The sequence below is a fragment of the Tachypleus tridentatus genome, chromosome 10, assembly GCF_004210375.1.
Source record: "Tachypleus tridentatus isolate NWPU-2018 chromosome 10, ASM421037v1, whole genome shotgun sequence".
NCBI lineage: Eukaryota > Metazoa > Arthropoda > Merostomata > Xiphosura > Limulidae > Tachypleus > Tachypleus tridentatus.
The window spans coordinates 115,181,798-115,243,136 of NC_134834.1; the positions used below are offsets into that span (position 1 = coordinate 115,181,798).

A 61,339-nucleotide genomic window follows, 5' to 3' on the forward strand; every position below is an offset into this window, starting at 1 on the left:
TAGCCACATAACTAGGTGGCGTCACTGTTGTTCTCAAACGGATCTAACTTGTGGTCTCCAACACATGAAAAGTTTCAAGGACGGTGACATACAGCATATAATTATTTTTATTGCAATTTCACTTGACTTAAAGCAAGGCCACATTCACAAGCTGATGTTTTAAAAATCATTTCTAATTGTGCAAATAATTTTTGTACTAGACGCTTTACTACAGTTTTTAAACTTCATCAGAGTTTACAGCTAACAAAATCAAAAAAATGCTAAATGAATTTAAACGATTGCATTTTCGGTTTTATTCACGACTTATTTACTAATTTTGAACATCAAAAAGTTCAACATCAAATAAAACGTGTTTTCTCGCCTTCCTCTATTTTTGTTGTATCGGGATAGCATTTCTTGTAAAGTGGAAGAAAAACAGATATTCCAAAAAACACTGGCTTTTAATACGCTCAAACAATTTATCTTAAAGTCGAAAAACTGTTGTTGTTTTTTTTCATTTGATACTTATTAGTATCATATATGTGTTCTGAAAGATAAGTAAAGTGTCCACTAATGATATAATTTGGTACTTATTAGTATCATATATGTGTTCTGAAGAGTAAGTAAACTGTCCACTAATGATGTAATTTGGTACTTATTAGTATCATACACTTGTTCTGAAGGGTAAGTAAAGTGTCCACTAATGATGTAATTTGGTACTTATTAGTATCATACACTTGTTCTGAAGGGTAAGTAAAGTGTCCACTAATGATGTAATTTGGTACTTATTAGTATCATACACTTGTTCTGAAGGGTAAGTAAAGTGTCCACTAATGATGTAATTTGGTACTTATTAGTATCATACATTTGTTCTCAATGGTAAGTAAACTGTCCACTAATGATGTAATTTGGTACTTATTAGTATCACGCACCTGTTTTGAAGTACAAAAGGCTTTTTAAATAATAATTTTCACATTTTAGGCTTATATAATATGCTAGAATAATTTATTCTATCAGTAACCTAATTTAGGTTTTTTTTAACTCTCTAAGTGTATTTTTACACGGATGGTTGTCTTGCATTCATAGCCTGGTTTGCAAGTTTTTGGATACACGGGCTGTGAAGAAGTTATGAAAATAATATTAAACTTTGACCACCGCAACAGGGCACTTCCTGGGTGCATAGAAGATGTCGTAGCTATGAAAATAGTTTGGAATTTCCGTTCTCTTACATTACAAATCCCGTGTTAAAGGGTAAAGTACTTTTCTAATATATCTTATCTGAAAAGAATGATCATAGTTTCTTTAGTTCTTACATATTTGAGAAAAAGGAAAGTACGTAAACCTGGTGTTTATTCATGTCACAACAAATATTGTACACTAATAAAGGCTTTACAGTTGAGTTTATTTTGTTTCTATAACTTTCATCTTAATAATACAGTAAAGTTATTGTAGTCTAACATGTTGTTCTTAGAGATTAAACAAAAGTGGGACAGACACGAAGTTTATTTTCATACCAGGATGTCTAAACTCGGTCAAAGTTCTAAGACTAGTTCTTCATGTCAGATAATTTCAGTATAACAGGTTTTTCTCCAATTTTCTGTCTTCACTATGAGAAACGGAAGATAAGTTTATTCGCCTGCGCACTGACCGAGTTTCCACAGGCACGTGCACATGAAAACGTATTCGATATTTCAAATCAGCTTCTGATCCAGACAACGGTGAAACATCTTAAAATTTCATACTAAATATGAGAATTGTCTCTGTCGGAGTTGTGGTCCTGCACTTGGCTATATTAAGTAAGTGTTGTTTGTGGGTAATAGAAGTACCACAGTGTGTTAGTTATTTTCGAGGTAGTCCGTATTTCTATTTGAATGTTACAGTATATATCCTCCTAGTTAAAAGTCCAGTTCGAATTGCAATCTTTTATAAATGTATTAGGGTAATGACAACAATGCAGTACTTTTATAATTAGTGTATAATAATAACTCTTTAGTAACGCATCACCTGTGCAGACAATAATACGTTTTTGTAAGCATAGTAAATTACTACAGGGATGATTCATCACAGTTGCGTGTTAGCATCCATCAAAACTGAATGATACGATTACGGTAAGTTTTGTAAGGAAAATGCAAGCATGAACCATTTGGTTTTAGGATTTTTGTCCGAGAAATAGGACAAAAGATAGGGCACAGCTCTAGTTGTTTTCAGAGTTTTGGTTTTGAAAACACAAGTAGTTAATTAGTTCAGTTATTATCTTCCATACATCAGGGTATGCAATTAGCATCTAATGGGATAATTGGGGATTCAATAACCAGAGAAGGGAAACGTTATCTAACATCGTGTTTACACGGTTTTGCTTCCTTGGCGGGTTCCTTCAGCTAGTTTGTCAACCGTTGTACATAATGTACGTTCATTTCATTAAAAGCTGTGTATTGATCAGTTATCTGGTTGATTTTGATGATTTATAAAATATACTTACTCTGGTGACTTAATGGTGGTGTTTGTCTTGTCTGGTGACGTCGTGGTGGTGTTCGTCTTGTCTGGTGACGTCGTGGTGGTATTCGTCCTATCTGATGACTTAATGTGCTGTATGTCTTGTCTGGTAACTTAGTGATGGGGTTCATCTTGTCTGGTGACTTAATGTGGTGTTTGTCTTGTCTGGTAACTTAGTGATGGGGTTCATCTTGTCTGGTGACTTAGTGGTGGTGTTTGTCTTGTCTGGTAACTAAATGGTGGTGTTTGTCTTGTCTGGGGTCATAGTGGTGGTGTTCATCTTGTCTGGTGGCTTAGTAGTGGTGTTTGTCTTGTGTGGTGTCTTAGTGATGGTGTTTGTCTTGTCTGGTGACGTAGTGATGGTGTCATAAGCTCCAGACTTGCCACTGGGAGACAAATCACTAACACTGAAATTAGAAGTTTGTCTGCATTGCAAGACTGCTATTGCTTTTGGACTTCATTTTCACCAAGCATAGTTTCGCAACAAAGAGAAACTAGTAACACATAGCATAATAATATGAGCTAAAAATACAGCGTTAGTAGGTATACCCTAACTGGAATATTGTTATTTTTTTCTAATTAACTGATAAACATCGAAAATAGATGTTAAATTTACTGCAAATTTTGTCTTTATTCCACATTTTTATAAAGTATGGATATAAAACAGTATACCTGCAACTATCTGTTTAAAACCATATTTTCGTTTAGGTTAATTATCATATCTGATAATCTTTGTACAATAATACCTCTCTTTAGCTGCAAGCCAGTTTCGGTGTCCCTACGGAAATGGATTTTTCCCTGATCTTTATCAATGTGATAAATATTACGAATGTCGGAATGGGAAACCAATCGAACACCTGTGTGATGATGGTTATGTGTTTCCAGTGAAGAACCCGCTTTATTCGAGGTGCGACTACCCGTTCAACGTGGAGTGTGGGGAACGGCTCGAACTACGTGAGTAATCTCTTAAACTGGCATAATTTATGTTACAATTCACACCCACCTTAAACTGTCATAGTCTATTTTAAAACTACCACCAAACTTCAACTGTCATAGTCTATTTTAAAACTACCACCAAACTTCAACTGTCCTAATATATTTTAATACGATCTCCAGCGGAAGACGTCATAGCAACTGAATATTGTTGGAACACTTTATCAAAATGAGCTTCTAACAATATTTCACCTTAACTATCTACGTAAAATATACATAATTAATAAAACCTAAAAACATTTCCTATGTAATTAATAAAATCTAACAATATTTCACTGTGGCTGTCTTCGTAAATTTATGTAACTGATAAAATTATGTGTTAATAACTATATTTTTCTTAATTTTCTACAAAATATAGCTAAGTAAATCACACGGCAGGAACTAGTTTTTTCAAATCTCTGAAAGTTTGTTTGTTTGATATAAAGAACGAAGAGGTACAATATGTGATGGATATTCAACCCACCTCGTGGTTCATAAGGCTAGTGACTTACCGGTAGGCCACCAGGGTCCCAGAAATAAAATACTCGTATTATATACTAATAATATAATCAGAAGATAATTTATTGTTTCGTACAAAATATTTGTTTACCTTGTACCACGCGCGTTTCATGAGATTTATTTATTTATTAAAGTTCTAACATGCTCCAGCTGTACTGCTTTTATTTAATTTACCCTAAAAATACAACTGTTTGATTCCTTTCCCTAAATATTCTTTAATCACGTATTGGAATATTACAATAACACATCGAAAGGTTTGTTTGTTTGTTTGTTTGTTTTTGAATTTCGCACAAAGCTACTCGAGGGCTATCTGTGCTAGCCGTCCCTAATTTAGCAGTGTAAGACTAGAGGGAAGGCAGCTAGTCATCACCACCCACCGCCAACTCTTGGGCTACTCTTTACCAACGAATAGTGGGATTGACCGTCACATTATACACCCCCACGGCTGGGAGGGCGAGCATGTTTAGCGCGACGCGGGCGCGAACCCGCGACCCTCGGATTACGAGTCGCACGCCTTACGCGCTAGGCCATGCCGGGCCACATCGAAAGGAAACTTTGTTTAACCACATTGCGACTTCTTCTATTTTATGTCTGTGTTTGTATTATTTCCATATATTCTGTTTGTCCAGAAATTAGTCTCCAGATAATCATTCCATTTCAAAGTTTTTGTAATGAATTACATGACAATTAACACTCAGTCATTCTGGTCTCAGACGTTAACATCAATAAAATCATTATTTATGGAAACGTATCTTAGGGTCTGATAACAGTTTATAACAAAAGTATATCAGAGTCCGATAACAGTTTAAACAAAAGTATAATAGAGTCTGAGGAAAGATTACAACAAAAGTATATCAAAGTCTGATAAAAGTTTACAACAAAAGTATATCAGAGTCTGATAACAGTTTACAACAAAAGTATATCAGAGTTTGATAACAGTTTACAACAAAAGTATATCAGAGTCTGATAACAGTTTACAACAAAAGTATATCAGAGTTTGATAACAGTTTACAACAAAAGTATATCAGAGTCCGATAACAGTTTAAACAAAAGTATATCAGAGTCTGAGGGAAGATTACAACAAAATTATATCAGAGTCTGATAACAGTTTACAACAAAAATTTATAATGGTTTGAGAACAGTTTACAACAAAAGTTTATTATGGTTTGAGAACAATTTACAAATTTTAATAATTAAAATATTTTTGTTTTGTTAAATTTTGTCGTTAGTTAATTTCGAAGTTATAACAACTTGACGTAACAATCAGAACATTACGTAACAATCAGAACATTCAAGGAACAGACGTTTCTAGTCAGGTGGTTCTATGACACATGGAATCCGAAAACGGATATTGGATAGTGGACAGCTGGAATCCTATACTTTACAGTTAGTATCCTATGAATTTATAGCTGGAATCTTATAATTTACAGTTAAAATCCTGTGAGTTTACAGCTGGAATCTTATAATTTACAGTTAGAATCATATGACTTTACAGCGCGAATTTTATAATTTACAGTTAGAATCAAATGACTTTACAGCGCGAATTTTATAATTTACAGTTAGAATTCTATGAGTTTGCTGCTGGAATCTTATAATTAAAAATAAGAATCTTATTAGTTTCCAGCTAGAATCTTATAATTTACAGTTACAATTTTTTGAGTTTACAGCGGGAATCTTGTAATTTACAGTTAGAATCCCATGAGTTTACAGTTGGAATCTTATAATTTAGTTAGAATCCTATGAGCTTACAGTGGGAATCTTATAATTTACAGTTAGAATCCCATGAGCTTGCAGCACGAATCTTTTAATTTACAATACAAAAGTTTGCCCACTGATATGGACTAAACATTTGTATTAATTTTATTAAATTTGTAATGTATTTCCACTAAGTTTCAGCACAGTGTTCGTCAGAGGCTAAACGTTTATACTATATCATTAGAGGATTTAGTGAATAAACGTATTATTATTATTTCTTATTAGAGCCAGCTGTGCCTTCAAAAAATTGTCCCAGGAAATTTGGAATATTCCCTCACGATACAAAATGTGATCATTTCTGGCAGTGTGTTGATGGAAAGGCCATTCTACAACGATGCAGCTCCTCTCTAGTGTTTGATCCAAACAGTGGAGAATGTTCGTGGCCGCAGAACGTTGCTGGTTGTGAATACTACCATATAAACAAGCTTACGGTAAGTTTACACATTAAATATTGTAGTAAGGAGCAGTTGTTACCACTATAAATAAACTGGTTGATTATGCTACCATATAAACAAGCTTACGGTAAGTTTACACATTAAATATTGTAGTAAGGAGCAGTTGTTACCACTATAAATAAACTGGTTGATTATACTACCATATAAACAAGCCTACGGTAAGTTTATTCATCAAATATTGTAGTAAGTAACAGTTGTAAACACTATCAATGAATTCTTTTATAATTCTACGATATAAATAGTGATGTGTTTATTTTGATGTTAACAAACTGAATAATAATACCATTGTACAAACTAACTGGTTGGTAAGAGTATTATATAAACTAACTACTTGATAATACGACAGTTTAAACTACTTTGTTGATAATAGAACTGCATAAATAAGTTTACTGTAATATTTTGTTTTGACAGCTATATTAAGATACAATTTTCCAAACGTTAAGCATCGACATGTTCATGGTTGTGGTCAGAATAACATTAAGTACTCAGGAGACGAATCTCGTCTTTTGTGTATTCTGTAATGAATTAAACTTATCAGATGGAAATATCTGTGTAATGGTGACCAAACTAACAGATGTGAATTATCTGTGTAATGGTGACCAAACTAACAGATGTGATCCAATGAATGTATAGTTAGTTTCTATTTTCAGTACCTACAAACACTAATTATGTGAACATTATCTTTATCTTAAAATATCAAAGTGGTGTCCTCTGACAACATATCCAATAAATATTGGAAAAACTTCTCTTCGGTATAATTACTTTGTGTTAAATAAAAGCTAATAATTATTCTTCTTATTCTAGGACCAGGATGGTGAAAATAGAACTTAATACACATGAAAACTACCATTGTGAAACAGGTAATAAAATAATTTATTTTACCACATATACACTAACTGAGAACTGTTCCAAATTTTAATATATAGTTACTGTGTGCTTTATTAGCAAATCAAATGAGTCTACCTTGTATAAACATGGTGCTCAGCTGTTATTTTACCTCATTATCAATTAATTATTTAAATATGATTGTCACCTGTTAATTTATCTTTCAACTGATTGTGTAATAAGATAATTAGTTGTTACTTCACATAATGCTTGGTTAATTATTTAAATATGGTAGTCAGCTGTTATTTTACCTCACTATCAGTTAATTATTTAAATATGGTAGTCAGCTGTTATTTTACCTCACTATCAGTTAATTATTTAAATATGGTAGTCAGCTGTTATTTTACCTCACTATCAGTTAATTATTTAAATATGGTAGTCAGCTGTTATTTTACCTCACTATCAGTTAATTATTTAAATATGGTACTAAGCTGTTATTTTACCTCACTATCAGTTAATTATTTAAATATGGTACTTAGCTGTTATTTTACCTCACTATCAGTTAACTATTTAAATATAATTGTTAGCTATTACATTACCTTATTATCAACTGGTTATGTGATATGATTGCTAATCTGAGAACTGGGTTTCAATACTCCTCGTGTGCAGAGCACAAACAAAAAGGCCCAAATCTAATTATAAACTTACGTTTGTGAACAAAGTGATTTTATTGCGTCTTAAGCTATACACGTGTAACAGATTTTAAAATTAGTAAACGTAGAATGTTTGAAACAAACACAAATCATTGAGAAATAATGAGTCTTACTGCTTTTTGGTTTTCAGAAACGAAGTTGTTCATGATGACATCGATGGGGAAAGAAAGAAAAACTCATAGGTTCATGTTTCTCAGTAAATATTACTTTTGTATTAGGTTTCGTATTTTAACTTTTCAATAAAACCATTTTATGACTAGATTGTCGATAAAAGTATTGTTTCTTAATATTATTTCATGCTCGACTAAGGATACAAAGGACAACGAAATAATAATAGTTAGACATTAATTTTAACAAACCACGTAACGTCCCGTATTTATATATTTAGCTGTCGGTAAGGTTAGTGGCAAATTATTTAAAAGCATATGAGTGTTACATTAACAGGAAACGATTAAATCATATCTAATATACAAATATTAATTCGGGACGCGGTAAATCCGTTTAAAATTACATGTGAATTCATACCAATGAGCTACATTATATGGCAGGTCAAGGCGGTTGTCTGATTTTACAGTTTCGAAGTTCCAGTAGGGTAACATTATGTCTTATTGGACGTCTTAGTTATCACGTGTGTATCTTTTAGTTAACCAACTGTTTAGAAGTAACTTATTCAAAGTAAATTGGTTCGACCAATGGAGTATTTTTCACTGGATGAGAAACAAAAAGTCCGTAGTTTTTCAAAATTAAGTGCAACATGAAATCGAAAACTGGGTTAATTTATTATTATTATTATTATTATTATTATGCTACCCAGGATAGAGAGTATTCCGAACCTTGTTGCTTGTTCGCAAACTGCAGATCTTCCACTTAGGTAAATACGAGTGACGTCTTATATCCTGGTACACAGTGAACCCAAATACCAAATAGTAGTTATCTAACTGTTGGGTAAGTACGAGTGGCGTATTGCATCCTGGTACACAGTGAAACCAAATACCAAAGAGTACAGTTATCCAACTGTTGGGTAAATACGATCGAGCTCTTAAACAGCTTCTTGAAAAGTAAAAAGGTCCAGATAATTGTGTTCATCCTCAAACATAATAATAAATGTGTTATATAACACGATTAAAAAAACTACCGTTAAAATCAAAATAGTTTTTCTCGATTATTGTAGACGCAATGCAATATTTTTCAAAAAAACTGATCAGTTGAGTTCGATATGTTACCATATATATCAACTGTATTACAGTTAATCCCTGACTGCTTGTGTGTGTATGTCACTCGTATTATGAATATTAGAGACAGTAATACAGTTAATCCCTGACTGCTTGTGTGTGTATGTCACTCGTATTATTAATATTAGAGACAGTAATACAGTTAATCCCTGGCTGCTTGTGTGTGTATGTCACTCGTATTATGAATATTAAAGACAGTAATACAGTTAATCCCTGACTGCTTGTGTGTGTATGTCACTCGTATTATGAATATTAGAGACAGTAATACAGTTAATCCCTGGCTGCTTGTGTGTGTATGTCACTCGTATTATGAATATTAAAGACAGTAATACAGTTAATCCCTGGCTGCTTGTGTGTGTATGTCACTCGTATTATGAATATTAAAGACAGTAATACACTTAATCCCTGGCTGCCTGTGTGTGTATGTCACTCGTATTATGAATATTAGAAACAGTAATACAATTAATCCCTGACTGCTTGTGTGTGTATGTCACTCGTATTATGAATATTAAAGACAGTAATACACTTAATCCCTGGCTGCCTGTGTGTGTATGTCACTCGTATTATGAATATTAGAAACAGTAATACAATTAATCCCTGACTGCTTGTGTGTGTATGTCACTCGTATTATGAATATTAGAGACAGTAATACAGTTAATCCCTGACTGCTTGTGTGTGTATGTCACTCGTATTATGAATATTAGAGACAGTAATACAGTTAATCCCTGGCTGCTTGTGTGTGTATGTCACTCGTATTATGAATATTAAAGACAGTAATACAGTTAATCCCTGGCTGCTTGTGTGTGTATGTCACTCGTATTATTAATATTAGAAACAGTAATACAGTTAATCCCTGACTGCTTGTGTGTGTATGTCACTCGTATTATAAATATTAAAGACAGTAATACAGTTAATCCCTGACTGCTTGTGTGTGTATGTCACTCGTATTATTAATATTAGAGACAGTAATACAGTTAATCCCTGGCTGCTTGTGTGTGTATGTCACTCGTATTATGAATATTAAAGACAGTAATACAGTTAATCCCTGACTGCTTGTGTGTGTATGTCACTCGTATTAGGAATATTAGAGACAGTAATACAGTTAATCCCTGGCTGCTTGTGTGTGTATGTCACTCGTATTATGAATATTAGAAACAGTAATACAGTTAATCCCTGACTGCTTGTGTGTGTATGTCACTCGTATTATGAATATTAGAGACAGTATTACAGTTAATCCCTGACTCGTGTTATATGTATGTTACTCATATAGTGAATATTGAAGATAGTATTACAGTTAGCCTCTGACTTCTGGTGTGTGTATGTCATTCATATAGTGAACATTGAAGATAGTATTACAGTTAACCTCTGACTTCTGGTGTGTGTATGTCATTCATATAGTGAATATTGAAGATAGTATTACAGTTAACCTCTGACTTCTGGTGTGTGTATGTCATTCATATAGTGAATATTGAAGATAATATTACAGTTAACCTCTGACTTCTGGTGTGTGTATGTCATTCATATAGTGAATATTGAAGATAGTATTACAGTTAACCTCTGACTTCTGGTGTGTGTATGTCATTCATATAGTGAATATTGAAGATAATATTACAGTTAACCTCTAACTTCTGGTGTGTGTATGTCATTCATATAGTGAATATTGAAGATAGTATTACAGTTAACCTCTGACTTCTGGTGTGTGTATGTCATTCATATAGTGAATATTGAAGATAATATTACAGTTAACCTCTGACTTCTGGTGTTTGTATGTCATTCATATAGTGAATATTGAAGATAGTATTACAGTTAACTTCTAACAAGTGCTGTGTTTAAATCAGTCTCACTGTTAATATTACACATTTCAGGTAGAAATACTCAACAAAATATATTTTAATGGCTTATATAGAAACAAATGTCTCTGTTATTGTTTGTCTCTCCATAATTTAGAAAAACTTATGTAGTTTACAAACTTACATATTTTTTCTTTCCTAGAAATGTAGATTTGTCTTTATTATAAATACATCACAGGAAACGGCTGGGTTTATATATTTCAATAGAAATATTACTAAGTGCATAACTTGAAGAATATGTTGAAAGGAACTTCTGATCAACAACACGGATGACGTGATCACTTGATGCAGTCAGAGATAGAACGTGATCACGACCCACACGTATGACTTCAGCTTTCTGTGGTTTCAAACCTCGTCATAATGACAAGTTACATGATAATGTTTTTTTGTTACTGATTTGTTGAAGCTATAGTGGTATTTCACTTTTCCCTGAGATAATTCGTTATTACTAACTTGAGGGGTTTCCCTTATGTAAGAACATTCTTTTTGTCCTTCGTTAGATAATAAAACAGTACGACATAACATTTATTTAGAAGAACTGTATAAAAAATATACTTTAAGAATCTTTCTAATATTCCATTTCGAAGAATTTACTATCCAAAATCACGAGACACCACCGACTTAACGTGAGAGGTTCAAACAATAAAAAACAAATCTATAATATCCATCTACAATGAGGATGAAACTCATACATAAGTAAAGGTATCCTTCAATACTTTGAACTTATGTAACAGCTGCTCTTTCATACGAATACTGATTTTTATCAAATATAAATACATATCAGAGGAAACAGTTGGAGTAGGATCCGTTTACATTTCAATGCAAAGATTATTAAATACATAATTTTAAGAACACTGACCCATATTATGCAGCGAAATTACTAATGTACTGTCTCATATAGTAAAAATATTTCAATAATATACTGTGTCACCTTATGCAGTGAAATTAGTAATTTATTGCATCGTATAACAAACATATATCTCTAATTATCTGTATTACCTTTTGTAGCGAAATTAGCATATATATAAAAGGTGACACAGTATATAAGTGAAACATTTTTTAAACGAGACAGTGAATTTCTAATCTCTCTACTTAAGGTGACACAATACATTAATGAAGTATTTTTATCTTACGAGACAGTAAATTACTAATCTCCATACATAAAGTGACACAGTATTTTAGTGAAATATTTTTAATGTACCAGATTCACTAATTTCGCTACATAAGGTGACACAGTATATTAGTGAAATATTTTTATTATGCGATACAATAAGTTACCAATCTCCCTACATAAGGTGACCCAGCATATTAGTGAAATACTTTTATTGTACGAGACAATAAATTACTAACTTCGCTACATCAGGTGACACTGTATATTAGTGAAATATTTTTATTATACGAGACAATAATTTTTTATTTCGCTACATAAGATGACACGGTATATTAATGAAATATTTTTATTATGCGAGACACTAAATTACTAATCTCTCTACAGAAGATAATACACTATGTTACTGAAATATTTTTATTATACGAGACAGTAAATTACTAATCTCTCTACAGAAGATAATACATTATGTTACTGAAATATTTTTATTATACGAGACGGTAAATTACTAATCTCTCTACAGAAGATAATACACTATGTTACTGAAATATTTTTATTGTGCGAGACAGTAAATTACTAATCTCTCTACAGAAGATAATACACTATGTTACTGAAATATTTTTATTGTGCGAGACAGTAAATTACTAATCTCTCTACAGAAGATAATACACTATGTTATTGAAATATTTTTATTGTGCGAGACAGTAAATTACTAATCTCTCTACAGAAGATAATACACTATGTTACTGAAATATTGTTATTATGCGAGACAGTAAATTACTAATCTCTCTACAGAAGATAATACACTATGTTACTGAAATATTGTTATTGTGTGAGACAGTAAATTACTAATCTCTCTACAGAAGATAATACACTATGTTACTGAAATATTTTTATTGTGCGAGACAGTAAATTACTAATCTCTCTACAGAAGATAATACACTATGTTACTGAAATATTGTTATTATGCGAGACAGTAAATTACTAATCTCTCTACAGAAGATAATACACTATGTTACTGAAATATTTTTATTGTGTGAGACAGTAAATTACTAATCTCTCTACAGAAGATAATACACTATGTTACTGAAATATTTTTATTGTGCGAAAGAGTGAATTATTCATTTCTTCACATCATGTTACACAGAATATTTGTGAAATAATTTTATTATACGAGACAGTAAATTACTAATCTATCTACTTTCGGTGACACAACTATTGGTCAAATATTTTTACTTTACGATATAGTAAATTACTAATTTTGGTTCATAAGGTGACACAGTATATTAGAGAAATATTTTTATTATACGAAACAGCAAATTACTAACTTTGCAACATAAGATTACACAGTATATTAAATAAATAATTTTATTATGCGAGACAGCAAATTAGAAATCTCTCTACACAAGGTGACACGGTAGATTAGTGAAAATATTTTTATTATACGCGACAATAGCTTACTGATTTTGCTATATTAGGTGACACAGTATATTAGTAAAATATTTTTATTGTACGAAGAAGCAAATTACTAATGTCTCTACATAAAGGGACTCAGTATATTAATGAAATCTTTTTTATTATTCGAGACAGTAACTTACTAATCTCTCTACCTAAGGTGACACAGTATATTAGTTAAATATTTTAATTATACGAGACAGTGAATTACTAAACTCTCAACAAAAAGTGGCCCGGCATGGCCAAGCGTGATAAGGCGTGTGACTCGTAATCTGAGGGTCGCGGGTTCGCATCCCGGTCGCGCCAAACATGCTCGCCCTTTCAGCCGTGGGGGCGTTATAACGTGACGGTCAATCTCACTATTCGTTGATAAAAGAGTAGCCCAAGAATTGGCTGTGGGTGGTGATGACTAGCTGCCTTCCCTCTAGTCTTACACTGCTAAATTAGGGACGGCTAGTACAGATAGCCCTCGAGTAGCTTTGTGCGAAAATCCAAAACAAACAAACAAACTCAACAAAAAGTAACACAGGATATTAGAGAAATATTTTTATTATACGATACAATAAATTACTAATATCGCTACATAAGGTGACACAGTATATTATTTAAATATTTATTTTAAAGACAGTAATTTACTAATTTTTCGACATGAGGTGACACAGTATATTAATTAAATATTTTCATCATACGAGACAGTAAATTACCAATCTGTCTACGTCTGGTGACACAGTATACTAATAAAATACTTTTATTTTACGACACAGTAATTTACTAATCTCTCTACCTGAGGTTACAGAGCATATTAGAGAGATATTTTTATTATACGATACAATAAATTACTAATTTCGCTACATAAGGTGACAGAGAATATTAGTGAAATATCTTCATTATACGAACAGTGAATTACTAATCTGTTTAGTTAAGGTGACACACTATATTAGTGAAATATTTTAATCATACGAGACAATGAATTACTAATTTCGCTATATAGGGTAATACAGTATATTAATGAAATATTTTTATCGTACGAGAGAGTAAATTACTAATCTCTCTACATAAGGTGACACATGTATTAGAAAAATATTTTTATCATATGAGACAATAAATTACTAATTTCGCTACGTAAGATATATATAGATTAGTAATTTACTGATTCATAAGTTAAAATATTTCACTAATATACTGTGTCACCTTATGTAGAGAAATCAATAATTTATTGTCACGTATAATTAAAATATTTCACTAATATACTGTGTGACCTTATGTAGAGAAATCAATAATTTATTGTCACGTATAATTAAAATATTTCACTAATATACTGTGTGACCTTATGTAGAGAAATCAATAATTTATTGTCACGTATAATTAAAATATTTCACTAATATACTGTGTCACCTTATGTAGAGAAATCAATAATTTATTGTCACGTATAATTAAAATATTTCACTAATATACTGTGTCACCTTATGTAGAGAAATCAATAATTTATTGTCACGTATAATTAAAATATTTCACTAATATACTGTGTGACCTTATGTAGAGAAATCAATAATTTATTGTCACGTATAATTAAAATATTTCACTAATATACTGTGTGACCTTATGTAGAGAAATCAATAATTTATTGTCACGTATAATTAAAATATTTCACTAATATACTGTGTGACCTTATGTAGAGAAATCAATAATTTATTGTCACGTATAATTAAAATATTTCACTAATATACTGTGTCACCTTATGTAGAGAAATCAATAATTTATTGTCACGTATAATTAAAATATTTCACTAATATACTGTGTCACCTTATGTAGAGAAATCAATAATTTATTGTCACGTATAATTAAAATATTTCACTAATATACTGTGTCACCTTATGTAGAGAAATGAATAATTTATTGTCACGTATAATTAAAATATTTCACTAATATACTGTGTCACCTTATGTAGAGAAATCAATAATTTATTGTCACATATAATTAAAATATTTCACTAATATACTGTGTCACCTTATGTAGAGAGATTAGTAAATTACTCTGTCCTATGATGAAATGTATTTCTCTAATAATTCTCCTGTATAGCGATATTAGTAAATTATTGTCTCATATAATAAAAAATATTTCTCCAATATACTCTCTGTTGTCAACTACAGTGCGGTTTTAATTGTGTCCTATATCATTTTAATAGTGTGCCGTATATCATATAAAGCATATCATTAGTCTATTGTGTTTAGTATATACAGTATATTAGTGAAATATTTTTATTATATGAGACAGTAAATTACTTATTTCTTTACATAAGATGACACAACATATAAAGCATATTACTGGTGGATATAAAGATATTACAATATTTTATAATGTAAATCATTTTAGAATTCTATTGTTTTAAAGTATTTAAAGTAATTTACTGTGTCATGTTATGTAAATAAATTACAAAGTCTTAATTTTGTAGGATTTCTAAATTAACATAGATGTATTTAATTTAACATGGAATATGACGAAAACGGAATCACTGAATTATAGAGATCGATAATACCAAACATTCCTTTAATATTTTCAGAAAACTAACGAGTGACATTGGTGTTAACCATGTGTATATGCAAGTTAAACATGACGTTCATATAGACTCATAACAGTATTAACCATGTTTATATGTTGGTCAGACATGATGCTCATATAGACTCATAATAATGTTAACCATGTGTATATGTAGGCCAGACATGACATTCGTATAGACTCATAATAACGTTAACCATGTATATGTGTAGGCCAGACATGACGTTTATATAGACTCACATTGGTGTTAACCATGTGTATATGCAAGTTAAACATGACGTTCATATAGGCTCATAATAGTATAATCATTTGTATTTCACGTATTTATATCAATGTTATTAAGTTTTAAGTCAATGTCAATATATGTTACACAGTTTTATATCAGTGTCAGGAAGTATTACATCGTGTTATTAAGTGTTATATATTTTTAAGTAGGTGTGAATAAGTTATATAAATAGTCCATGATGTTGATATGTTTGTGGCTTTATGTTTATAGGTCTGGCTATTTCTTACAGTCACAATAATGAGTTTTTAGACAAAGCTGCACAAGGAGTTATCATCACGTGTCCACTGCGGGGAACGAAGTCCTTGAGTTTTCCATTGCGCAACCATTTGGCGCCGAATATGAAGAAAGTTTGAGCAGTGCCAACTCCCCACGAATACGTCGTACTCGTAAAAAGAGTATACATAAGTTACAGACTGACAGTTTCTGAACCCCCCTTTTGTTTCTACTGTATCAATTCAGCGTCAACAGAACATTATTGGATCTCCAATAATTTTTCCCACAAACAATGTATCATGAAATGTTGTTTGATTATTCATACCTAAACTTTGTGTTACAGCTTCCACTAGGGTTTGAATTAGGTAATATGAATTTTTCCTTGTAATTCTTCCGAGAAGTGAAAACAAAGGCTTTGCTTACTGGAAGTGTTCCAATTCTATCTAATCAGAAAATGTCCGATGGAAGAACTAAAACTTACTAGGGTGGTCAGAAGACAGTTTCATATGGCAACCAATACTAAGTTTAAAACATTTAAAGTGAAGCCCCTCCGTGGCTCAGGAGGAGGCACAGGTAGCCCATTATGTATCTACATGCTTAATAAACACATAGTGGTGTTGCGTAACTATGAGGAAGAACCAATGAGAGGACGAGCCTCGTGAGTCAGCACCTGCAGTTAGCGGAAGGCTCTTAAAAGATTGCTTCAAGGCTGGGAATCCAAAACTGATGAAGTAACGTTTGGACAGCATGGAGATAATACAGGCAGGACTTCTCCTCGTGCTCAGCGGACCGTGTAAGTTTTACCAGTCATATCTATCTAACTTGGAGAGCACACAACAAAATTAGGTATTCGTTCGCCATAGAAAGAGACACTTTCTGTAGGTCATTTTGATGTTTGCATGGAGTACATTATTTTTATTATATTTCAGATGAAGTAACGTATTATAATATTTGTTTGTTTACTTCGAATGTCGCGCACAACTATACGAGGGCTATCTGCGCTGGCCGTCCCTAATTTATCAGTGAAAAACTAGAGGGAAGGCAGATAGTCATCACCACTCACGGCCAACTCTTGAGCTACTCTTTTACCAATGAATAGTGGGATTGATCGTACATTATAACGACCCCAAGGCTGAAAGGGCGAACATCTTTGGTAGTACTATTGGAGATACAACGTATTATTACGTATAATGTATTGTTACATATAAAGAGCATTGTTATATATAATGTATTACTACATATAATGTATTATTAGCATAATATATTGTTACATGTAACGTATTATTATATATAATATATTGTTACATGTAACGTATTATTATATATAATGTATTATTACATATAACTTATCTGTATATATAATGTATTATCACATGTAAGGTGTTATTATATATAATGTATTATTTCGTATAAGGTATTATTATATATAATGTATTATTACATGTAAGGTGTTATTATATATAATGTATTATCACATGTAAGGTATTATTATGTATAATGTATTATCACATGTAAGGTATTATTATATATAATGTATTATTACATGTAAGGTATTATTATATATAATGTATTATTACATGTAAGGTATTATTATATATAATGTATTATCACATGTAAGGTATTATTATATATAATGTATTATTACATGTAAGGTATTATTATATATAATGTATTATTACATGTAAGGTGTTATTATATATAATGTATTATTACATGTAAGGTGTTATTTTATATAATGTATTATCACATGTAAGGTATTATTATATATAATGTATTATCACATGTAAGGTATTATTATATATAATGTATTATCACATGTAAGGTGTTATTATATATAATGTATTATTACATGTAAGGTATTATTATATATAATGTATTATTTCGTATAAGGTATTATTATATATAATGTATTATTACGTATAAGCTATTATTATATATAATGTATTATTACGTATAAGGTATTATTATATATAATGTATTATCACATGTAAGGTGTTATTACATATAATGTATTATTACATATACGGTATTATTATATATAATGTATTATTACGTATAAGGTATTATTATATATAATGTATTATTACGTATAAGGTATTATTATATATAATGTATTATTACGTATAAGCTATTATTATATATAATGTATTATTATGTATAAGCTATTATTATATATAATGTATTATTACGTATAAGGTATTATTATATATAATGTATTATCACATGTAAGGTGTTATTATATATAATGTATTGTTTCGTATAAGGTATTATTATATATAATGTATTATTTCGTATAAGGTATTATTATATATAATGTATTATTACATGTAAGGTGTTATTATATATAATGCATTATCACATGTAAGGTGTTATTATATATAATGTATTATTTCATTATAAGGATATTATTATATATATAATGTATTATCAGATGTAAAGATATTATTATATATAATGTATTATCACATGTAAGGTGTTATTATATATAATGTATTATTCATTATAAAGATTATTATTATATATAATGTATTGTTACGTATAAGCTATTATTATATGTAATGTATTATCACATGTAAGGTATTATTATATATAATGTATTATCACATGTAAGGTATTATTATATATAATGTATTATTTCGTATAAGGTATTATTATATATAATGTATTATTACGTATAAGCTATTATTATATATAATGTATTATCACATGTAAGGTGTTATTATATATAATGTATTATCACGTGTAAGGTGTTATTATATATAATGTATTATCACATGTAAGGTATTATTATATATAATGTATTACCACATGTAAAGTGTTATTATATATAATGTATTATTTCGTATAAGGTATTATTATATATAATGTATTATTACATGTAGGGTATTATTATATATAATGTATTATTACATGTAAGGTGTTATTATATATAATGTATTATCACATGTAAGGTGTTATTATATATAATGTATTATTTCATTATAAGGTATTATTATATATATAATGTATTATCACATGTAAGGATATTATTATATATAATGTATTATCACATGTAAGGTGTTATTATATATAATGTATTATTTCATTATAAGGTATTATTATATATAATGTATTATTACGTATAAGCTATTATTATATATAATGTATTATTACGTATAAGGTATTATTATATATAATGTATTATCACATGTAAGGTATTATTATATATAATGTATTATTACATGTAAGGTATTATTATATATAATGTATTATCACATGTAAGGTGTTATTATATATAATGTATTATTTCGTATAAGGTATTATTATATATAATGTATTATTACGTATAAGCTATTATTATATATAATGTATTATTACGTATAAGGTATTATTATATATAATGTATTATCACATGTAAGGTGTTATTATATATAATGTATTATTACATGTAAGGTATTATTATATATAATGTATTATTACATGTAAGGTGTTATTATATATAATGTATTATCACATGTAAGGTGTTATTATATATAATGTATTATTTCGTATAAGGTATTATTATATATAATGTACTATCACATGTAAGGTGTTATTATATATAATGTATTATTACATGTAAGGTATTATTATATATAATGTATTATTACATGTAAGGTGTTATTATATATAATGTATTATCACATGTAAGGTGTTATTATATATATAATGTATTATTTCGTATAATGGGTATTATTATATATAATGTATTATCACATGTAAGGTATTATTTTATATAATGTATTATCACATGTAAGGTGTTATTATATATAATGTATTATTTCGTATAAGGTATTATTATATATAATGTATTATTACGTATAAGCTATTATTATATATAATGTATTATTACGTATAAGCTATTATTATATATAATGTATTATCACATGTAAGGTATTATTATATATAAGGTATTATTACGTATAAGCTATTATTATATGTAATGTATTATCACATGTAAGGTATTATTATATATAATGTATTATCACATGTAAGGTATTATTATATATAATGTATTATTTCGTATAAGGTATTATTATATATAATGTATTATTACGTATAAGCTATTATTATATATAATGTATTATTACGCAGAAGCTATTATTATATATAATGTATTATTACGTATAAGGTATTATTATATATAATGTATTATTACGTATAAGCTATTATTATATATAAGGTATTATTACGTATAAGCTATTATTATATATAATGTATTATTTCGTATAAGGTATTATTATATATAATGTATTATTAGATGTAAGGTGTTATTATATATAATGTATTATTACATGTAAGGTTTTATTATATATAATGTATTATTTCGTATAAGGTATTATTATATATAATGTATTATTACATGTAAGGTGTTATTATATATAATGCATTATCACATGTAAGGTGTTATTATATATAATGTATTATTTCGTATAAGGTATTATTATATATAATGTATTATCAGATGTAAGGTATTATTATATATAATGTATTATCAGATGTAAGGTATTATTATATATAATGTATTATCACATGTAAGGTGTTATTATATATAATGTATTATTTCGTATAAGGTATTATTATATATAATGTATTATTTCGTATAAGGTATTATTATATATAATGTATTATCAGATGTAAGGTATTATTATATATAATGTATTATCACATGTAAAGTGTTATTATATATAATGTATTATTTCGTATAAGGTATTATTATATATAATGTATTATTACATGTAAGGTGTTATTATATAAAATGTATTATCACATGTAAGGTGTTATTATATATAATGTATTATTTCGTATAAGGTATTATTATATATAATGTATTATCACATGTAAGGTGTTATTATATATAATGTATTATTTCGTATAAGGTATTATTATATATAATGTATTATTACGTATAAGCTATTATTATATATAATGTATTATTACGTATAAGGTATTATTATATATAATGTATTATCACATGTAAGGTATTATTATATATAATGAATTATTTCGTATAAGGTATTATTATATATAATGTATTATCACATGTAAGGTGTTATTATATATAATGTATTATTACATGTAAGGTATTATTATATATAATGTATTATTACATGTAAGGTGTTATTATATATAATGTATTATCACATGTAAGGTGTTATTATATATAATGTATTATTTCGTATAAGGTATTATTATATATAATGTATTATCACATGTAAGGTGTTATTATATATAATGTATTATTACATGTAAGGTATTATTATATATAATGTATTATTACATGAAAGGTGCTATTATATATATTGTATTATCACATGTAAGGTGTTATTATATATAATGTATTATTTCGTATAAGGTATTATTATATATAATGTATTATCACATGTAAGGTATTATTTTATATAATGTATTATCACATGTAAGATTGTTATTATATATAATGTATTATTTCGTATAAGGCATTATTATATATAATATATTATTACGTATAAGCTATTATTATATATAATGTATTATTACGTATAAGCTATTATTATATATAATGTATTATCACATGTAAGGTATTATTATATATAATGTATTATTTCGTATAACGGTATTATTATATACAATGTATTATCACATGTAAGGTGTTATTATATATAATGTATTATTACATGTAAGGTGTTATTATATATATAATGTATTATTTCATTATAAAGTATTATTATATATAATGTATTATCACATGTAAGGTGTTATTATATATAATGTATTATTACATGTAAGGTATTATTATATATAATGTATTATCGCATGTAAGGTGTTATTATATATAATGTATTATTTCATTATAAGCATTATTATTATATATAATGTATTATTACGTTTAAGCTATTATTATATATAAAGTATTATTACGTATAAGCTATTATTATATGTAATGTATTATCACATGTAAGGTATTATTATATATAATGTATTATCACATGTAAGGTATTATTATATATAATGTATTATTTCGTATAAGGTATTATTATATATAATGTATTATTACGTATAAGCTATTATTATATATAATGTATTATCACATGTAAGGTGTTATTATATTTAATGTATTATCACATGTAAGGTGTTATTATATACAATGTATTATCACATGTAAGGTATTATTATATATAATGTATTATCACATGTAAAGTGTTATTATATATAATGTATTATTTCATTATAAGGTATTATTATATATAATGTATTATTACATGTAAGGTGTTATTATATATAATGTATTATCACATGTAAGGTGTTATTATATATAATGTATTATTTCGTATAAGGTATTGTTATATATAATGTATTATCACATGTAAGGTATTATTATATATAATGTATTATCACATGTAAGGTGTTATTACATATAATGTATTATTTCGTATAAGGTGTTATTATATATAATGTATTATTACATGTAAGGTATTATTATATATAATGTATTATTACATGTAAGGTGTTATTATATATAATGTATTATCACATGTAAGGTGTTATTATATATAATGTATTATTTCGTATAAGGTATTATTATATATAATGTATTATCACATGTAAGGTATTATTTTATATAATGTATTATCACATGTAAGGTGTTATTATATATAATGTATTATTTCGTATAAGGTATTATTATATATAATGTATTATCACATGTAAGGTATTATTTTATATAATGTATTATCACATGTAAGGTGTTATTATATATAATGTATTATTTCATTATAAGGTATTATTATATATAATGTATTATTACATTATAAGCTATTATTATATATAATGTATTATTACGTATAAGCTATTATTATATATATAATGTATTATCACATGTAAGGTATTATTATATATAAGGTATTATTACGTATAAGCTATTATTATATGTAATGTATTATCACATGTAAGGTATTATTATATATAATGTATTATCACATGTAAGGTATTATTATATATAATGTATTATTTCGTATAAGGTATTATTATATATAATGTATTATTACGTATAAGCTATTATTATATATAATGTATTATTACGCAGAAGCTATTATTATATATAATGTATTATTACGTATAAGGTATTATTATATATAATGTATTATTACGTATAAGCTATTATTATATATAAGGTATTATTACGTATAAGCTATTATTATATATAATGTATTATTTCGTATAAGGTATTATTATATATAATGTATTATTAGATGTAAGGTGTTATTATATATAATGTATTATTACATGTAAGGTTTTATTATATATAATGTATTATTTCGTATAAGGTATTATTATATATAATGTATTATTACATGTAAGGTGTTATTATATATAATGCATTATCACATGTAAGGTGTTATTATATATAATGTATTATTTCGTATAAGGTATTATTATATATAATGTATTATCAGATGTAAGGTATTATTATATATAATGTATTATCAGATGTAAGGTATTATTATATATAATGTATTATCACATGTAAGGTGTTATTATATATAATGTATTATTTCGTATAAGGTATTATTATATATAATGTATTATTTCGTATAAGGTATTATTATATATAATGTATTATCAGATGTAAGGTATTATTATATATAATGTATTATCACATGTAAAGTGTTATTATATATAATGTATTATTTCGTATAAGGTATTATTATATATAATGTATTATTACATGTAAGGTGTTATTATATATAATGTATTATCACATGTAAGGTGTTATTATATATAATGTATTATTTCGTATAAGGTATTATTATATATAATGTATTATCACATGTAAGGTGTTATTATATATAATGTATTATTTCGTATAAGGTATTATTATATATAATGTATTATTACGTATAAGCTATTATTATATATAATGTATTATTACGTATAAGGTATTATTATATATAATGTATTATCACATGTAAGGTATTATTATATATAATGAATTATTTCGTATAAGGTATTATTATATATAATGTATTATCACATGTAAGGTGTTATTATATATAATGTATTATTACATGTAAGGTATTATTATATATAATGTATTATTACATGTAAGGTGTTATTATATATAATGTATTATCACATGTAAGGTGTTATTATATATAATGTATTATTTCGTATAAGGTATTATTATATATAATGTATTATCACATGTAAGGTGTTATTATATATAATGTATTATTACATGTAAGGTATTATTATATATAATGTATTATTACATGAAAGGTGCTATTATATATATTGTATTATCACATGTAAGGTGTTATTATATATAATGTATTATTTCGTATAAGGTATTATTATATATAATGTATTATCACATGTAAGGTATTATTTTATATAATGTATTATCACATGTAAGGTGTTATTATATATAATGTATTATTTCGTATAAGGTATTATTATATATAATATATTATTACGTATAAGCTATTATTATATATAATGTATTATTACGTATAAGCTATTATTATATATAATGTATTATCACATGTAAGGTATTATTATATATAATGTATTATTTCGTATAAGGTATTATTATATACAATGTATTATCACATGTAAGGTGTTATTATATATAATGTATTATTACATGTAAAGATATTATTATATATAATGTATTATTTCGTATATAAAGTATTATTATATATATAATGTATTATCACACGTAAGGTGTTATTATATATAATGTATTATTACATGTAAGGTATTATTATATATAATGTATTATCGCATGTAAGGTGTTATTATATATAATGTATTATTTCGTATAAGGTATTATTATATATAATGTATTATTACGTATAAGCTATTATTATATATAAAGTATTATTACGTATAAGCTATTATTATATGTAATGTATTATCACATGTAAGGTATTATTATATATAATGTATTATCACATGTAAGGTATTATTATATATAATGTATTATTTCGTATAAGGTATTATTATATATAATGTATTATTACGTATAAGCTATTATTATATATAATGTATTATCACATGTAAGGTGTTATTATATTTAATGTATTATCACATGTAAGGTGTTATTATATATAATGTATTATCACATGTAAGGTATTATTATATATAATGTATTATCACATGTAAAGTGTTATTATATATAATGTATTATTTCGTATAAGGTATTATTATATATAATGTATTATTACATGTAAGGTGTTATTATATATAATGTATTATCACATGTAAGGTGTTATTATATATAATGTATTATTTCATTATAAAGTATTATTATATATAATGTATTATCACATGTAAGGTGTTATTATATATAATGTATTATTTCGTATAAGGTATTATTATATATAATGTATTATCACATGTAAGGTGTTATTATATATAATGTATTATTACATGTAAGGTATTATTATATATAATGTATTATTTCGTATAAGGTATTATTATATATAATGTATTATCACATGTAAGGTATTATTATATATAATGTATTATCACATGTAAGGTGTTATTATATATAATGTATTATTTCGTATAAGGTATTATTATATATAATGTATTATTACGTATAAGCTATTATTATATATAATGTATTATCACATGTAAGGTATTATTATATATAATGTATTATTTCATATAAGGTATTATTATATATAATGTATTATCACATGTAAGGTGTTATTATATATAATGTATTATTACTTGTAAGGTATTATTGTATATAATGTATTATTTCGTATAAGGTATTATTATATATAATGTACTATCACATGTAAGGTGTTATTATATATAATGTATTATTTCGTATAAGGTATTATTATATATAATGTATTATCACATGTAAGGTGTTATTATATATAATGTATTATTACGTGTAAGGTATTATTATATATAATGTATTATTACGTATAAGCTATTATTTTATATAATGTATTATTTCGTATAAGGTATTATTATATATAATGTATTATCACATGTAAGGTGTTATTACATATTATGTATTATTACATATACGGTATTATTATATATAATGTATTATTACGTATAAGGTATTATTATGTATAATGTATTATTACGTATAAGCTATTATTATATATAATGTATTATTACGTATAAGCTATTATTATATATAATGTATTATTATGTATAAGTTATTATTATATATAATGTATTATTACGTATAAGGTATTATTATATATAATGTATTATCATATGTAAGGTGTTATTATATATAATGTATTATTTCGTATAAGGTATTATTATATATAATGTATTATTACATGTAAGGTGTTATTATATATAATGTATTATTTCGTATAAGGTATTATTATATATAATGTATTATTACGCATAAGGTATTATTATATATAATGTATTATCACATGTAAGGTGTTATTATATATAATGTATTATCACATGTAAGGTATTATTATATATAATGTATTATCACATGTAAAGTGTTATTATATATAATGTATTATTTCGTATAAGGTATTATTATATATAATGTATTATTACGTATAAGGTATTATTATATATAATGTATTACTACATGTAAGGTATTATTATATATAATGTATTATTACGTATAAGCTATTATTATATATAATATATAAACCAAACTAAGTATTAAAATATAAGAAAGCTTTTCTTGTTACAATGAAACTGCGTTTGTTGAAATATAAGTTAAGTGATCAGCGAGAAAAAAAGCAGAGATATGGCACGTGGAATGCGAGAGATGTTTTCTTTTGTTCTACTGACACTAAAACCAACATCGAATTTTGTTGTTCGAGGCCACGATGTTTGTTAAAACCCAATCTAAAACCGGTTCTAGAACTTAAGTCTTTGGAAGATATGCAGTAGGTCAGGGGTTAGCGTTTGGCATCTTAGTTTTCTCGACGAAAATTCAGTAATTATTTTTGTCCCACTTGGCGATTAGAGTACGTGCCTCAGAACTCCTGGTTGAACATTGAGGTAAGTAACGCCCCTTAGAACAGCGTGAAACTTGAGTGTGGAATAATATACTTAAGTACAAGTTCATTCAGCCAAACCGTATGAGAGTTAATTGGGGATGTTTCAGAGGTCCGGTGACCGCTCGAACCTTGAAGGTCTTGAATTTCTCTGAAGTAAAAATGATGTATAATGTGAAAGTGGGCTGTTATACTCTTAGGTTCTACTTAACCAACAACGATTAAACATTAATTAACGACCGAATAAAACAAACCACATCACAATCCAAACATAAGATAGAGAAAACTCAATAATCTAAAATTAGTTATGGCAATCAGAAGCAGTGTTACTAAAACTAGTACTGGAATTAACACCACAAAAATAATAAACTTTAATGAAATTAGAGAGAGCATCCAACAGTGAATAATTTATCTGGTGATAATAATGATTAATCAATGTCGAGAAAGTTAAATCACATTAGAGCTATTTTTGTATATACATTTTGAAATAAACGGTACTTCAGGTGTTTTTGATTTTAAAATAAAACTACCACAGGTAAGGTCATTTACCTCATACATATGTGACACACATTTATAGCTTCAGTTCAAAGGTGACTTTATTCTAATGACCCAAGATATGTCAGACCACCTAACTAGTTTTATTGCTGTCTTTCAAGGCATTGCATAGAACACTGACTTAAGAAAACACCAGGTGACTAGGTTAAAACATCAATACCAGATAAGTGAATTCAAACCCTTATACCAAATAACTGTATTTAAACCTCAAAACCAGATAACTGGATTCAAATTTCAATGCCAAATAATAGCATTCAGACCTTAATATCAGAAAACTAGATTCAAGACCCAAAACTAGATAACTGGATTCAAATCTCAGTTTAAAAAAAAAAAGGTAAAAATGTTTATTTTCACTCATGATTTACAATAAGAGTAACATTTCGATTCAAAATTAACAAATCTGGAGCCTGTAGTTTTGTTTTATCTTCCAATAACAAAGACGTTTGTTTGTTTTGTTTGTTTTTTGGAATTTCGCACAAAGCTACTCTGAGGGCTATCTGTGCTAGCCGTCCCTAATTTAGCAGTGTAAGACTAGAGGGAAGGCAGCTAGTCATCACCACCCACCGCCATATAACAAAGACATTTCTCATTTTTGAGTGTATTACTATTATACTCCAGAAACTAACACTGCTATATTTTGGGATATTTCCTCTAACTAGATTTAAATGTTTCTTTCTCAAGATGTAGGAACAAGTTTCAAACGAAGGAGGGAAAATAATGAAAAGGTTATCTTTGTATATTTATTTATAATCTTTAGGTTAACAGCATTCAGTAAAAAGTTGTATTTCAAGTAAGTAAACCATGTCAGTCTTTCTGAATAACATTCACTAGGTTATCTATAATGTCGTATAACTTGATATATCAGTAGAACGTGCTGAAAATATATAAGGAGTTGACTTTCATTACGTGATGTGAAGAATTTTAATCCAAACATGAATAACTCTATAAAAAACTTTCTTTATAACCTTGTCACTAGGATGCATTAATAACTTTGTCTGTTGTCCTCACTAGCATGTAATAATAACTTCACAACACTACCTTTGTTTGTTCTTCTCACTAGTATGTATTAATAACTTTATAACAGTAACTTTGTCTGTTTTTCTCACTAGGATGTATTAATAACTTTACAAAATTAACTTTGTCTGTTCTTCTCACTAGGATGTATTAATAACTTTATAACAGTAACTTTGTCTGTTCTTCTCACTAGGATGTATTAATAACTTTATAACAGTAACTTTGTCTGTTCTTCTCACCAGGATGTATTAATAACTTTATAACAGTGACTTTGTCTGTTCTTCTCAATAGGATGTATTAATAACTTTACAAAATTAATTTTGTCTGTTCTTCTCACTAGGATGTATTAATAACTATATAACAGTAACTTTGTCTGTTCTTCTCACTAGGATGTATTAATAACTTTATAACAGTAACTTTGTTTGTTCTTCTCACTAGGATGTATTAATAACTTTATAACAGTAACTTTATTTGTTCTTCTCACTAGGATGTATTAATAACTTTATAATAGTAACTTTGTCTGTTCTTCTCACTGGGATGTATTAATAACTTTATAACAGTAACTTTGACTGTTCTTCTCACTAGGATGTATTAATAACTTTATAACAGTAACTTTGTTCTTCTCACTAGGATGTATTAATAACTTTATAAGAGTAACTTTGTCTGTTCTTCTCACTAGGATGTATTAATAACTTTATAACAGTACCTTTGTTTGTTCTTCTCACTAGGATGTATTAATAACTTTACAAAATTAACTTTGTCTGTTCTTCTCACTAGGATGTATTAATAACTATATAACAGTAACTGTGTCTGTTCTTCTCACTAGGATGTATTAATAACTTTATAACAGTAACTTTGTCTGTTCTTCTCACTAGGATGTATTAATAATTTTACAAAATTAACTTTGTCTGTTCTTCTCACAAGGATGTATTAATAACTTTATAACAGTAACTTTGTCTGTTCTTCTCACTAGGATGTATTAATAACTTTATAACAGTAACTTTGTCTGTTCTTCTCACAAGGATGTATTAATAACTTTATAACAGTAACTTTGTCTGTTCTTCTCACTAGGATGTATTAATAACTTTATAACAGTAACTTTGTCTGTTCTTCTCACAAGGATGTATTAATAACTTTATAACAGTAACTTTGTCTGTTCTTCTCACAAGGATGTATTAATAACATTATAACAGTAACTTTGTCTGTTCTTCTCACATGGATGTATTAATAACTTTATAACAGTAACTTTGTCTGTTCTTCTCACTAGGATGTATTAATAACTTTATAATAGTAACTTTGTCCGTTTTTCTCACTAGGATGTATTAATAACTTTATAACAGTAACTTTGTCTGTTCTTCTCACAAGGATGTATTAATAACTTTATAACAGTAACTTTGTCTGTTCTTCTCACTAGGATGTATTAATAATTTTACAAAATTAACTTTGTCTGTTCTTCTCACAAGGATGTATTAATAACTTTATAACAGTAACTTTGTCTGTTCTTCTCACAAGGATGTATTAATAACTTTATAACAGTAACTTTGTCTGTTCTTCTCACAAGGATGTATTAATAACTTTATAACAGTAACTTTGTCTGTTCTTCTCACAAGGATGTATTAATAACTTTATAACAGTAACTTTGTCTGTTCTTCTCACTAGGATGTATTAATAACTTTATAACAGTAACTTTGTCTGTTCTTCTCACTAGGATGTATTAATAACTTTATAACAGTAACTTTGTCTGTTCTTCTCACAAGGATGTATTAATAATTTTATAACAGTAACTTTGTCTGTTCTTCTCACTAGGATGTATTAATAACTTTATAACAGTAACTTTGTCTGTTCTTCTCACTAGGATGTATTAATAACTTTATAACAGTAACTTTGTCTGTTCTTCTCACAAGGATGTATTAATAACTTTATAACAGTAACTTTGTCTGTTCTTCTCACTAGGATGTATTAATAACTTTATAACAGTAACTTTGTCTGTTCTTCTCACTAGGATGTATTAATAACTTTATAACAGTAACTTTGTCTGTTCTTTTCACTAGGATGTATTAATAACTTTATAACAGTAACTTTGTCTGTTCTTCTCACTAGGATGTATTAATAACTTTATAACAGTAACTTTGTCTGTTCTTCTCACTAGGATGTATTAATAACTTTATAACAGTAACTTTGTCTGTTCTTCTCACTAGGATGTATTAATAATTTTACAACAGTAACTTTGTCTGTTCTTCTCACTAGGATGTATTAATAACTTTATAACAGTAACTTTGTCTGTTCTTCTCACTAGGATGTATTAATAACTTTATAACAGTAACTTTGTCTGTTCTTCTCACTAGGATGTATTAATAACTTTATAACAGTAACTTTGTCTGTTCTTCTCACTAGGATGTATTAATAATTTTACAACAGTAACTTTGTCTGTTCTTCTCACTAGGATGTATTAATAACTTTATAACAGTAACTTTGTCTGTTCTTCTCACTGGGATGTATTAATAACTTTATAACAGTAACTTTGTCTGTTCTTCTCACTAGAATGTATTAATAACTTTATAACAGTAACTTTGTCTGTTCTTCTCAGTAGGATGTATTAGTAACTTTATAACAGTAACTTTGTCTGTTCTTCTCACTAGGATGTATTAATAACTTTATAACAGTGATTTCATTTAATGTTGTCCATAGGATGTATTAATAATTTTATGGTATTCACACCTCCTACTATGTTGTTAGTGGGATATAGTAATATCTTTATCACAGTCACTCCTCCTGTAATGTTGTCACTATTGTGTATGAATAACTCTATAGCAGTCATGTCCCATTATATTTTTACCAGTGTTTACTATTAACCTTATTAGGGTCTCTTTCTTTAATTCTGTCTTTGTGATGTAATTATCACTTAACATTTGTTACCTTTTCATAAACACAGCGTGAAATATCCGATAAAAATGAAACGTGAGACAATAACTTCATTGAAAACAAGCTTTATGGTGTTTGTTGCGTATGGTCTATTTTAACTTAAATTATGTGAGAAAAATAGAGTTGGCAAGTGAAAACAATGAGTCCGACCAAAATAAAGTTACTTTTAATTTAACATAAAAGTTATATGTTTTTTAGTCACAAATAGTATTGTAATATTTAACATGTGAGTGAGACAAGATATTTATTGAACCTGTGTCAAGTATCAAAACATGCAGCAGTACTTTCTTGTTATATTATTATAATAATTCCATGCCATAGTACTAAGAGCTGGACTTTTGTTTTTAGGTCTCGGACAGTTATCGAGAGATTTCTCTTGCCCTCAAGATTATGGACTTTTTCCTCATGGAGAGTACTGTGATTACTATTACGAGTGCATAGATGGCGTGGCGACCACAAGGCTCTGTCCTAACGGCTTAGTTTTCAGCGGCAGACGCCGAGGTGTTCTTAAGAACTGTGATTATCCAATAAATGTCGGTTGTCCAGACGGAAATCGCGTAATGGGGCGTAAGTGTTTTTTATACAAGAAAGTGTGGAAAAGAAACGCAGCGAGCTGTAACATCCGGGGAAAAACAATTATTGGATACATATTTAAAATGTTCTTTAAGTTGATTTAGCAATAAACCATTAAATACATTTATTTAATTCATATCAGTATTTTGTATCTCAGAATGGCTGCTATGGGTATTAACACTTACTGATAAGGAGAGAACAACGTTTCGACCTGCCTGGGTCATTTTTAGGTTAAGAAAGAGAGAGTTTACAAGTGACCGTTGCCAGACACTTTTCTTAAGGACAAGAGTATAAACGGGTACGGGATTGTAGGGGGTGTTGCAGGTGGATGCTATGTTATTAATTAGTATAGGTATAAAGGTATTCCTTATATAGGTTTAACTTTGGGTTAGTTGCAGTGAAAGTACGAGGGCTGTTCAAAAAATACGCGGACTGACGTCATAAAACAAAGTGTACTTTATTTAGAAGTTACAGGTCTGGGACCCCTTCAAAGTACTCTCCTCTTCAACGCACACACTTATCCCAACGGTGTTTCTACACTTGTTGAAACAGTCCTGGTACGCTTCTTTTGTAATGTCCTCCAGCTCCTTCGTCACATTTGCCTTAATCTCGGGAATCATCTCAAATCTTCTTCCATTTAAGGGTCTTTTGAGTTTGGGGAACAAGAAAAAATTGCAAGGAGCAAGGTCAGGTGAGTGGGGGGTGGGGAAGAACAGTGATTGAGTGTTTGGCCAAAAACTCACGAGTTCTGAGGCACAAATTTCGCAGCAACGCGGTGCATCTTCAATTTTTCGGTCAAAATTTCGTAACAAGATCCAACTGATATCCCACACTCTTCAGCAAGCTCCCTGACAGTCAGACGTCGATTTGCCCGCACCAGGGTGTTGATGTTGTCGACGTGTGGGTCGTCAGTTGACGTGGAAGGACGTCCAGGACGCTCATCATCTTCAATGGACTGTCGACCATCCTTAAAACGTTCATGCCACTTGAAACATGCCGTACGATTCATAGCAACATCACCGTAAGCCGTGTTAAGCATAGCAAAGTTTCAGTCGCAGATTTTCCAAGTTTAACACAAAATTTCACAGCAAGTCGTTGCTCCTTCAGGTCATTCATTCTGAAATCCGCCAAACGAAAAAATCGCACTTCACTTAAAACCGCGTAGCTAATACACAAATGAAGATATCTGCAATCGGGAAATGGCGTCGTAATCAGCTGATCTGTGCAAACCTAGCGACACCAAGCGGATTCTGCTGGAACCAACTGGAGCCGCGCAATTCAAACAGTCCGCGTATTTTTTTTAACAGACCTCGTATGGCTTTGATTTTGCGTTTGTTTATATTTGTTTCCCTACTCAGTATCATAAAGTTTTTTATGGTTATGTTGTCTTTATTTGATTTGCAGTGTTCAAAAACGTGTGGTGTTTTGTGTTCTTTGAATCTAGTTTCTTTTTTTTTTTTGCTTGTTTCTCGAATATAGTATTTTGTGATATTAGGATTTACTGAGTAAACCAAACATTTGTTTTGTTCTGCTGAAAATGTATTCCAAAATCACTCTGTTGTCTGCTAAATGTCATGATCACATGATAAAAAATATATACAGTAAAACCTGTCTAAGGTGGAATCGCACGGGACCGAGTAAAATTTCCGGATTAGACATAGCGAACGTGCATTTCCTTAATTATATATAATTTTTGAACGGAACATTATACTTGCTTGACTCACGGGAAGTAAGACGTTTTTGAATAAAGTTAGTATACTGTTTATGCTATATTTATTAGAATAAGAACAAAACACACATTCAAAATATACATAAGTGCACAAAATCTTAATCGAATTTATTCGAAGAAGTGTCCAGTTTCAACTGTTTCGTTTTTTTAATGGGATTTCTCATGTGGTTAAAAGAGAACACCAATTCTACAGTCTTTTCATGAAGTTCATTTCCCCCTTCATTTTTACATACAGTTTGATAGAGTTAATATAACTTAACACTTGTGATGAAGTAGGAATTTCTATTTCCTCACTATCTTTTCCATTTTGTTCATCTTCTGAATCTCTCACACTGTTACCATCTTGAGATTCTATTATAGATTTTAAATCAATTTCATCAGTTTCTGTTAAAACATTCTTGTCAACGTTCACAAAAACTTTCTGCATTCACAGAATCATCAGCATCAATCTCTTCAATCAGAGTTTGGATTTCACTAGAATCGTCATAACAAACAACTTCTGCACAATCTCTTCCATTATCAAGAATAAATCCACAGTTTCGAAAGCACTTTATTACGCATTCATCTTTTGCGCATTTGATTGAATGACTTAAAAATGCAATTGCATCTAACACGTCAGTTTTTATGGTCATTTCATATGTTCTCTTACAGTCGTCCATGTTTGCAATAATATGCTAAAACGCCAGTTTTCTGTATTTTAATTTTATACACTGTATAATTCCATTATTTAGTGGCTGTAGAACTGATGTTGTACATGGAAGTAGAAAGATTACACGAACATTTGAATGTTGAACTTTTGAGTGACAAGTTGCATTATCTAGGGAAATTCCTATTTACTTGTTCCATTCTTTTGTCTAATTTTTTCCAAAATTCCTCAAATAAAGCACTTGTCATCCATGCTTTATTATTCGTTTTCCATTCCACAGGAAGTTGATTCTTCCTTAACTTCTTGAAACAGGACGAATTTCACTTTTACCTTTTACCCATGGTTTCTTTAGTTTACCGGACCAGCATGGCCAGGTGGTTAAGGCACTCGACTCGTAATCCCAGGGTCGCGGGTTTGAATCCCCCTCGCACCAAACGTGCTCGCCCTTTCAAGTCTAGGGGTGTTATAATGTGCATATCAATCCCACTATTCGTTGGTAAAATGCAAAATTATGGACGGCTAGCGCAAATAGCCCTCGTGTAGCTTTGCGCGAAATTCAAAACAAACCTTCAGTTTTCCATAAGCAAATGCGACTCAAAGTACAGTCAATCGTTCTTTCGAACAGCGACCTCCGGAATAATGACAGCAGAAAAAATAACAGAATATATTTAAACAATACTTACTGTAACAAGATGTTCGATAATTTATTATTATTTAAATAAATTAATAATGAAATAAAAATTTATTGATATTTAATCAAAAACATTTTTCCGCCTTCCTCAGGTTCTAATCGTACTTGTTGATAGATGTAGTAGGTGGAAGACAGTTTTCCTTCCGCGTTACGCAGGGATTGATTGTACAGTACTTATGCAGTTTCCTTCTTAGACAGGTTTTGCTCTATATATGAGTGTGTTCAGTGGAATACCTTTTGTAACGTAAATGCTTTAGTGTGTGAAATAGTAGTGTTTTAATCACTATTATGGGCTATATTTGTGAGTTCGTTTAGTTTTTTTCCCTCAAATTATGACGAAAAGATTACGCAGTGGCCTAAGATATTCTTTGATTAACTACTTCCGTTATAGCAGACCAGTGTCATTGATTTCATAGCGTATCGGCGTTGCTTGGAAGAATGAAACAAATAAACAAAGTAGGCCTAACATAGTACTAGTAGATTGTTTGGTTTAAACGCAAAATTCTTAACTCGTCAGTAATAGCTTAACATACTTCAGGTATTTCAATAACATGTAACTGAACCAACACAATTATTTTAAGTGTTTCGATAAATGTGACTATACCGTCACAATTAATTATTTATTAGTGATGTGTACAGAACTCTTCATATAAACCAATAGAGTGGCTTTTGTATCCCTGTTGCCCTAATGAGCTCTGGTATTTAACAAAATGCTTCGTTGGCACTGAATATAACTGACATAGTGTAGTTGAAATATTAACGCATTCTTCTTTTATTTTAGTTCATAAGACCACGATCGTTTCGAATGAAACCAATTTAAATTTGTATTTATTTAGACTAACCAATAGACAAAGACTCAGTGTGTATAAAAATACAGTAATTATGATTTTATTTTTCTGCTGCTTATTAACAAATAGAAAGAAACATAAAATAAATTACCATAATGAAAGTCCGTAAAAATTTCAATGATTAGGCTTCATCTTTTTTATATAATGAGAGGTTTGAATATTAGATTAATAATTTAGTTTTGGTATTAAGTAATTCTTCCACAAAGTAATATTTTGTACTTTAATAACGACACATAAAAAAATTTTTTTATTCTGCTTAATTAAAATATTGTTTCTTTACGTTTATAACAAGGAAATAACTCTCAATGTATTCCAGAATCTCCTATTTCAAGAGGACACTGTAAGTGGTTATGGGGTCGATTTTCTCACAATACTAGCTGCACGCGCTTCTGGGAGTGCTGGAACGGAACAGCGACATCTCACAGGTGTCCTTTCTCACTGTTGTACAACAATGAACTTGAAGCATGTGATTGGCCTTCTAATGTAGAAGGTTGCCAAAAGCATCGTGAGTATCAAAATAACTGTAAAAAACTAAAAACCTTTAGCCTTACATTCCAGAAAGATGAAAGTTGGCTCATCACCAAATCCACAGCTTGCTGAACAACTTCTGCCTTCACACGAACTAAGTTCCCACCCCTCCATGATTGTACTACTAATTTCATAGTTGGTTATCAATATATATATATAAACCCGTGGAATGCCACAGTTATTTATAAGTGCTTACTGGCATATCGTAAACTTCATTATTTGATTGACATGTAGAATGAAAGTAATGCTAAATAATAACATGCAGATATTCTGTCGTTATAATATTTTATCATCTGACCTAGAACAACCTTAAACTTCGTTTATATATATATATATATATATATATAAATATTTGATAATGATACCTACTCTGGATGGGCAGAGAAATTAAATGCATGTTCTGTCGCTGTTTGATCTGGGAAGGAGCAAATTCCATAATTTATGGCACGTAATTGTCTGAATATATGGAAAGTGTTTGTTTATTCTATTAAAGTCATGATTAGCCATTAGTTTTCCATTTAAAAGCTTACCTTCTCGCATGCTTCAAGATGTAAAACGTGTACTCTACAGTTAGATTAAATATTTATTTATTATAATCGACATAGAACGAAAAATCATTCAATCTCAAACTACATTCTTGGTCATCGCTTCATCAGGCATCTCTCGCCATGGTCCAGTTTGTTAAGTAAGGTTTGTCTAAATAACTGTCTTGGGTTTCGGGTAACACCCAATACTATCAAGTCAGGGGCATCAGAGATAAGGAATCAACGGGTTTTTAAATAGTAGAACCTGTTTTTTCTTATACTACACAGAATCAAATAGATAATGAAATAATTTTTCTTGGTTGTTTGTTCACTTGTGATGCGACCCACCAGTCATCACATGGTCTCCTCCAAGATTAGGCTGTAGACTCGCCACTGCGTGCTGTCAGGACTGTTCAACATTGAAACCTAGAAACTTTCCATGAGGAAAGAGTAGATGGTATTGATTTATCTAGATCCTTGGTGGAAAACGTTTTCATACAACTTATCACCACAAAGGCTTGAAAGATCGGTTTTCACAAATAAGTATCAACCTCTGCCCAGTACATATTTCAGAACAAAAGTTAAAGTGATTCTCAGAGCTTGAACAATTATGAGTGTCTTTTCAACACAGGAATGGCTGCACATAGTTGTATATTAATATTCATTATAAGTTTTTTTTCTAGGCGTATGGTTTTGTACTTCTCATATCAACATATTTTCACTATCAACATTCAATACTATTACTTTTATGAAGTCAAACATGAATGATGTTATCAGAGCAATATTATTCAATATAACTGTTCTGGGGACAGTTTAGTTTTTGTATATGCTTGACAGGATATTAAATCTAATTCTGAAACCTTTCAAATTTGGACATGCTGTATGAAACCTGCTAGTAAAGTACTGCCGGTATTCTGATGAAGTCTCATACAAGGTAACAAAAAGCTCAAGGGCTGAGCAGAAAGAAAGGTTATATAAAATTCTCATGATCTCCTCATCTGTTATGCAGACTGAAGAATGGTACTTGTCCATCAACCTCATGACATTACAAAGATTGATCAATGGTACTTGTCCATCAAACTCATGACATTACAAAGATTGATCAATGGTACTTGTCCATCAACCTCATGACATTACAAAGATTGATCAATGGTATTTGTCCATCAACCTCATGACATTACAAAGATTGATTAATGGTACTTGTCCTCTTAACGTACAATGTTATACAGACTGAAGAATGATACAGGGCCATCAGTCAACCTCACAACATTACATATACAGATGAATGGCACTACTCCATTATCCTTGCAATATTACACAAACTGAGAAATGGTACTCTTCCATCAGAAGTACCTTTCAGGAAAATGGCTGTACTGAGGACTGTTTCTTCATTTTGAAAGTACAACTCGTTCAAATAAATTCATTCAGTCAGGCCTATCTTGGTAAAAGTTATTTGCTTAAAAGATCATTTTTATCATCCTATTTTACACAATGTTTAATAGGTCGACACAAAACTTCATTTTACAGTTTCCTCCTCAGGTTAAGAACTAGTAGTCTTCTATTAACATTTCCCTCATTAAATTTTACAGTTTCCTCCTCAGGTTAAGAACTAGTAGTCTTCTATTAACATTTCCCTCATTAAATTTTACAGTTTCCTCCTCAGGTTAAGAACTAGTAGTCTTCTATTAACATTTCCCTCATTAAATTTTACAGTTTCCTCCTCAGGTTAAGAAATAGTAATCTTCTATTAACATTTTCCTCATTAAATTTTAGTTTCCTCCTCAGGTTAAGAACTAGTAATCTTCTATTAACATTTCCCTCATTAAATTTTACAGTTTCCTCGTCAGGTTAAGAACTAGTAATCTTCTATTAACATTTCCCTCATTAAATTTTACTGTTTCCTTGTCAGGTTAAGAACTAGTCGTGTTCTATTAACAATTTCCTCATTAAATTTTACAGTTTCCTCCTCAGGTTAAGAACTAGTAATCTTCTATTAACATTTTCCTCATTTAATTTTACAGTTTCCTCCTCAGGTTAAGAACTAGTAGTCTTCTATTAACATTTCCCTCATTAAATTTTACAGTTTCCTCCTCAGGTTAAGAAATAGTAGTCTTCTATTAACATTTCCCTCATTAAATGTTAGTTTCCTCGTCAGGTTAAGAACTAGTAGTCTTCTATTAACATTTTCCTCATTTAATTTTACAGTTTCCTCCTCAGGTTAAGAACTAGTCATGTTCTATTAACATTTTCCTCATTAAATTTTACAGTTTCCTCCTCAGGTTAAGAACTAGTAGTCTTCTATTAACATTTCCCTCATTAAATTTTACAGTTTCCTCCTCAGGTTAAGAACTAGTAGTCTTCTATTAACATTTTCCTCATTAAATTTTACAGTTTCCTCCTCAGGTTAAGAACTAGTAGTCTTCTATTAACATTTCCCTCATTAAATTTTACAGTTTCCTCCTCAGGTTAAGAACTAGTAGTCTTCTATTAACATTTCCCTCATTAAATTTTACAGTTTCCTCCTCAGGTTAAGATTTAGTAGTCTTCTATTAACATTTTCCTCATTAAATTTTACAGTTTCCTCCTCAGGTTAAGAACTAGTAATCTTCTATTAACATTTCCCTCATTAAAATTTACAGTTTCCTCCTCAGGTTAAGAACTAGTAGTCTTCTATTAATATTTCACTCATTAAACTAATAATTAGTTATTTCCCTATTATGTTATTGGAAAGTGATAATCTTATGGTTTCCTTCCTTCAAGTAAGGATTAATCATTTCCTTGTTATGTTGTTTCAAAAAACATCTTTTACCTCGTTCTGGTAAATTTTGAATTCTGATTAATGTATGTTCAAATAAAACCTGTGTAAAACAAATCAGTCAACAATATATACAATATAAAGTACTAAGCAGGAGGAAGAAACCTTAGATTATAATATAAATAAAATGTAATTCTGTATGCTTCCAGCTATATGTAGGAAAGTACCTGATGGACGGATACCGATATCTTCTAGCTGTTTCATCTACTGGTACTGTAATAAAGGCTATCCACAACTACAACGTTGTCCCGCTGGCCTTGCTTTCTACAGTGAAACTCTGTCTTGTGAACTTGCTCAGAATGTTCCTGGTTGGTAAGGTCTCACAGACAGTTTATTTATAAAACATTAACTGTTATCAGTGTGTTCCCAGCTGGTAAGTAGGTCCTGTAGACAGTTTAATTATAAAATATTAACTACAACCAGTATGTTCCTGGTTGGTAAGTAGGTCCTGTAGACAGTTTAATTATAAAATATTAACTACAACCAGTATGTTCCTGGTTGGTAAGTAGGTCCTGTAGACAGTTTAATTATAAAATATTAACTACAACCAGTATGTTCCCAGCTGGTAAGTAGGTCCTGTAGACAGTTTAATTATAAAATATTAACTACAACCAGTATGTTCCCAGCTGGTAAGTAGGTCCTGTAGACAGTTTAGTTATAAAACATTAACTGTAACCTCTATTCTCCCAGCTGTTAAGTTACGTAGGTACTGTACAGAGTTTAGTTATAATACATTAACTGTAACCACTATGTTCCAAGCTGTTAAGGTATTTAGAATACATAGAATTCAGTTATGTCAGTCTAGCAAACAGTGTTTCTTTTACTATGATCTTTTTTTTATCATAATAAAATAACCACGAAACCTAAATAGTTATAAGGGGTGAAATAATATTGATTCTAAACTTCAGCACACGCTCATCAGCTTTCTTGAAATGTAACTATTTTATAGTGAACCAAGTACAACAACTCCAGCTCCTCAGGAAGATGAGAACATTAGAGGGCTGAACTACATTCAGCCCGACCCACAACCCCAGTCGTATCATCAACCAGGTCTTGTATCCATTGATGAGCAACCAAACACTGAAGATTTCTGAAGGAAGTCTGAGCCCAAACTTGGCTTTTACTTGACATATCTTTCTTTGGATGTTATATTGCTGTTTAGGTTATCACTCATACCTGTTTATTTTCTTATGTAGTTTATCCCTCATGCCTGTTTGTTTTCATATGTAGTTTATCCCTCATAGCTGTTTGTTTTCTTATGTAGTTTATCCCTCATAGCTGTTTGTTTTCTTATGTAGTTTATCCCTCATACTTGTTTATTGTCTTATGTAGTTTATCCCTCGTGCCTGTTTTTCTTATGTAGTGTATCTCTCGTGCCTGTTTGTTTTCTTATGTAGTTTATCCCTTATACCTGTTTGTTTTCTTATGTAGTTTATCCCTTATACCTGTTTGTTTTCTTATGTAGTTTATCCCTTATACCTGTTTGTTTTCTTATGCAGTTTATCCCTTATACCTGTTTATTTTCTTATGTAGTTTATCCCTTATACCTGTTTATTTTCTTATGTAGTTTATTCCTCGTGCCTGTTTATTGTCTTATGTAGTTTATCCCTCGTGCCTGTTTATTGTCTTATGTAGTTTATCCCTCGTGCCTGTTTATTTTATGTAGTTTATCCCACATGCCTGTTTATTTTATGTAGTTTACCCCTTATACCTGTTTATTTTCTTATGTAGTTTACCCCTTATACCTGTTTATGTACTTATCACTGACAGCTGTAAACAAAGAAATATGTTACAGTGTTAATTTGTTATAATTTTCTTTAGTAGGGCTGTTTGGTTTCTTTGTTCATTATACATTTATAAAGGAAATTATAATGAAGTATTACCGTGTGTGTTACATATCAAATGGTGATTAGCTGTTATCAACTTTAAAGTTCGTAAAATATTAATTGTACATTTTTAATATATTATTTTTGAAATAAGAAAATCAAAAAATTATACGACACTGGGAAAAACTGTAAAGCTTAATTTCACTACAGAATATTTTTATACATGAACATCAAATCATTCTCTTTGTGTAGCCATTTTGGTTCCCGAAATAACTTTACATACTTACAATGCTAAACTATGGGGCTTCATTCCCTGCAGGGAACATAGCATCTATACAAACATGGAGTTATTTCTAGTGGAATAAGTGTTTAATGTGTAACACCAAAACTTGCTTATCAATAAACTTATGAGAAAAATCCCTTAGTAAAAGCTAAGTCTTTCCATCAACTCATAAGGATACTTCATGAGTAAAACCTAAGTCTTTCCATCAACTCATAAGGATACTTCATGAGTAAAACCTAAATCATTCCATCAACTTGTAAGGATACTTCATGAGTAAAACCTAAATCATTCCATCAACTTGTAAGGATACTTCATAAGTAAAACCTAAATCATTCCATCAACTCACAAGGATAATTCCTTAGTAAAAGCTAAGTCTTTCCATCAACTCATAAGGATACTTCATGAGTAAAACCTAAATCATTCCATCAACTCACAAGAAGAATCCATAAGTAAAAGCTGAGTCTTTCCATCAACTTGTAAGGATACTTCATAAGTAAAACCTAAATCATTCCATCAACTTACAAGGATAATCCATAAGTAAAACCTAAATCATTCCATCAACTCACAAGGATAATCCATAAGTAAAAGCTGAGTCTTTCCATCAACTCACAAGAAGAATCCATAAGTAACAGCTTAGTTTTCATCAACTCATCAGGAGAATTCATAAGTAACAGCTTAGTTTTCATCAACTCATCGGGAGAATCCATAAGTAACAGCTTAGTTTTCATCAACTCATCAGGAGAATTCATAAGTAACAGCTTAGTTTTCATCAACTCATCAGGAGAATCCATAAGTAAAAGCTAAGTCTTTCCATCAACTCACAAAGAGAATCCATAAGGAAAAGCTAAATCTTTCCATCAACTCACAAATAGAATCCATTAGGAAAAGCTAAATCTTTCCATCAACTCACAAAGAGAATCCATTAGGAAAAGCTAAATCTTTCCATCAACTCATCAGGAGAATCCATAAGTAAAAGCTAAGTCTTTCCATCAACTCACAAAGAGAATCCATAAGTAAAAGCTATATCTTTCCATCAACTCATAAGAGGATCTATAAGTTTAAGGTACATCTTTCCATCAACTCTCAAGGAGAATCCATAAGTACAATCTTAGTCTTTCTATCAACTCATAAGGAGAATCCATAAGTAATAGTTAAATCTTTCCATCAAGACATAAGAAGATTCATACATAAAAGCTAAATCTTTCCATCAACTCCTAAGGAGAATCCATTAGTAAAATATAAAATTTTTCCATCAGTGCATAGGGAGAATCCGTAAGTAAAAGCTAAGTCTTTCTATCAACTTATAAGTAGAAAACCTAAGCAAACTCAGAACGTCCCGATCAACTAAACAAATGACATTTGTAATCACATTTCTCTGTTGCAAGTCGTCTTTTAATGTCAGTATTAATAATGTAATATCAGCGAGCCGTGTTATTTTCATAAATATTAAAAACTATTATAAGTGAATGTAATTAGAAAATATTTCTGATTACAAATTTGAGTTCATATACTTGAAGATATGCCAATAGGAACAAAAATATAGCTTTTGTAGAAGTGAAATCTCTCAGACTTCGATTAGTACAAAATAAAATTTGATTCACTAAATAATATATTTTTTCACCTTAACTGTGTTCAAAAGTTTTTCGAGAAGTCTTCCCTATATTTATACAGAAAGAATACAAGCAAATAAAATTAATTCTCTACTGCGTTTTCTTTTCTTTGTTATTGTAGTTAAGAAATTACCGAATATAAAATTAAAGATACAGAGTCTCGTGGGCTTCGCTGGACTACAATAAAATATCATTAACGAAGGTAACTAATAAATATGTGGGTAATTTCACTGTGTAGTGTTTAGACGATAAAGTTAAAAGATTATTTTGTACAGTTGAAACACTGATTAAATGAGTACCAAGAAACCTTTTACAAATACATAAAGCAGATTATATATATATATATATATAAGATAGAAACAAAAGGTTAACAGTTGTTAATAGTTTTGCTGACTTCCTACACCCCTTTGGTAAATAATTCTGTTGAGATTGTTAGGCCTAACATAGTTGTTTTAATCAATGTGTCACGAACCAATACCAAAAGAGGTTATCCTTTTCGCCTCACTCTCATGTAATTTGTGGAAAATGTGTCGTGAATTTTATGTGTACAACAATACGTGCGATAACTCTGAGATTTCCAAACGTATCTTCTCGAAACCTGATAAGATTTAGTTAAGTATCACAACAACAAATAATGCATCATGTACGTGAACAATGTGGCTCTGAACGATCCAAATCATGGATACTCCTCGCAGTTCGCTGACGATGTGGCAATCTGGAAAAGTGCACCAACAATAACAGCCACAAATATACAACCACAATTAAATAGAATAAACGAATATTGTAAAAAATATAGAATCAAAATAAACACAACTAGTAGTGTTCACACAGTTAACTAATTACAAAAAAGCACAACCAGAGATCTGTACGAATGGAGCACTCCTTCAGACTGCTACATCTGGAAAATTCTTAGGACTAACATTCGACTCTAAATTAACATGGATAAACCACCTAACTAATATTAAAACAAAAATGTGGCGAAGAACAAACTATGCTAGGAATCTAACTGGTAAAAATAGTGGAGCAACAACAGACAATACTTTAAAAATATATAAAACATACGTTAGACCCGTAATTGACTATGCAGCCCATGCATTGATAAATGTAAGTTAAAAGACTAATACAAGCCAAACTACAAATACAATATACACTACTTACAACAACTTATAAAGTACCCAGAACTACGTCATCAGAATTCATGCTTGAATACGCACACAAAGCAACAACAGCAGATAGTCTCCTACATAGTACAATAAATTATTTTGACAAAAATTGGAGAGAAAATGAACTAGTAAGCGAACTAGACAAAAACTGCATACATGATAAGGATAGTCCTAAATACCTTTCAACAATAAATATATATATTCAAATAAAACAAAAAGGCCACCTATAAACTAAACTCCACATCAGTTTAGGGATTAACATTAGATTAACATAACGACATTGATAATTATTTGTGTGAATGTTTTATGGTTAATACCTATCTAATGATAGTGCAAATAATTATGGAACTATAAAGAGAAATGATTTATTTGCACCAAGTGTACATGTAGACAGTGCATGGACATTGCCCTGATAAGAGGCCTGAGTAAGTGCGGGTTATTCTGGCCCTCCTGTACAACGTATGAATACACTTGCCAGTTGCTAAAACAAAGGAAAAAGAGATCGACGATAGGAATGTAACCGTTAATACCCAAGTAACCATATGAGAGAGAGAGGAGGAGACACCTGACCCTCCCGTTCTAGAAAGACCAAATTATCGATAATGAAAAGTTCTTGTTGACGTATCGCCATAGGATTACTAACACTAATAACATACAGGATAATTTCATTACATTATACGAAAACATACTGCAGTTACTTAGTCCAAGACAGGTCTTGGTTCTTGAAAACACGTACTTACGAAATTTTGTAGAATGGCAAACTTCTTACATCACTGAGAAAATTAATAATGTCACCTCCACAAAATATAATAAAACTAACTTAATGTTTGGGTAGCATCAATGCATAGGTTAATATCTGGATATGTTAGAAACTGCTGCAAAGTGTTAAAACTTACAATAAGGAACAGTAACACCAGTAGTTCATGTATAAATATTTTTGAAGATTGTCGGGTTTTTAAATAAACCAGTAACATTATATAAGAAGTCTTCAATTATTAATAAAAAATGAAACTTTCTTTGTTGTATTCATATCAGAAGATTATCCTTCAGATAAATCATCATTTCTATAAGAGTAAGGTTACTTATATTAGAATATTACAAATGATTAAAACAAACCAAATGTTAACGTTTTCTTTATACTGTTTTTTCTTTCTCAATGAAGTAGTAATGAACTGAGTTTTACCATAAAGTCTGGTACATTTATACCATATGACACTTATGTCCATATTTCTAGAGCTACCATACAAAATAAAACTTACCAAGTATTCTGCACAAAATCTAGCTTCCAGTTATTCATATTACTTGTTTGATTTTAAACTTTGCACAAAGCTACACGAGAATTAACTGCGCAAGCCGGCTCTAAGTTAACAATGCAAAACTAGAGGGAAGGCAGCTAGTCATCACCATCTACCGCCAACACTTGGGCTACTCTTTTGCCAACGAATAGTGGAATTGATCGTAACATTATAATACCCTCACGGCTAAAAGAGGCGAGAATGTTTGATGTGACGGGAATTTGAACCCACGGATTAAAAATCCTAGACACAACTTGCCGTCCCTAAATTTTAAGAGATCAGATAAGATCACACGTTTTCTCTCAAGACACTTAAAAATAAAAATAATTAATTCTGAAACGACTTTTCATCAAACTGTCCCACAACCCCCGGATTATGTATTGCCCACTCAAGGTGCACAAAAGTATTATCCCCTTCGCCCTATTCTCTCTCAGCTGTAGGTATGAAACTCCAATTACTTCCTATTAACATGGCCAGGTGGTTAAGGTGCTCGACTTGTAATCCGCGGGTTCGAATCTCCGTCACACCAAACATGCTCTCCCTTTCAGCCTTGGAGGGCGTTATAAAGTGAGGGTCAATCCCACTATTCGTTGGTATAAAAGAACACCGCCCAACAGTTGGCGGTGTGTGGTGATGATTAACTGCCTTCCCTCTAGCGTTATACTGCTAAATTAGGGACGGCTAGCGCAGATAGTTCTGAAGTAGCTTTGGCGAAATTCAAACCAAATCAAACCCTCTTTGAATAAATTTACCGTTACTGATTATTTTACCTTTGTATCTAAAATATTTGAAATTATCTTTGTTGATAAGTAGGTTGTGGCTAGCTTTGATACTGAAGCTAACATTACTATGGCTAGCTTTGATACTGAAGCTAATATTATTATAGCTAACTTTGATACTGAAGCTAACATTATTAGGGCTAGCTTTGATACTGAAGCTAACATTATTAGGGCTAGCTTTGATACTAAATATTTGTATACTAACATTATAATGGATGAAACTTTAGATTTAATATTGAGCTTTCTCTTTTTCTTCTGGCACTATCTTGGTTTAACTCGAAACTTCTCACCCTTTCCCTGAAGTTAAACCATTTTCTCTTTAGTAACGTAACTTATGACTAGATATATGGAATCGTCCTGAGAATCCTGGCTTGGTCCAATGACAGCAAATAGCTTTCCACACTGTTACGAATGAACGTGGCTAGAAAACTGCCCGCATGAATTAAAATATATCCTTTACAAAAGTTTTAATGGTGAAACTTTCTTGTTCTATCGACTATCAAACCATTTCTCTAAATTTGTTTTTAACTTTAGAAACTAACATTCAAATATTAAGTTTACCTACGAACTCGAATAAAACGAATCTTTACCATTTATACATTAAAATTATCAAAGAAGGCAAATACTTTTGTGTATCTGTTTATCGCAAAAGTACCGCCCAGGTGAGTTAAGGCGTTCGACTTGTAATCCGAGGGTCACGGGTTCGAATCCCCGTCGCATCAAGCATGCTCACCCTTTCAGCCGTGGAGGCGTTATAATGTTACGGTCAATCCAACTACTCATTGGTAAAAGAGTAGCCCAAGAGCTGGCGGTGGGTGATGGTGACTAGCTGCTTTTCCTGTAGTCTTACACTGCTAAATTAGGGAGTAGCTTTGCACGAAAATAATAAAAAAAGCAAAAGCATTTTTACAGGCATTTATATTAATTTTAAGAGTTTTATCCCCAATTTCTTCAAACGAAATCTAACCATACCGCTGTTAAATATAATTTTTATCCTATGCTCGAATAGCTTTATTTTATACTGAGAAATTACATTAGTGCACAAATACCTATTAAATAAAGGCTATCCGACTGATTTCGCCCCCCGCTAGTACAGCGGTATGTCTCCGGATTTACAATGCTAAAATCAGGGGTTCGATTTCCCTCGGTGGGCTCAGCAGATAGCCCAATGTGACTTTGCTAGAAGAAAATACAAACACTTACTGTGCACACCGTTCCCAAATTTCCTCACATTATTCGTTTTTCTCTTGTGAACTCACAGTATTTACAAATTCAAAACAGTTATTCTCTTTCATAAAAATCTTCTACTATGAAATTCACTTCAGACTAATATACAGTTCAAGCCTCAGCATTGAAATCTTATTTTAATATAAAGCCCCAATATCTAAACATTTATGTTCATGGTTCTTGTATACGGGTGAAATAAAACACAACTTGAATACTAGAATCTGTACACATTTAGGAGTATTAAACCAGCCGTCCATTATTTAAACCCAGCTGCTCACTCATTCGGGTACATGTAGAAACCACAGACACAACTTTTCTTACAACGATTACAACAGGATCATTAGACCTAAAACCCTACATTAAGGAAATTCTACTGATAACTAATAACCTCACTACTCTTAGTGATCATCAAACCTTTCTAGACGTAAAGTTATTCTAAATGTAAACCGTTAAATTCAGTAATTTCAAAATATTTTTTATAATGTAGTTTTCTTCTGTTTTTACTCAATATCTAAGTAAACTAATGATTCTATAGTGTTAGTTAATACGTATCCTTGTAACACTATGTTCAAGTTTTGCCGAAGATGGCATAAGTATATTCCTAAACGTTCTAAGTGAATAAAATGTTTTGTCAACTGTTTTGATCTTTGTTATAGCCTTCATTTACCGTCAAACGTAGAGGGCTCTTTAGGGGTAATATTCAACATGGCGCAAACCGGCATCATGAAATTTAGGTTATTGAATTCTCACTTTATATTAAATTTTTCTCTTCGATATGGTAAGTTGTGTCGCTGGTTTTGGACTATTTGATAAAAATAATGTCAAAGCCAGTCTATGTAACGATGAATTACTTCTTTAGTAATAATCGCCACAGACTACAATGATTTCAGGGCTAACATACTTATAAACTCACTCGTGGACTCATTCGGCTTAGCGATTGATACAAACGCTTATTAACGCTGTTAATCAAACTCGTTAATTAATCATGGACTCACTGATTCGGATATCAATATTCTTGTGTTCTAACTGCACAAAATTTCATTACATCCTCGTCAAGACCTAAAGATGTACTTTTCCTAGCAAATCAACATCTGTATTTGACAATATTATCTTTCTTCAAACTGTAGTGGCCAATCAACCTAGTTACACGTATGGAATAAAAGAAATTACTATATTGTAATGAGTAGCAATACATACTGTAGTACTAGTAAGAATGTGGTCAGTGAACGAGACTGTAAATCTGAGACTCACTGTTACAAAATGCAAAGTTAGGCTCTTCATGTTGGTGCTGTGTTGTAAGAGTGATGATCAAATCCCAAGTTACTACTTATAGGAGAGTTGGTGACGAGTACCTTCTAATTAGTCTGCCATTTCAAAACTAGGGATAGCTAGTGCAAATAGCCCTCGAGTAGACACAAAATTCAACAGAAAAGAACAATAGTAATGCTAGTATTTCATATATAGTTTTTATGTTATAGTAATAAAACCTATTAATTGTTTTACTGACAGTATAGTTATTGAACTTTGGGTACTAGTTTTGTATCCTTACATATGTGGAATATTTCAATATTTTTCAGTGAATGTGATTGTTTTAAAGCTACTATTCTGATATAGCAGACTTTGTGTTTGTTAGAGTAAGTCGTTATACATGTCGCTAATTGATAAGACCCACTAGTCTTGACTTTGTAGTTTATCAGAATTAGATGTGAACAGTGATTTACTGAAATAACTGTTTGTGACATAAGCTAGACCTAACCTGTCACTTTAATTAAAATATGGATACATAAGTTTTGTTTTTATATATTCTGTAGCGTAACTGGTTAAATTGTATATATATGTACATATTTATCTTGTTTTAAACATAATAACATTTACCTGTATTTCTCCTTTAGGATGGAAGGACTGTTCTCGAGATATGTTTAAGAAAACCTTTTCACTTTGCCAGTTTTGTTCCACAGCAACATTGTCTCAAGAAAAACAAACTTTGTCACGCACCTATGGGCAGATAACATCAAAGACACATCCTGATATCATACAAGAAGGCCAAGTTACACCAGGTCTCACAAAAGTTGAGTTTCAAGACCGTCGTTTCAGACTTATGGAACTTATAATACAACACTTTCACAGACTGAAGAAAAATACTAAAAATCACCTCATTGTTATCCCTTCTGCTTCAAAGGTATTTATGTCTGATAAAATTCCATATCCGTTTCGACAGAATACAGAGTTTCTGTATCTCACAGGCTTTCAAGAACCTGATAGTGTTCTGTTGTTACAGAACACACCAGGTAAAGATCTGCCCGAACATATTTCGACTCTGTTTGTTCCAAGAAAAAACAACCACGTTGAAATGTGGGAAGGACCTCGTACGGGTACTGAAGGTGCAGTCGAGCTTCTGGGTGTGGACTGCGCTTACACTATGGATGAACTTGAACACTTTCTTCAAGTGTATGCTCAAAGCCACCATAATTTTGTTCTTTGGTACGATTTCCTTAATCCACCATTACCAAATGTTCATGAACTTGTACAAGGTTTTCTATCCAGTTTACATCATACAGAATTGGAATCTCCAGTTTCTTTTATTCAACAGCTTAGGTTAATGAAGTCCGAATCAGAAATCAAACTTATGCAACATTCAGCAGAAATAGCATGTGAATCATTGACAGAAGTTATGAGGTCGTCACATCCCGGAGTGAGTGAAGCTCAGTTATTTGCCAAAATGGACTTTGAGTGTAGAATACGGGGAGCAGAACGGCTAGCTTATCCACCTGTTGTGGCCGGAGGATCTCGAGCTAATGTCATCCACTATATTGCAAACAACCAAAGGATATTACCAGGAGAAATGGTACTGATGGATGCAGGTTAGAAGTTTGGTTTTGAACATTGAGTGAAGGTTTGAAGCTCGCATGGCTGTGTAATGTGTTTTGTAATAAGGTTTGAAGCTCGATGGCTGTGTAATGTGTTTTGTAATAAGGTTTGAAGCTGTATGGCTGTGTAATGTGTTTTGTAATAAGGTTTGAAGCTGCATGGCTGTGTAATGTGTTTTGTAATAAGGTTTGGCTTCGCATGGCTGTGTAATGTGTTTTGTAATAAGGTTTGAAGCTCGCATGGCTGTGTAATGTGTTTTGTAATAAGGTTTGAAGCTTGCATGGCTGTGTAATGTGTTTTGTAATAAGGTTTGAAGCTCGAATGGCTGTGTAATGTGTTTTGTAATAAGGTTTGAAGCTTGCATGGCTGTGTAATGTGTTTTGTAATAAGGTTTCACACACTGTATTTAAGATAATTAGATAAGGTCTAAATGTATAAAACATTTTGTTTGTTGTATAGTCATGATTTTAATATCATTTTCCTTGGCTTTTAAGAAAGGTTTGATTTAAATATTTATCATTGAATTCTTCATGAATATTTATAAATATACATTATCCTGGTTACAAAACCAAGCACTGAAGTAATCAAAATATGTAATACATTTATAAATAACTAAATAGCAGAATGATAATTTGAAAATAGCTGCTAAAGTCTTTTAAAACAACAGTCTGCCTACTGGAAATAAAAAATGGTACAACTGAATAGTTTTCTTTGCAATATTTTAAGTCCATTCTACATGTTAGATCTCCAGTTCTGATGTTCTGTCTTATCTGTTTCTAAAGGTTGCGAATACCACGGTTACGCTAGCGACCTGACTCGGACGTGGCCAATTAGTGGGAAGTTTACCTGTCCTCAGCGAGATCTGTACAAGCAGTTTTGATAATTCAGAAAGAGCTAATTGAGTTATGTTGTGAAATGTCTAACCTTGATCAGTTGTTTCACACCATGTGCCAACTGATGGGAACAAAACTTCAAGAACTGGGTCTTGTTTCAGGAAAACTGGGGAAAATTGAACTTGCAAAGGTGAGGAGAATATTTGTGTAGATTAAAATAAAACAATTGTGTTATTACAAAATAGTAAATAGACATCAGGGTGATGTTAAGTAGAGGTAAGGAAGGTAATAAATGTATAAAGGTGGAATGTGATAGTAAAACAAAATGTATAAAGTAAGAGATATAGCCTGGCTAATTATATTTGCTGAGGATAATATATTCTACATCATATAGCTTGAAATATCTTTCTGTGGTATCGCTGGTTAATGGTAGTGTGACCGTTAAGCACCAACAGTTTAAGTAGTGTGATAGGTGCAAGGAGTGGGTTTTATTTGTGAAATCAAGGCTGACATGCATATTTAAAGAAAGAAGAGAAGGATAACTGTGAGAGGTAGCAGCAGAAAGTTATTCTTACGTGTTTGAAGGGTACGATAGTCAGTCACTGGAATGTTTGAAGGGTACGAGAGTAAGTCACTGGAATGTTTGAAGGGTTCGAGAGTCAGTCACTGGAATGTTTGAAGGGTTCGAGAGTCAGTCACTGGAATGTTTGAAGGGTTCGAGAGTCAGTCACTGGAATGTTTGAAGGGTACGAGAATCAGTCACTGGAATGTTTGAAGGGTACGAGAGTCAGTCACTGGAATGTTTGAAGGGTTCGAGAGTCAGTCACTGGAAGCAGTAATAACAGAGCTGGTTGTGGCATGTTTAATTATAAAACCAGGCTCTGGTATAAAGAACAGATTTCAGCCATACAGGGACATAAATAATTAATATTAAAAGATGAAAGGTGTGGCTTCTGTTGAAGTTATCAATATTAAAACTAATAGCAGAGTGATGTCGAGAAAACCCACTTGTAGAGAAATATATATGCAAAAACGGCTCGTTTGGGTTGAGAAAATATTTTACATAGAAGAGCGAACAATGTTTCGACCTTCTTCGGTCATCGTCAGGTTCACAAAGAAAGAGGTAACTGACCGGAAGCTGACCACATGTTTGGAAGGTTTTGTGTAACTGAGTGTCGGAATGTAGAGGGCGGTGTTAGATGTTTGAATATATAATTTTATTTATTTTATTATATTAATATAGGTATAAAGGCATTCCTTTATATTGGGTTTAAGTTGTATAAGTAAGGCTTCTTTAATTTTGCATTTGTTTATGTTTGTTTCTTTATTTAGTATTTGAGTGTTTGCTAAGGTAATGTTGTGTTTATTTGATTTTCAGTGTTCGAAAACGTGTGAAGGTGACTTTTTGTGTTCTTTGAATCTGGTTTCCATTTTTCTACTTGTTTCTCCAGTATAGAAGTCGTGACAGTTATCACATTGTATTTTATAAATAATATTGGTGTAGTGTTTGTCAGTGTAGTTTTTACATAGTATAGACTTTAGTTTTGTGCTCTGGTTTTTGAATAAATTTGGTATTAACTGGAATGTCATATTTTGTTACTAGTTTTTGCCAAATGTTGGTTATTTGTCTGCTAATGTCAGGAATATATGGTATGCAGCAGTATATGGTTTCGTGATTTTTTGATTCCTGAGATATATTTACTTTAGTTGGTTGATTTTGTTTTCTGTCTAGGTGCGTGCGTATAATATTTTCTACGGTTTGTGGAGGAAACTTATTGATGTTGATGAAGTATTGTTTTATTTTGTCTAACTCATCGTTAATTTTATCTGGTGAGCATAGTTTTATGGCTGTGTTTATTAATAGCAATAAGATTGAATCCATCTGGGTTTCTATTAGTGGATATAAAATGGGAATTTATTACAGGTCACCAGATGGTGATGATGAAATTCAGATTTCAGGTGATTTTAAACATGTTGATTGAGAAGTGCTGGAGTCAAACCATGAGAATGAAAGGTTTTTTGGGAACTGTTTAAGATGACCTTCTTCACCAACTGGTCAAGGACCAGAAAGATTATTAGTTTATATTTGTTATTAAATTATAACATATAGAAGGTTGATGGAAAATATGAAACTAGAATTATTTGGAGATACTGGTCAAATATGGATTTGTTTTTATTCAAGATAAACACGCTCCTTACAGAGGGTAGCTGCAAGTGAAAAAAACAGGTTTGATCACACAGGATTAAAGAAAACAGTTATTAATTTGAGAAGTTAAATTAATTTAATGATAGATCAAGAAGTTGGTAAAATTGAAAACAATTACTTGAAGAAACAATTAGCTAAAAGATGTCATCAAATATATTAAGGGTAAGCAGAAACTATGAACTTTGACACTGGAATGCTAATATCTGATGATTATGGGATGAATAGTTTGTTAAATTTAAGTCTGTATTTTTTACTGATGAAGATTTAGACAATATTCCACAACCTGAACAGCTGTCTTAGTTCATTAAGAACAAATTGGGTAGTTTAAAACATGATGAAGCACTTCAGCCAGATAATATTTACCCAAGGGTTTTGAAAGAGGTTAATGATTAGATATGCAATATTATTTCTTCCAAGTTCTTGAATGGTGAGTAGGTGTCAGTTTGCAACTGTAACTTATCTTTTCAGTGGAGGTCATAAAAATTATCCATATATATCCATTACTCTCACATCAGTTGTGGGAAAAGTTGATAAAAGATGCTTTGCAAAGTTTGAAATGTTGTTGGATAGTCAACATAGTTTTACTAATAGAAAATCTAACAAATATTTTGAGATTCTTTGAAGTAGATCATGTTAGTCACTACCTAATAGTGGTGTCCCCATATAGGTAGTTGGTATCTGTGTAGTCATGTCTGGTAACTTGTTATGTTCATCACCATCTCAGAATATACATACACGTATTTAAATGTTTCAGGCAGCCTACAGTTTCTGTCCGCATCATGTTAGCCATTACCTTGGAATGGATGTACACGACACTAGAATTATTTCAAGAACAATGAAACTCAAACCTGGTATGGTTATCACTGTTGAACCAGGTAAGTAAATGGAGTGCTATAACCACATTTTCTTAGAGAATACTAGAAATAATTCATAACTGAATCATTTTTACCTAGTGTAGGTATCTTTTTCCATAGGTACGTTTCGTCTGTAGTATAAAACAATGAAGGTTCACTGCTATATTATTTCCAAAATCATAAACAGACTTCTTTGGAACATTGTTAATAACTAGTTTTTATTTGTGTATATTTTCTTTGGTTAGTTGAGACTCACATAAACTAGGTCTAACACACAGTTTTTTATCATGCACACAGTCATTTAACTAAGCCTAACTTATCTTGTTGCTTAGGTACACTTCCTATCATACATTTTACTTAAGTTGTAGTATAAAACAAGCTTTGTAATAATAAACTAGTTAACTACTAATGAAAGGTCCTAATTCATATCAAATATCACTTGTTGTAATTGTTAAATAACTTTATTAGTACTTTGTAAGTTACTTTTTTCTTTCTTACTTATTAGGAATTTATATAACACCAGAGAATCGTCAAGTGCCAGCTCAGTATCGAGGAATGGGTATCAGGATTGAAGATGACGTTTTGATTACTGATGTAGGACCTGAAGTACTGACGTCACGTTGTCCCAAGACTGTTACTGACATCGAGAGGATTTTTGGAGTTAAAAAACTCTAATGTTTATATATTGTTTATCTGAAGTTTTAGAAGAGGTTTGTAAATTTATTAATACTCAGCTTTACGTACAAAAATAAATGTCTGTACAGTGTGAAGATTTCATAGTTGTTCATTTGTAACATGTTAAAATAATATTTCAAACACTAATAAAGAATTTATTTTACAGTTTGAACACATTGAAATGTTTTAGGGGAAAGCTGAATACTGTAGTGTTTATACTGCAAGTAAATTAGTGTGTTGCTTTGGTTGAAAAATATTTTCACACAGTCTTATTATCATAAGTAACTGATTTATTTGTAGATTCCCAGCAAGTAGCTGTTCTAACTCCTGCTGTTATTATTGAGTATGTTAGTGTCAATAAACATGTATTACATTCAGTATAACTGTATTACAGCTGCAGTAAGCAGTAGTTACTAGAGGTATTGGTACTACTAATAATGAGAAACATGTACATATAAAAATGAATTTATCTGGGAGAGTTGGCTAAGAAACATTTATATGTGGTAAAATGTTCAACTAATTTAGCACATTTTTCCCATGGTAAAACTTTAGGAGAAATAGTGTTTTACTTTGTTCTCAGAAGGCTTTGTTTACGGTGTTCCTGGGAAATGTTTCAGATTTTCTTTGAATAGTAAAAGTTTTTATAAATGAGAAAAATCACGGGACATTAATAGTTTATTCAACTACATAATTACATTTACTGTGATTTGAAAAACCTTAAATAAACTTGGCTGATGGTAAGTGATTGACTAGTCTGAACAACACACTCCAGTGAAGTGATATGTGTATATTACCTATCTAGTAATATACAACAAACAGATCAAATGTTTGTTATTATGACACCCACACTCAGAATTTCAAATCATCAATAGTTCCTAAAAACAACAATCACCTCAAATATAAGTTTATAAGAATTAATTTGTTTGTAATATTCATTAAATTAAAAACATTTATCAATTAGTTGAGTGTAGGTGTTATATCTAGTTGGATAAATATGAGAAGATAATGAATGGCTTAGGTATGTGAAACAATATTTATCTTGTGTAATAAGTAGTAATTGTTAGGTTTATTAACACTCCTTTAACTAAATATATCATGATTCATATGTCTCAAGCTATATTATACTTTCATATGACAAAAGTTGTGTAATACTCTTTACTGTTGAATTCATGTAATGAGAAACGTGTGTTTTAACACTCAACCTTTATATCTATGTTTAATATCTAAAATCATTGTGCCTCAAATCATGAAAGAATAAGTTAATCAAATATAATATTTTAGTGCCACTAACTGCTCAGACAAAAACAAACAAACTAGAGACCAGAACGTAATACTAGCTTGAATTATCACAGTTAAATATTTCACAAAACACAAGCTAGAGGCCCAAATGTAATACTAGCTTGAATTATCACAGTGAAATTAACTATTTTTCAGAAAAAATGCAGCTCCACACTGCAGCCAATGGTCAGTATTTCCACCACTAGGAATGTCCAGGGATGTGACAACGATCTCTTTCTGACGTGAAGTACAGTGGAAGGGAAATAACTTCTGATTCTTTGTATGGAGGTTTTAGATCCTGTCACAAAAAAAGTTGGCTGAGTTCCTTTCAAATATTATAATAAAATTATGTGTATCATAAAGTCCATCATAAAAGTGACCAAATAAATATCCTTGAAATGTGTCAAAAGAGTAAAAAAAGAATCATTTATATTTCTTTAAAATATCATATTTAAAGAATTTAAAATTTATTTGGTTTCATTAAAAAATATGTATTCCATTTTATATGTTTAACATTAATTTCTGATTATTAATTATATTCCAAAAACATCATATATAACACTATGAGAATACATTGCCTTAACCTTTGGAATCCAAGCCATTGGACAAAGGAAAACTTAATTCCATAAGAGTGAACATTCTAACCTGTAGACTCCAGGCCCATATACAAAGAAAAATTTAATACCATGAAAATCAACTTTCTTAATTATAATCCAGACCAGAGTCATGAAGAAATTTAATACTACACGAATGAACTGTCCTAACCTTTGGAATCCAGGCCAGGGTACATGGAGAAATTTAATACTACACGAATGAACTGTCCTAACCTTTGGAATCCAGGCCAGGGTACATGGAGAAATTTAATACTACACGAATGAACTGTCCTAACCTTTGGAATCCAGGCCAGGGTACATGGAGAAATTTAATACAATATGAATGAACTGTCCTAACCTTTGGAATCCAGGCCAGGGTACATGGAGAAATTTAATACTACACCTAATGAACTGTCCTAACCTTTGGAATCCAGGCCAGGGTACATGGAGAAATTTAATACAATATGAATGAACTGTCCCTAACCTTTGGAATCCAGGCCAGGGTACATGGAGAAATTTAATACTATACGAATGAACTGTCCTAACTTTTGGAATCCAGACCAGAGTCATGAAGAAATTTAATACTACACGAATGAACTGTCGTAACCTTTGGAATCCAGGCCAGGGTACATGGAGAAATTTAATACTACACGAATGAACTGTCCTAACCTTTGGAATCCAGGCCAGGGTACATGGAGAAATTTTACTATATGAATGAACTGTCCTAACCTTTGGAATCAGGCCAGGGTACATGGAGAAATTTAATACTATCTACAATGAACTGTCCTAACCTTTGGAATCCAGGCCAGGGTACATGGAGAAATTTAATACTATATGAATGAACTGTCCTAACCTTTGGAATCCAGGCCAGGGTACATGGAGAAATTTAATACTACACGAATGAACTGTCCTAACCTTTGGAATCCAGGCCAGGGTACATGGAGAAATTTAATACTACATGAATGAACTGTCCTAACCTTTGGAAATCCAGGCCAGGGTACATGGAGAAATTTAATACTATATGAATGAACTGTCCTAACCTTTGGAATCCAGGCCAGGGTACATGGAGAAATTTAATACTATATGAATGAACTGTCCTAACCTTTGGATCCAGGCCAGGGTACATGGAGAAATTTAATACTATACGAATGAACTGTCCTAACCTTTGGAATCCAGACCAGAGTCATGAAGAAATTTAATACTACACGAATGAACTGTCCTAACCTTTGGAATCCAGGCCAGGGTACATGGAGAAATTTAATACTACACGAATGAACTGTCCTAACCTTTGGAATCCAGGCCAGGGTACATGGAGAAATTTAATACTATATGAATGAACTGTCCTAACCTTTGGAATCCAGGCCAGGTACATGGAGAAATTTAATACTATACGAATGAACTGTCCTAACCTTTGGAATCCAGGCCAGGGTACATGGAGAAATTTAATACTATACGAATGAACTGTCCTAACCTTTGGAATCCAGGCCAGGGTACATGGAGAAATTTAATACTACACGAATGAACTGTCCTAACCTTTGGAATCCAGGCCAGGGTACATGGAGAAATTTAATACTATATGAATGAACTGTCCTAACCTTTGGAATCCAGGCCAGGGTACATGGAGAAATTTAATACTATATGAATGAACTGTCCTAACCTTTGGAATCCAGGCCAGGGTACATGGAGAAATTTAATACTATATGAATGAACTGTCCTAACCTTTGGATCCAGGCCAGGGTACATGGAGAAATTTAATACTATACGAATGAACTGTCCTAACCTTTGGATCCAGGCCAGGGTACATGGAGAAATTTAATACTACACGAATGAACTGTCCTAACCTTTGGAATCCAGGCCAGGGTACATGGAGAAATTTAATACTATATGAATGTACTGTCCTAACCTTGGAATCCAGGCCAGGGTACATGGAGAAATTTAATACTACTGAATGAACTGTCCTAACCTTTGGAATCCAGGCCAGGGTACATGGAGAAATTTAATACTACTTGAATGAACTGTCCTAACCTTTGGAATCCAGGCCAGGGTACATGGAGAAATTTAATACTATACTGAATGAACTGTCCTAACCTTTGGATCCAGGCCAGGGTACATGGAGAAATTTAACTACTACAGAATGAACTGTCCTAACCTTTGGAATCCAGGCCAGGGTACATGGAGAAATTTAATACTATATGAATGTACTGTGTCCTAACCTTTGGAATCCAGGCCAGGGTACATGGAGAAATAGTAATACTACAATGAATGAACTGTCCTAACCTTTGGAATCCAGGCCAGGGGTACATGGAGAATTTAATACTACACTAATGAACTGTCCTAACCTTAGGAATCCAGGCCAGGGTACATGGAGAGAAATTTATATATATGAATGAACTGTCCTAACCTTTGGATCCAGGCCAGGGTACATGGAGAAATTGTAATACTATCACAGATGAACTGTCCTAACCTTTGGAATCCAGGCCAGGGTACATGGAGAAATTTAATACTATCAGAATGAACTGTCCTAACCTTTGGAATCCAGGCCAGGGTACATGGAGAAACTGAATATGTACTTTGGGAATCAAGACACAATCAATAAGATGGTCTCCATCAAAAGATGCAGCCCTCCAGCTGTATCTCACTGATTTTCACCACAAGTTTGGCTCCTGATATTCCACTTTTCCATGTGGTTACAAGTTTCAAGTTGTCCATTGGCTGTTGTAGTATTCTAAAAATGTTATGAAGATTTAGTATTCTAAAGATGGTATTATGATGAAGATTTAGTATTCTAAAGATGGTATTATGATGAAGATTTAGTATTCTAAAGATGGTATCACAAAGATTAGTATTCTAAAGACGGTATCAAGAAGCTTTAGTATTCTAAAGATGGTATCAAGAAGAAGATTTAGTATTCTAAAGATGTTATTAAGAAGATTTAGTATTCTAAAGATGGTGTCAAGAAGATTTAGTATTTTAAAGATGGTATCAAGAAGAAGATTTAGTATTCTAAAGATGTTATCAAAAAGATTTAGTATTCTAAAGATGTTATCAAGAAGATTTAGTATTCTAAAGATGGTATCACAAAGATTAGTATTGTAAAGACGGTATCAAGAAGATTTAGTATTCTAAAGATGGTATCAAGAAGATTTAGTATTCTAAAGATGGTATCAAGAAGATTTAGTATTCTAAAGATGGTATCAAGAACATTTAGTATTCTAAAGATGGTATCAAGAAGATTTAGTATTTTAAAGATGGTATCATGAAGAAGATTTAGTATTCTAAAGATGTTATCATGAAGAATGAAGAAGATTTAGTATTCTAAAGATGTTATGAAGATTTAGTATTCTAAAGATGGTATCATGAAGAAGATTTAGAGCAGATGATATGAATTTAGTTTATAATCAGTGATAAAGTAATAAATTAGCTACAAGCATACCATTTACCTTGTTATTATATATCCCATAAGTTTCTAAACAAATGGAAGTCAGTATTTCCATGTCTTGACTATATATTATGACTAAAGTTTATAATTCACAGACTAATCATACATATAAACGTGGTTTGGAATATACTTTTACAGTTAATACTGA

At 30.5% G+C, this 61,339-nt stretch overlaps 3 protein-coding genes and 2 long non-coding RNA genes across 5 annotated transcripts; 3 read left to right on the top strand and 2 right to left on the bottom strand.

Moving 5' to 3' along the window:
• Nucleotides 1-1,588: 1,588 nt before the first annotated feature.
• Nucleotides 1,589-7,970, top strand: LOC143228186 (protein obstructor-E-like). The gene is made up of 5 exons (XM_076459487.1): nucleotides 1,589-1,775; nucleotides 3,229-3,426; nucleotides 5,944-6,149; nucleotides 6,978-7,033; nucleotides 7,842-7,970. The coding sequence occupies exons 1-4, from the start codon at nucleotides 1,727-1,729 to the stop codon at nucleotides 7,002-7,004; spliced, it is 480 nt and encodes a 159-aa protein (XP_076315602.1). The 5' UTR covers nucleotides 1,589-1,726; the 3' UTR covers nucleotides 7,005-7,033; nucleotides 7,842-7,970.
• Nucleotides 7,971-17,047: 9,077 nt separating this feature from the next.
• LOC143230120 (protein obstructor-E-like) lies at nucleotides 17,048-42,141 on the top strand. The gene is made up of 5 exons (XM_076463176.1): nucleotides 17,048-17,204; nucleotides 32,257-32,475; nucleotides 36,712-36,900; nucleotides 40,412-40,574; nucleotides 41,212-42,141. Exons 1-5 carry the CDS (start codon nucleotides 17,159-17,161, stop codon nucleotides 41,354-41,356), a joined length of 762 nt encoding a protein of 253 aa, XP_076319291.1. The 5' UTR covers nucleotides 17,048-17,158; the 3' UTR covers nucleotides 41,357-42,141.
• LOC143230121 (uncharacterized) lies at nucleotides 41,825-42,644 on the bottom strand. The gene is made up of 2 exons (XR_013016247.1): nucleotides 42,008-42,644; nucleotides 41,825-41,973 (listed from the first exon to the last, which is right to left on the bottom strand). It is a non-coding gene; the product is annotated as an uncharacterized LOC143230121 (long non-coding RNA).
• A 6,469-nt stretch (nucleotides 42,645-49,113) lies between these two features.
• On the top strand, nucleotides 49,114-55,972 carry LOC143230122 (xaa-Pro aminopeptidase 3-like). Its single transcript, XM_076463177.1, is given in 6 exon segments — nucleotides 49,114-49,223; nucleotides 50,338-51,306; nucleotides 52,096-52,179; nucleotides 52,182-52,336; nucleotides 55,107-55,227; nucleotides 55,712-55,972. Coding segments are annotated over 6 exon segments (1,572 nt in total). The 5' UTR covers nucleotides 49,114-49,150; the 3' UTR covers nucleotides 55,882-55,972.
• A 566-nt stretch (nucleotides 55,973-56,538) lies between these two features.
• On the bottom strand, nucleotides 56,539-60,324 carry LOC143230123 (uncharacterized). Its single transcript, XR_013016248.1, has 2 exons — nucleotides 60,279-60,324; nucleotides 56,539-57,457 (listed from the first exon to the last, which is right to left on the bottom strand). It is a non-coding gene; the product is annotated as an uncharacterized LOC143230123 (long non-coding RNA).
• Between the last annotated feature and the right edge of the window lie 1,015 nt (nucleotides 60,325-61,339).

Excerpts from the sequence above, each read along its gene's own strand:
- LOC143230120 (XM_076463176.1), top strand. The coding sequence starts at position 17,159 with ATGGAGATAATACAGGCAGGACTTCTCCTCGTGCTCAGCGGACCGT. Across the intron at positions 17,205-32,256 it reads CCTCGTGCTCAGCGGACCGT|GTCTCGGACAGTTATCGAGA; the intron begins GTAAGTTTTACC and ends TTTTGTTTTTAG. Across the intron at positions 32,476-36,711 it reads CGGAAATCGCGTAATGGGGC|AATCTCCTATTTCAAGAGGA; the intron begins GTAAGTGTTTTT and ends AATGTATTCCAG.
- LOC143228186 (XM_076459487.1), top strand. The coding sequence starts at position 1,727 with ATGAGAATTGTCTCTGTCGGAGTTGTGGTCCTGCACTTGGCTATATTA. Across the intron at positions 1,776-3,228 it reads CCTGCACTTGGCTATATTAA|CTGCAAGCCAGTTTCGGTGT; the intron begins GTAAGTGTTGTT and ends ACCTCTCTTTAG. Across the intron at positions 6,150-6,977 it reads ACCATATAAACAAGCTTACG|GACCAGGATGGTGAAAATAG; the intron begins GTAAGTTTACAC and ends TTCTTATTCTAG.